Here is a 53811-nt window from a genome sequence, read left to right on the forward strand (position 1 = left end):
CCAAGCAAAATGACACTTAGCACCAGTTTCTTCTCAAATAATCGAGGTGCTGCTCTCACGTTAACGGCAACACAGAGAAGAGGGAAGCAGAAGAACTTCTCGAGGCAGAAGAGTGGAGCTGACAGGTTAATAGCAGGGATCAGGAGACACCTTCCAGGAATAGAAACGAAAAGACATCTAGAAAAATGTCCTCACTCAGGGGGACTACAGGTGATAGGGTGGTGGGGGAGTCCGGATAATTCCTTCGCAAATTCCCATTTCCCCACCTATAGTTTTAGAGTTTTGGCTCAGTGGTGGAGCATCAACCCATGAACCCATGAACCAAGAGGTCACAGTTCAATTCCCAGTCAGGGCACATGCCCAGGTTGCGCGTTCGATCCCCAATGGTGTGTGTGTAGGAGGTGGCTGGTCGATGTTTCTCTCTCATAGATGTTTCTACCTCTCTCCCTTTTCCTTCCCCCATTCTCTAAAAAAAAACAAAACATACCTATATATATAAAAGCCTAAGCAAACGAACAACTGGTCACTATGATGTGCACTGACCACCAGGGGGTAGGTGCTCAACGCAGGAGCTGCCCCCCTGGTGGTCAGTGCACTCCCACAGCGGGAGCGCCGCTCAGCTGACCAACGGGCACCAGACACCGGGCTCATGGCTGGCGAGCGCAGCTGTGGCAGTGGGAGCCTCTCCTGTCTCGGCAGCAGTGCTACAGCGTGGCGCCCGGCCTGGGCTCCTCCCCAACCACCTGCCACTTTGCACACCACTACGTCCCCCGAGGGGTCCCAGATTGCGAGGGCACAGACCAGGCTGAGGGACCCCACCAGTGCACAAATCCGTGCACTGGGCCTCTAGGATATCCATAAAATAGGAAAATGACAAAGTCTATACATGTTACTGGGGGCTGGGGACTAAGATGTGTCCCAAGGATCCTGCCAGGATCTATCTGCGTAAGGTCGAGGGAGGGCCCTGTGAGCCAGCGTGGGCTTTGTGCAGGCTGGCACCATCAACTGAAGTCTGAGGGGGAAGGAATCTTCAAAGGAGCCACTGAACACAAGGCTAGACCAGAGGCCTCCCAGCTTCTCCCCCCCCCCCCCCGCCAGCCCCCCCCCTTCAAAAGATCACTGTTACTTGGGATAACTGGTTAAATGTTCCTTCCTGTTTCCAGACTGACCATTCTAACTCAAATCTCAAAGGTCCCTCTACACTGCTTCCCACACAACCCAAAGGATTTGTAACCTAGGAAACCAAAGAATAGTTTCATCAATAAATCAATTTATTTAAAAGAATATGTTACAATTAATTACACTAAGTGACATTACCAAACAATTTTAGAGTGGTTAGCTCTAGAACCAGGAATGAAAGAAACACTGCTAGCCATTATGTGTCTGTGTATTTTCTCTTCACATTTCTTAAATCACAAATAAAAAATACAAGATACTGCAGTGAAAATACAATTAGAGTTTCTCTCAAATAAATTAAAAGTGTGCATGGCCTGGGGAAAAATGAAGCCCAGCTCACTGGCTTGAAAAGGGAGCATGACATAAAACTGGTGTAACTTTAGCAGCTGGCCGCGTGCCTCGCCCCGTATCACTCCCCTCGTCCACTCCGATCTCCCCGAGCCCTAAGCTGCCCACACACCTGAGATGATTGCTGAGGAGGGAGCTGATGTTGTCCTGGTGAGTGAGGCCTGGCACGATGTGCTTGGGTTTGGGAGAAGAGGAAGACAGGAGGTGGGACTGGACGATGAGGTGCTGGAGCGCATCCGTCACCTCTACTCTCTCTCAGAATTCAACCTCACCATCCTCCCTCCAAAAGGAGGCTAATGTGACAGAATCTGGTGCATGCTGGGAGTCCAACAGCACAGACGGTCCCTCCTGCGGCATCAGTCCACCAGCGCACACTGGAGAGAAGGGAGGGCACAGCAGTCCCTCCAGGTGTGGGGACTTCAGACCAACCAGGATGCAATCCCTTTTAAGAAAACTGCCTCCTAGGAGCCAGACCCGTAAGTGGCAAATTCTGAGGTGAGAGGTCCACCTCCTGCCCATGCCCTATATACTGTTGCTCCAAGCATTGGGCTAGGAGCTACAAGAGGGGACAACCCAAAGCTACTGGCCCGGGTAACTAAAGGACGAAACCAGATGGGCCAGGCATGGGGATGCTGAACGCTTCTCATTCCTCCCCGAGCACTCCCTCCAGGCCTGAGTTGCTCTGAGCACTCACCCGTGCTGAGCTCAGGCCTAGGGCAAGGGGAGGGCAGAGAAATGGAGAGCAGAAGATACAGAGCAGAGAGCCCCGAGCTTGGCCCCAGGAAACCTTTCTGTGGGGACAGGCTTCAGGGGCCTGCACTTCCTCCCGATCAGGAAAAAAGCGGAGCTTTTACCAAAGAAGATAGAAACTGAGTGCGGAGGGGAGGACGGCAGGGGACCAGGAACACCCTGCGGGCTCCGCTGGGGCAAGGCAGGGGGAAGGGGAGCCCTTCCACTTCCCAGAGACAAACTGCAAAGGAAGCCTCCCTGGGCAGAACCCAGGACCAAGAAAGGGAGCAGGGATTAGAGAAAGGAACGCAGAGAAGGGGAAAGGAGTGTCACACTAACACTGCTTCATGCAAACAAGAGCTGGATCCCCTGGAGCTCCACTGCCAGCCCGTGGCCCCACTGCAGGCGGCCTGCTGGGGGTGAAGAGAAAGCGCTGTCCCCCGTCCCCGGGCCTCCCCCACCACACGGCAGCTGGGTGGTCAGTGCTACAGCCTCAAGCAGGGGCTGTTCTACAGAGTCTGCCAACAGACCGCCAACCTGGGGGGTCTTCACCCACTCTCCAAAGCACCAAGTGAATACGCCGGAAAGGGGACAGAGCAGCATCTGTCCACCCGAAGGGGCTGCCATGGGGCCTCCCGGATTTGTTCATTCCTAGCCAACGATGAGGGGACAGGGGCAAACGGCTGCGATTTTTTTGTAGTTTGAACAAAGCTGGCGTCAAAAGCCTCTTTAGCATCTAGGAGTGGAAAATCAACGGATCTTCTTTCCAGGGTCCTTTGGCTCATTATTAAATTCATTGCAGCCAAAAGAAGTTAATCCCGTGACAAAGCCTTCAAATCAGGGATCACCCTCTGCAACTTTCAACACTCAGCATTCACATGTTTTGCACTCTGATTCCACCTGGGTGTGGAGCAGGGGAGAGAAGATAGGCCATCCTGTATGATCCTGTACTCCCCTGGGGCCAACAGCTCCCAGGATAACAGAGTGAAAGAGGATTCACAATGATCTGCAAAAACAAGTTATACAAAAAGAAACTTCAAAGCACCCCAACACTGCTCAGGGGAGATGACTACAACCAACTATGGTTGCCTCCCAGTTAGACAAAGCAAAAGATGCCACCCTAGGGCGGTTTTCGTTTAGAAGGTGGAGAAGGGAAAGGAAAAGGTTCAAAGATGTGTTTCCATTGCACCCGAGCCTGACTTAGAGCTCCCAGTGCCATTATCTGAAGACAGAGCCCGAGGGCCGACCATGTTGCCCTGCTCCAGTCAGCCCTGGCCCTCGTCCTGGGGTGTAGCTCTTAGATCTCAAAAGGTCCACCTGCAAGGTCAGATGAGATCTTTAAGGGACAGAAAGGTTTTCCTTCAGTCTCCTTTCAATTAAACCCTATTCCCACTGCTCCTCCCTGGGTCCTCAGCTGGCTTGGATGGATGCAGTTTGGTTCACACAGACCACTGACCCATTCCCAGTTTCCCCAAGGCCTGGGGATACTGTAGATCCCTCCCACAGCCGTTTCAGGAAGTCACAGAGAATGTAATAGTTATGGGTGGTTACTGGTCACAAATCGAGGAGGGAAAAGCTTATGTACATTGGGCATTTCTTCCTTCCTTTCCCCTACCTCCGTCCAATCTTTGTGCCTAAAGGTATCAACGTTAACTCTGGCCCCTAGTCCTACCTCTGCTTCAGAAAAGCAGGGAAATTACCACCAGGAAGTGTTTCAGGTTCCCGTGGCATTAACTTCCTGAGCTCCCCCTCCCATTGGAGACCAGTTGAGGGAGAGCACACAGGGGCCCTGGGGAAGCAGGAAGGTGTGGAATGTGGCTAGAAAGCCATGAGTGGGAGAGTCGGAGATGGGCCAGGAAAGATGTCTTGGAATAAGAGACCACACCCAGTCTGCAGACGCCCCTGCAGGCCACAGCCTGCTGCCCTTTAGGAACACACCCCTCACGTCTCCCCAACAGCTTCTTGGAAGAAAAAGAAACCACGCTCCTTGCTCCTCAGACTCTACAGTCAACACACGAGCCAGAATCCTCACTCCATACAAAAAAGGGGGGAACCCAAGCAGGTTGTAAACGTTTCGAGTCCTTCATGAGGAGAGGTATTTTCCCTGTAAATTTTTTTTTCCTTTTTAAAGTTTGTTTCAAAAGAAAGAGAGCAAGAGAGAAGTCATGAATTCTAGTGAAAGGTGTGTAAAAACACAAGCTAAAAAAGGTACTGCCATCAATATGAAATTTAAAAAGAAATATATATATGTATACACGTGCAGCTAATCTGTGTATATATAATTTTTACATACATACATGTATATGTATGAACAGTGCAAATGGGTGGAGTTCAGAGTTCCAGTCTTAGAAATACAGCACAAGGAGAGTCCGCTGGTGCGAGGCCCAGGGAAAGGACAGACACCTTCGGCGAGTTGGCTGGGCTCATTCCTGTTCCTGTCTTAACTCAGGTGACTCCTGGTGCTGACCCATCTGTTGTTTTCTACCGGCTCAATTCCAGAGACATGAAATTCAGAAGGACTATTATTATTTCGCTTAGGGCTTTTGAATATAATGACTTTTTTCCTTTTCCTCTTCCTTTGTGTTAATGGTTACTCTGTCTGACATGGGAGACGAAGGGGATAGGAGGATGGAGGCGAAGAGAAGGGAGGGGGTAAGGGAAGGCTAGGTGGCCACATCCCTCTGCTGTGACCGCGCCATCTGGAAAATGTTCTGAAAGAAAAAAAAGGAGAGTTATTGGGAAGCCTTCGATGTCGACATCCCCTCCCATCTGGAGACAACTGTTCAAACGGAATCAGAAAATGCACGACTGGATGACTCAATCGGATGGGCCTCTTCCCACTATAACTTCCCATCTAGAATCACAGCCTTTTAGAGCTGGAAGGGACCTTGGCTATTAATTATCTGGCTCAGCCTTCCCGTTTTACACATGAGAGAAAATGAGAAAACTGGACTCTAGGGAGACTGATTTGCCCAAAATCATAGAGAAAAAAAAGCCAGGAGAGAATCCAGATCTGGTGCCCAAAGACCAGTGTGCTTCCTACTGTACCAAGAATATACATTTTCGTGTTCCTGATGCTACTGCTGATTCTCGGAAACATTTTCTTTGAGACTAAGTAGCTAATTATTCAGAATCTTCCTAATTCTGTTCCTGCACTGGCACCCAGACAGCAGTAAAGCAGGGCGAAGACCTGCCCGCACACACACGCCCATTCGTGGTCAGCCGGGACAGGGCGGCTAACACCGAGGATAGCTGCCCGCCTGGGTCAGGAGCGGCACGGAGGGTACTCTGATAAAAACAGGCCGAGGAGGGTCCATGAAGTCATGAGAGACGGGATAGCCTGCAGCCAATGGCCAGCCTCTAGACCAGGGGTGGGGAACCTTTCTTCTGCCAAGGGCCATCTGGATATTTATAACATCATTCACAGGCCATACAAAATTATCAACTTAAAAATTAGCCTGCTATATGTGGTCAAACATTTAATTAACTCACCCCTTAATGACTTGGCAGGGCCAGACCAAATCATTTTTTGGGCCATCTACAGCCCATGGGCCGGACGTTCCCCACCCCTGCTCTAGACAAAGGAAGAAGCAGGGCTTTTCACACCATCTGTTCAGCATCCAAAAGCTAACCCTCTCTGGAAGAGTATCCTGGCTCACATGGGGTCATCAGCCTAACCAACAGTCCCAGAAAGATGGAGATGGAGGTAAGGGCTCAGGTTATGTGGCCCTAGGCTTATACATTTTAAACAAAGATGAAATAATCAATTCAAGCTTGTTTAGGATTACCTCTTTTCTCCACTTGAGCTCACAGAACACCCTCTCGAAGCATTCGTGCATGTAGTTGAACTGAAAAAAGAACATAGCAACACTCACTGACATCGCAGGACCAGGTACCACAGGGCCATCCATGCCTTTGAACTTCTGCCCCAAGCCACCCAACCTTCCAAACTTTCTCAGCCGAGAAAAAAACCCTGACAAGCCCCACAAACCCATAAAACCCAGGCCTGGCTCATCTACGATTCTCTGGCTCCTCCTAGCGGTAACTGTGAGTCAAGCGGGATGTGAAATTGCCAATCCCGGTGGGGCCTCAAGGGAAGACAGGAAGAACCCGGGCCTCTAGAATTCAAACAGGTTCAGATCTCACACCCACTGCTCTCTCTGCAGCTCTCTCCACGTAAGCATTTAGTTCAAGAACTTGAAGCCCAATCTTCTCTCCCCAAGCATGCTTCCCCGTCTACCACTCACATATGGTGTGAAGATTTTAACCCATCGAGGCTTCTTTTCTCCTCGTGCATATTCAAAGCAGAAGGCCATTCCTTCTTCATCTGTATCCCATCGCTGCATCTCATCCCATTCAAATGCTATTACCTGGTTCTAAACAACCGAGAACAAGAGTGTGAGTCTGAGAATGCGGGGAAGCTTAACAAGGGTCTGAACCGGGCAGCAGAGGAGAGATGAGTGGAGATGTCTGCATCACTTCAGGGAAAAGATGACAAGAATAAAGGTCAGTGTAACAGGTGAAGGTGAGGACCAGTGTGAATCCAGTGCGTACTTATCTACCCCAGTCAAACAGTTTTGACATCATTCCACGACCAGAACTAAAACACAGCAAGAGAGTGAGTGTCAAAGTATCGCCAGGGTTCCTAGCCTCAGCCCCATGCTGAACTCTCACCTCCAGCTGTCCCTCCTCAGTGCAAGCATGAAGTTTAAAGTGCGTAATGCTGATGGCTGTGATCACGTGCCCCTTCCTCCTGGAGTCACAGGCACAGTGGGGAAAGATGATTTCATTGTAGCCTTCACAAGTTCTTAGCATGTTGAGGTACTAGGAAAAAAAAGGAAGGGAAAGCATGTTACTATGGAACTCAACCACTGTGAGGAGCTGCTGAGATGGCACAAGAACACAGAAACTTCTCGCCCAACCACCCAAAGACCTTGCCTCTGGTCTCACTCACGCCCATCCCTGAGTTGGGACAGGGCTCCAAGATGATCCTTTATCCCACTTCCAACCTCCAACCTTTCTCTACTTAGAAAAAGATATGCAAACAAAGCCAGAAGAGACACTAACCAAAACGGCTAGGACTAGAAGGGAACTCACAATGCCACTCCGACCCTCTATTTTCACTGTACCTAAGGAATGGGAATCGAATCTATCCTTACAATTAAGGAAAGGGGCTAATGTTTCTCCCCAACTCTTCTCCGATCAAAAGTTACAATGACCTGAGTGATGATGACTAAGCTGCCTGAGACTTTAATGCCACGGGTAACAATAAGTGGTAAGCCAGGTTTAATTTCTTGGTTACTGATCTTTTCTCTTCTAGTCCCCAAATCGGCCCCACCATCCCCTCGGTCTCCTTAAAAAGCATCTGGACCCAAATGAAGTGACAGGCATAACGCTATAAGCCTCATCTAGAGGTGTCTCAACTACCGACTCTAACTCCACTCTCTGTCCTTTCTCCTCTACAATTAAGCTGGCCTCTCACTCAACTCACTATTTTGAGGTAAGAGAGGAGAGAGTAAAAGAAGACAAGTGGGAAGGAGAAGAGAAGAGAAGAGAAATAGGGGAAAGATTAAAAAAAAAAAAAAAGACTCATGGACTCTGACCTGGTTTCCTCTCAGGGGCTGCCAGAGAAACAAGCAAATAGCCTTGAATATCACACAGGAAAACAGGGAACACTGCTGATGTGTGTGGAGTGTTGGAGAGAAGATGAAGGCATAACACCCTAATAAATTTCAGTTAGACGGGCGGGGAGATTAGAAAAAACCAGAGGTGCCCTGTGCCTTACGAAGAGAGAAGAGACATAGGCACAAAAAGGAGCCTAGGCAACCTATGACTGGCACCAATGACTGGCACCTAAAAGAGTTGCTACTGACACCAGGGACGGCAAGACCAGAGCACCCAGGGAAAAGGCACACCACAGGCTCCCTTCCCCCTTTCTATTTAGTTCCGCTTAGGTAAAATAATAGCAACTTGGAAGGGGAAAAGTTATTTTATTTATTATTTTTAATCCTCACGTGAGGATAAAATTTTTAGGACTGAACCCACAACTTAGGTGTGTGCCCTGACCAGGAATGGAACCCGAGATTTGTCGGTTTATGGCAGTGGTCGGCAAACCGCGGCTCTTTGGCCCCTTGAGTGTGGCTCTTCCACAAAATACCACATGCGGGCACGCACGTACAGTGCGACTGAAACTTCATGGCCCATGTGCAGAAGTCGGTTTTCGGCCTGGGTGAGTCTATTTGGAAGAAGTGGCATTAGAAGAAGTGGGGGTATGTTCACTGAGGTCGACCCCTTAGATTGAGGACGTTTTTAGCAAAGGCCAGCTTAGGAGTACCCTAATTAAGTTAATAACAATGTACCTACCTATATAGTTTAAGTTTAAAAAATTTGTCTCTCAAAAGAAATTTCAAACACTGTACTGTTGATATTTGGCTCTGTTGACTAATGAGTTTGCCGACCACTGGTTTATGGTGATGCTCCAACTGAGCCACACTGACCAGAGTACAAGGGGAAAAATTACAAAAGGGTAGCAAGAACACAGGGTTAGGGTCAATTCAGAAGTGCCACAATACTCCATTTGCATAGTTTTTGGTCTCCCACTTCCCCTTCCACCACCCTATTCCATCCCCCTTTATCACATCCTCCCTGTATGTGTAATAAATATGGATACTGCTTAACCTTGCTATTGGCACGATGAGCAGAAAGAAATCCAGGCCATTATACTTTGGAAATATGACAGGCAGTATCATAGAAGAGAACTTTTCTGGAGTTATAAGAAGCAAAGACGGGGACAGGAGCAGTACAGAGGGGTGGTCAAAAGCCTGGGCTTGAATCCTGGCCCCATCACTTCCCAACTGTTGGGCAACTACTGACCTCAAGGAAATTGTTAAACTCCAAGGAGCCTTGGTTTCATCTTCTTACTAATAGCCTGTATCAGTTACTTGCAAGCATGACAATATTCAGTGCATAATTAGGTATTCAATAAATGATAGCTTAAAAATAATTTTGAAGGCTCTGTTATCTTTAGCCAGAGGATTCAACTATTTTCTCTCTCAAGAACGCCCTGTGGCCCTAGCCGGTTTGGCTCAGTGGCTAGAGCGTCGGGCTGTGGACAAGATGGTCCCAGGTTTGATTCTGGTCAAGGGCATGTACCTTGACTGCAGGGTCCTTCCCAGCCCGGGTCCTGGTCTGGGCTCATTCAGAAAGCAACCAATTGATGTGTTTCTCTCACATTGATGTTTCTCTCTGTCTTTCCCTCTTTCTTCCATTCTCTGTAAAAATCAATGGGAAGCCCTGGCTGGTTTGGCTCAGTGGCTAGAGCATCAATCAGCTTGTGGACTGAAGGGTCCCAGGTTCGATTCCGGTCAAGGGCACATGCCCAGGTTGCAGGCTTGATCCCCAGGAGGGGGCGTGCAGGAAGCAGCCAATCAATGATTCTCTCTCATCATTGATGTTTCTCTCTCCCCTTTCTCCCTTCCTCTCTGAAATCAATAAAGATATTTTTTTTAAAAAAATCGGTGGGAAAATGTCCTCCAGTGAGGACTAACAGCAACAACAAAAGAATGCCCTGTGACCCCAAGCAGAGGAGCCTGGGGCAGGGGCTCCCTCTTGCACTTTGTACAGCTGGCTTCCAGGGCTCTTTGCTGTGTTGATAAGCAACTTGACCCTGGGCTTAACTGGGAGGGAGTTCTGTCTTCATACCACCACCCAACCCAAAGGCAGGGATCCGTTTGTAGTTTTTGACAACTAAGCATTTCTCTTCTGTACAGAATCCAATAAAAACTTCCTATGTCTTGCACCTTTAAAAAAAAAAGCCCTGAGAAATGATATATATGGAAATTACTTATAAAAACTCCAGCAGGAGGGGGGGGGGGGAGCACATAAGTGAGACAGATGAAACATGAATGGCAGGAAGTTGAGGGCTCTTAAGTTGGGAGGCTAAATGTACTATTCTTTCAACTTCTTTATATACTTGAAAATTTCTACAATAAAATGTTAGAAGAAAAAACTTCCCTGCAACTAGGCCTGTAGTTCTTACTTCAGCCTTCCTCCTAATACAGTCATTAGAAGCTTTCTGCACGCTCAATAAGCAGCAAATTCTGCTCAAAGATGCTCAAGAACTCTGCAAATGCCAGGAGGTGTCAGAGTCGGAGACTAGTTCTGTTCATGTACTTCAACAAAAATGGCTTTACATGTAACACATTTGCTGAGAGTTCTCTTCTTTGAGAGGCAACACTCCTATTTAAAAAATATTTCTGCCATATTTGGATTACCATACAGATTTTTTTAAAGAGGGAGAAACCTGCAAAGGGAGAAATTAGGAAAGGACACAGAAGAGATGTGGAGCTCTGTGCATCTTGAATTCTCGCTTTGTGACTTTGCATAGGTTACTCCAGCCAGGCTTCCTCTCTGCCGTCTGGGAATAAAGGACACTGCCGCCACCCACTTTTCTCTGATGTAGGAAAAAACACGCGCTTTGGAGCCAGACAGACATGGATTCGAATCCTAGCTCTCCTTCCGACGAGCTTTATGATCTTGGGTAAGAATCTTCCTTCCTCAGACTCCACCCCTCCTCTGCTTGGTTGTTATAAGGAGGAAACGAGAATGTACACGTAGTGTCCAGAACAGTACCAGACGCCTAAGGTATGCCCTCTCTATCCCCTTTGAATAAAAAAAAAATAAAAAAAAAAAAAGCGGACTCATCCCTCCATATTCAGAAATGTAGTCCTTGAAAACAAAGGACCTTCAGGGGAATTCCTAATGTAGTTATAAAATCACCTGTGGCCTTAATGAGAGGACAGAGTTTAGTCAAGTTTCCCTGGGGAAACTTAAGGTTTTCAAGATTCTCGGGGTCAGGCAGCGTTTCTCAACTGTAGGTGGGCAATCTCTACATTCCTGGGCTTGCACAAAACATAAAGGGAAGGAAGATTTACAGTTTATATACACCCAAAATTTCCAAAAGAAAAGTAAATTTTTGTTTTCAAACAGATTTATTTTAAACACAAAATTTCCCTGTCCATTCTCTTCTCAGATTAAATTTTGAGTAAATCTGTATCCTAAATAAGCTCCGATTGACATACCACTCAGATGGTGGCCCACATTAGACCAGAGAAAGAGGAAGGTATGGCACGGGGTATTTGCGAATGTTGAATATTTAGCAAGGTAGGTCGATACAGGAACAGGACACATTAAAGCAGGAACTAGTGCTCAACAGAGCAGAACACTTTAGGTGAGTGGGTTAAGGTCCATTCCGGAGAACTCTCTGTCTCCCAAACCACCTGCCAAGGGTCAAACCAGGGCTAAGACTGAAATAAGTGCTTGAGAGGAACCTTGGGAGCCGACTCTCTCAAACCCCCGAAGCAGCTTGTTCCAGAATCACCAGGGTGCTTCTGTAAAAATCTTAACAAAATGCCTAGGTCCTATCCACAGAGATTCTGGCTTAGTAAACGGAGGCGGCTCAGATACCTGCGTTGTGAGCAGACTTCTCAAGTGAGTCCCATGACACAGAACTGGGGCCACACGCTGAGAAACACTGACTTTCACACTTACTGCCATGTGTGAAATCACTAAAAGTTGAGAGAAACTAACAGAAATTTCTTACTTGTCAGTTCATGGCAAAATCAGGCTATTCCAACATAAGAAAATCTTAAGTTCCGTATGTTTGCTGTTTGTGTTAAGAGTAAAAAAAAAAAAAAAGAAAATATAAAATCTCTCTTGCACATCACATTCTCAACCATCCAAATCTAACTCTGTAAGTAGAAAACAAAACAAAAAAACATTTTTTATCACACTGAATCTTACCAACTATGGCAAAGACATGTATTTGGAAAACAAGGAAACTTACACAAGACTTATTTATCTATCAAGAACTCTAGGGTATTTCTTAAGATTCCTCTTGATGGCTGGCAATCTGAACATCCCATTTTATAGAAGAGAAACTAGGACTGAGAAGTCTGCTGAATTGTGGAGGTTCTCACCGTGATCTGACCTACTCCAAGGCCTATCAAGCATCCTGAGTTGCTATAGATAATGTAGCAAGACTTATGGGCTCTGAAGGGCCCATCTGAATTGAAGTTTCAATGTACTGACCATGACCACTGACTAAGTTAATGTCTTTGAACATTACTACTTGAACACATGAAATTATCCTATATAATAAAAGTGTAGTGTGCAAATTTTCCCCTCGAACGGAGGTCATCCAGGAGTTCAACCAGGGGGTGGGGCCGGCCAGGGGAAGGGAGGGAGGCCCTGGTCGGCAGCTGCTAGGGACCCTACCAGTGCACGAATTTCATGCACTGGGCCTCTAATACTTAAATAAAATTCAAACTTTGGTGGGATTTTCTTTAAAATCTGACTATGGTATTATGGGGCTAGTATACATTTGTATGTTGGTACTAGGTTTTCAAGACAATAGAATTCCATAAATGTTTAAGCATATTTTATACTCAATTCCAATGACCCATGGAAAACACATCAGTGGTCCAACTGTATTCGAGTTCTTAACGGGTGATTACAAGATACAAACTTGAATTTGAAAATGATTTCATAATAGATTACTATGCTTGTTAAATTCAGATTTTCTATATTTTGCCACAGAACAATACAAGACTATTTATCTAGCACCTCATACTGTGCCTGGCACACATTCGGTGCTTAACAAGTACTTCTGGTAAAATGTGTAAATGGATGATAGTGTGTTTGGCGTAGTACTACATGTGCAAAAAACCAGTATGTATTCTATACTGGTGTTACCAAAGGCCCTTATGAAGTTACTCTAAATCCACTGGCTTTGGAAAAAGCAAAGAACTACTGCAGAGGCTGATGGTCCTTTAGTATTTGGCCCTTTTCATCAAAAAGATGCAGAGGTATTGGTCAGAATCATGCATTAATATGTAAAAGACAATGCCATTATTTTAAAGAACAGGAAGTTGAGTTTTAAAATACTGTCTCCCACTTATTAAAATTCCCTTAAACAAAATTCAACAAATTAATAGACTTGATTCAATTTAAAATACTTTTTATTGCCTATTTAGTCTATTGGTATGTAGAACATTCGTAGATAGTTTCTTGATCTTTGGCAATTTACTTTTCATCATATAAGTGAGAAAATAACTATCCCAGCTAGACATAATATATTCTAGTGATTTATAAGAATCATTACCATTGCAATTACTGCCTTGTGTGAAATCCTGAAAAATTATAATTAGAAAAATTTCAACTATATATAAATTTGCCAAGAAAAAAATTTTAAAATTCTATGAGTGGAAGTTTTGTAAGTGTTCATTACAAATTTTATTTTTGACAATTTCCATCCTTGTATATATGGCAGATACAAATTAAAAACTAATTTTAAAACACTTAAGGAGTATTCTAGGCAGCCCTCTGAACAGAACTTTCTGTGATAATAAAAATGTTCTATATCTGAGCTGTCTAATACAGTAGCTAATAGCCAGATGTGCTATTCCACATTTGAAGTGTGGCTAACACATCTGAGGAATTGAATTTTAAATTTTATTTAATTTAAATAAAGTTAAATTTAAATGCCACATGAAGATGGTAGCCATTGAATTGACCAGTACAGCTCTAGCATATGATACTAACCAAAAGCACTACTGCGCATAAATGTTTAAGCAACTGCAGAGATTGAAGTTATAAAAACAAATGATTTTGCTACCTCTAAATCACAACGAAAATAATTTCTAATGTAAAAAACCTAATATCAATTCTTACGGAATCTTATCTTTATCATATTAAATGTTTTTGCACATCTTTGTTTTAGATTTTTTTCTATCAAAAAGAATTCCATTTGGTTAATATTTATAATAAAGTTACGTACTTATATATAACAAAATAAGCTCTTTGTGGGCTAAATGGAGGAACACCATGGACTTTATGTCAAGGCCTATATCCCCTCCTTTTAAAAAATTAGTTAAGCCACTGACCAGGTTGCAACATCTTTCAAAAAAGATTGGAACAACAGGTTTAAGAGGTAAGAGGAGTTATTTTCTAAAGAGATTATGGGACATAAACCTACCATGACCATTTTCCTTTGTTCATACAGCTTCTGTAATTGGTAGGACTTCTCCTCTGCTTTGATGTAGCCTTTTTTCACATCATCGACAGCCTGTCACCAAAACAAAGGCAGGAAAGAAAGAAATGTAAAAATCACTATCAAGTACATTCTTAATAGAAATAGAGACAAATTTATTTTCAGAATAACTTTTATGCATATGGACCATCGCATCACTGGTGCACTCTGCCACCTGGATGTATTTACTGGAATAAGCAGCATGTATGGAGTGTCTGGTATGTATTCAAGGATTGTTCTAGGCACATGAGGAATCTGTTTTCTATGTTAAGAGATTTAAAGTCTGGTTAATTTATATATGTGCAACAATTAGAGAACATTAAAAGTTAGCATATAGCCGAAACCGGTTTGGCTCAGTGGATAGAGCGTCGGCCTGCGGACTGAGGGGTCCCAGGTTCGATTCCGGTCAAGCGCATGTACCTTGGTTGCAGGCACATCCCCAGTGGGAGATGTGCAGGAGGCGGCTGATCGATGTTTCTACTATCTCTCTCCCTTCCTCTCTGTAAAAAATCAATAAAATATATTAAAAAAAAAAAAGTAAGCATATAACACTGTATTAAAGGTAATAATGAAATAACAAAAATGTGTGGTATAGATAGTAAGATACATGCAGTCAGAACATGAGAGCTTCTTGCTAATTGTAGTTATCAAGGAAGTCTTGGTTGGGCCCACATTGAACAGAAGAATCTACTAGCTATAGTCAGGAAACAGGAATGGGTTTGAGCTTAAATACATTCAGGAGACAGATTTGCCTAATTTGAATAAAGGGTATATGGTTAAGGGACAATGAAAGATAATGCGCTGGAGGGATAGGTTAACAGATGAGGAAGGACCCTAAAAAGCAGGCACAGGAATTTAGACTTAAGGACAGTAGGGAGCTAAAATAAGCAATTTTAAAAATTTTTTTAAAGGAAGATTGATTTGTATATGAGTGTCAAATGAATTAAGCTAAGGAGAGAATAAAATGAGAGACTACCAATGTTGTCATACTTTAAGCACGAAATGGAACAAGACCTTGAACTAGGGGAGCAGCAACTGGAAGAGAAAGTGATAAATCTGAGACCATGAACCAAAAAAGTCCCCAACAAGACCCGAAACAAGCATGAAGATACTTATTTTAAACAACTCCTGGTTTGGCTAAATGAAATATGCATCCCCTTCCAAACCTCATTCCACCCCAATAAAAATGTTTAAATCTAATAGGAGGAAAAACTGACCATTGGGAGAAAAAAAGAATAAATAGAATCATTTGTCCAGGGCATTCAGAATCTAACCTCAGTGAGTTACTGCAAGGACAACTCTATGCTGGCACCCACTTGAACTCTTATCAGAAGCCTGACAACTTCCTTAAGTTCTAGGAACCACACATGGATATTAACGTCCAGCCGGGGACTGCCTAATGGAAAGACTATGTCCGTTCCTCCCCAGTCCTAGCCATTCAAATGAGGGCTCACTTAGGCACAGAGGATCTAGTCACAGAGATCAGGATGCTCAGTAAGAATGGCCACACAATGTCCTGAAGAACCTGACCACTTGTGTTTTATTTAACCACCAAAAGACATGACTGCTCCAGGCCAAATTAAACCAATTACTACTGGAAAGCTGGGAGAGAAGTAAAGAGGGGAAACAAATGCTGGTCTACCTATTTCGTTTCCCATGTAACGAAGTGTTATTTAGCTAAAGAAAAGGCTTTTCTGATGAACAAATGAAAATACTGTATTTGTTATTATTCATGTCCCCAATACCTAGGACTGTATCTGACTTGGAATAGCACTTAAATATTTGAACATTACCCTAGGACAGAGGTGGGTCAGAGTGAACATCTACTCCAACTGTAAGTGAACTATTTTCTTTCCTTTAAAAAAAATTTTTTTTATTGTTGATATTCCAGAAATCTCCCATTTTCTCCCCCTTTACCCCCCTCCTCCCAGTCAACTATTTTCATACAGGGCAGTAAAAATGTTCTCTCCTCTCCCCTTTCACTTCTAAACAAGATTATACTGCTTGAACACGTAGAGGGGATAAACAGGTGATGGGGTGGGGGGGGGGGTGGGGGGGAGGAGGAGATTATATTGCTTGACTACCCATGTGACTCACCAATTCTTCTTCCACAATAACCAAACACCAACTCCTCTCAATTCATGCAAACATTCATTTTGTAAAAACTGCTGACAGTTCTCATCTGCTACTATCTCCTTTCCTGTTCTTTGTCCTTGCAAGTTTACGTCTTTAAAATGCCTGACTATTATTTTAGCAAGCCTTCAGGAAGGAGTAGTTTAAATGGGTGTACAACCTGCTAGATTTAGCCAGAATTTAAATACATTCTACCATGAATTTCAATATTACTAATTTCTTTAAGGAAAAGGCTCATTATCATCACTATTATCTCAATTCTAAGATGCTCATTTTTTCATTGTTTATCATCTCTAAAATTGGGATGTATCTTACAATCAATGATGTGTCAGTTTAATTGGTAGCTCTTTTCTCTTTCTTAGCAGCACATGAAATAATAGCGCATCTTACAATCAATGGCATCTTGGAATTGATGAAATACCCACCATCAAAATATGATATAAAAAATAACTAAAACTAAGAGGAAAAAGTTAATATTACTTTCTAAATGGCACAAATGTTTGCCCAGTTAAGCAAAAAATCATTTGAATCCTTGTGCCCTGTTGCAAATGTAAAATAGTGTATGTAGCTGCTATGGAAAACAGTATGGCAGTTCCTTAACAATTATAAATAGAATTATCATAAAATCCAGTAATCTCAATCTGGTCATATTAAAAGCAAGATTTTGAAAAGATTATTTAGCCCTAACCGGTTTGGCTCAGTGGATAGAGAGTCGTCCTGGGGACTCAAGGGTCCCAGGTTTGATTCCGGCCAAGGGCATGTACCTTGGCTGAGGGCACATCCCCAGTGGGGAGTGTGCAGGAGACAGCTGATCGATGTTTCTCTCTCATCAATGTTTCTGACTCTCTATCCGTTTCCCTTCCTCTCTGTAAAAAATCAATAAAATATATTTTAAAAGAAAGAAGAGATTATTTACACACCCATGTTCATAATCCTCCTATATAATAAAAGGCTAACACGCAAATAGACCGAACCGTGGAACAACCAAATAACCGGTAACTGTGATGTATGCTGACCACCAGGGGGCGTGCACGGAACATTGTGGGTGTCGGCCACGGTGGGATGGTGGCAGTGAGCAGGGACGCCACACCAAGGCGCCTCGCTGGTTGCTGTCATCAGGGCGAGCCTAGGGTGGTTACTGAAAATTCTTTGCTCCCGTGCACCGCGGTCCTGCCAGGTGCTCGCAACCTTTGTTGGCACCCGCACCCGCTGCCGGCGCCAGCCCTGCTCACACCCACTGCTGGCCCCTGACGCCGGCCCCTATCGCTTGGCACTGTCAGTGGGTGCGAGTGGCAGCTGCCGGCCCTGATCGCCCCTAAGGGTTTCTCTATCTCCCCCTGCTCCTGAGGGGTGATCGGGGCAGCAGCCAACTGCTTGCACTGGCTCACGGCGCCAGCCCCAGTTGCACTGCGCTGTCAGCGGGTGTGAGCAGGGCTGGCGCAGTCAGCACGTGGGAGCGGCAGTTGCAGGAGCAGGGCTGCCAGCAGACAGGAGACTGGGGGCCACGGTGGGAAGGGCCAGGCGGGGGTGCAGAGGATGTGCTGAGACCTGCCCCTGTGCCCACCGCAGCCTCGCGGCCCACAGTTCCTTTTAAGGTGCACGAATTCGTGCAGTGGGCCCCTGGTAGTATTCGTAATAGCCAAGTGATGGGGAAAAGAACCAATGTCCATCCACAGATGACTAGATAAGTAAAATGAGACATATACATACAAGGAAACATTTTGCCTTAAAAAGGAAGGAAATCCTGTCCACTGTTATAACATGAATGAGACATTATGCTAAGTGAAATAAGCCAGTCATAAAAAGATAAATACTGTACGATTCCACTTACATGATCAGGAAACAGATCTTAGCAAAGCTATGCTAAGATTATGCCCTATGTAGAGCCTACACTTGAACCAGATATTCCGACTCCTAGCTAATGTTCTCATTGCAACAATACAGGGCTCTGCTATAAATTCGTTATTTGTAGAGTCGTAATAATATAAACACTGAATACTGATTTAATCAATATTATAATATGCCTATATCAGGAAGATAGGAGAGATGAAAAGGTACAGGTATTAGTAAGAATGGAGAACAAAATGGAGCTAGAGTCTCATTTTTTAGTGGGAAATGAAGAGATACTGTCTGAATTTGAAAAACCAAGTAGGAGCAACATAACCAAGTTATAACAGCAACATGGACGTAAATATGAAAGAAAAAAAACAAAGCTAAAGGAGGTGAAAGTGATTGCCTTTGTGGGGAGATGAAGATAAGTGGGGGCAACTAATATTTTTCATAATAACCTGTGTAGAACTACATGATGCTTTAAACTCTATGAATATGCTTTAAACTCTGTGAATGTGCAATTTTGATAGAAATTATTTTAAAAGGTACATAGCCGTAATGCTCATTTTCTGTTGTTTAAATAAATATATTTTAAACTCCAGGATATCTTCACTTTTTAAGCTTATTTATATTTTGTGAAATGGGGTAGCACATTTTACAAATTTAACTAAGATTCAGGAGGCAAAGCAGGTTACCCAAGGATTCACACTGAATTGGCAAATTACCCACTGCATACAAACAGAAAAAAAAAATTTGGCCTTTCTAGGAAGACCAATCCACCTACCTGATGAAAGAAGTAGGTAACAGCAAGGTCATTGTCATTTAAGAGGATTTCTTCTTCTGTTGTAAAAAGCCACTTTCGAATGGTCAGGCAGGTGCCTGGCACAGCTGATGTGTAATTCTGGACATAGAGTTTATGAGGAAATTCATTAGGTGCCAGCTTACGTACTAAAGAGAAGACAAAACAAAGAAAGCTAGAGTGAAAAGATATATAAGGAATTTCCCTAGTGTAAACTGCAGATAAAATACAAAGCCAGATAAAGAATGGCAGGTTATCATTAACCAGAACACTGGCTTAGATCCGTTACAGAGCACTTCCTCAGGACTGACCATGTGTCCAGCCAAATCTATCCCTGGGAACTATGACTATGGCCAGTCGGGCTCAAACTGCCTGACTTCTATCACCTGAATGACACACTGTTCAGTTAACAGGCCGACTGCAGACGGCATCGACTACAAAGTCTATTAAAATATCTGATCCATCATCTAGTAAGTTACAGTGATGTCCAGGGAACATCTTTAAAGCAAGCCTCTCCGCTTACCCAGCTATGGTGCTTTCAGAGTCTCTGCTGGGGTAATTCTCAATGAACTGCTTTCACTGTTAGAGTGAAAGGCTCTCCCCACCCCACCCCCAACTCTAAGACACTCATCCAGTGAAAAGTGTCTTCTGAATACCGTTACTTCCTCTTTTTAATAATGCACAAGCAGGATAAAACTCTACCACTTTTAATTTCTATATTGATTTTCTTTGAAAAGACAGTTTTCTTCTTTTGATTGATGGCTACTTGGCTTTCTAACACTGCAAAAGACAGATTTAATATTTGCTATTTTATTTATTAACTAAAGTTTAGAAAAGAAGAAGAATATTAGAATCCGAGTGTCCTGGTTCCCTGGCAATCCTTTGTTTTTGTTTTTAAAAAACAAGCAAGAATTTAGTGACCGCAGCAAAAACATACTTAGGACAGGGAAACAAGGCCTGCTGCTCCCCTGGCTGCAGTCTCATGGGTCCCGTAGAGGTTAGGGGACACGTGCCTGGGAGGGGAAGGAGAGGGGAAAGTGGAATGGCATGGGCATGCTCCCTGGAGGGAGAGTGGCCCTAGCAATCCTTTGTAACATTTCTATCTCCTAGTTAGACTGTAGGGAGTTGGAAAAATAAAGAATAGGAACATTATTCTACATTGATCTGGGACGGTAGGCCAACCCAAGCCTAACAACTCCCTCCTTTTCTGAGATAAGGAAGATCTGATTAATTAATATTATGTCATTTCTGGCGTGTGTGTGTTCGGTGTGGAAAAGACCCATAAACTGTAGGAAATAATTAGGAAATCTATGTCATTCAGGGCAAGCACTCAGACTTCCTCCCCTTTGTGGTTTCAATGGAACCAGTGTGACCAACATCCCTAGCTTTTATAAAATAATATATAAGGCAAGCTTCCTGTCATGATGTAATAAAATTTCCTAGGAGGAGGATATCTATTTACAAAGAAACTTAAAAGATATGCATTAAAGCAATGGCTTTTAAGCAATTTATCTTTTCTTAACTCCTGAAAACAAAAAACTAATCTTAAAAATCTACAAAAAACACAAAGCACACTAAAACAAATTGTTGCTAAATAGAACCACCCCTTTCTTTAAGGCTGTTTCATTAGGATGTATTATTTTTGAACCTCTGATTTAAAAGAACCTCATGAAAGTATCCCACTTCAACCCTCGGTGCAAGTAACTTATACTTACAAAAGAGGAAAAGGATCAACAGTGACCAGATATCCTTTGACTTGGACTTAATGGGATTTGCCTGGTCTGCTTGTTGGATCCGTCCTAATAAACAGAATCTCCCCTGGTCTGCAAGCTCATTTCTAGGCAAATAGTTTCAGTCTGACAGCTTCTGGGAGCTTTAGTCTGACAGTGTTAGAATAAAATACCCCCAAACAAAACTTCATGTTAGCCACAGGCACTTACCAAAGGAATGATTGATCACTTCAAATAAGGCAAAGTAATTCACTGTTGTACTGTCCATGCCAACCTTTGCTGCAATAGCCTAAAGTATAAACAGGATAGATTAGTTTCAAGAAAACTAAATCAGCCAGACTGGCATGGCTCAGTGGTTGAGCATTGACCTATGAGCCAGGAGGTCACAGTTCAATTCCCAGTCAGGGCACATGCCAGGGGTTGTTGGCTTGATCTCCAATGTAGGGAGTGCAGGAGGCAGCCAATCAATGACTCTCTCTCATCATTGATGTTTCTATCTCTCTCCCTCTCCGTTCCTCTCTGAAATTAATAAAAATATACTTAAAGAAAAAAAAGAATACTTGAGCAGACATGGAGGAGCTTCCACTGGTCAAAGAAGGAACAATTTGAGTATCACAAAAACAATACATGCTATTGATTAAATCATGCTGAGTACCTAAAAACCCACACAATACTAAAAAAATAAAATAACCTCATTGGACATCATTGGAATCAACTAAGGCACCAATTCTTTACTCTGAAAACTGGCAATAAAAGGAAAGAAATATTTACCCCTCCCTTACCAAAAACTGTACTTCAGGATAACTAAATACCCACAGCTGATCAGAAAAAGTTCTTTACACAATAAGTCTACTTCAGTGGTTCTCAATCTGTGGGTCGCGACCCCTTTGGCGGTCAAACGATCCTTTCACAGGGGTCGCCTAAGAGAGTCCTGCATATCAGATATTTACATTACGATTCATAACAGTAGCAACATTATAGTTATGAAGTAGCAACTACTTCAACCAAGAAAATAATTTTATGGTTGGGTCACAACATGAGGAACTGTATTTAAAGGGCCAGAAGGTTGAGAACCACTGGTCTAGTTAATAAATGTGAAGATATGAGAGAATTAGAAAATCAACACTTTACAATCCTTAATGAAACCACAGGTTAAGGGAACAATCATCAGTGATACACTCATTGAGAAAAGATCAATGGAGAACTGTACAATGGAGAGATCAGGTATTGTATCCCTCCTGGTGAGAAGCAGTATGAAGAATACAACACTGATAATAGCTGAACCTGAATCTAATCAAGCCTCCAGAGAAAACTTCCATCTATAAAAAATATAAGGAGAGAGCAAGACATACTACATGACACAAATATATAAAAGAAACAAACAGATAACTCAGAAAGTGGGACATTCCACAGGACACAGACCCAATTTCTGCAATTACACAAGGACATGGGGAAAAAGTTGGAGAAGGGAGGAGAGACTGCTCTATTTTAAAACAAACATAAAAATCAAATGTGATCTAAAGACCTATTTAGATCCAGATTTTAACCAACCAACTATAAAAAACCATTATTTGATAATTGGGAAAATTTGTTGATTTGTTATTAGTTAATATCAAGGAAATATTGTTAATTTTTTAGGTTTGATAATGGCTTTGTGGTTATGTAGGAAGAATGTCCATATTTTATAGAGATGTATACTGAAATACACACGGGCCCAATAACATGAAATTTGGTTGAAAATATTCAAAAAAGGGGGGGGGGGAGGATATATAGTGCACATGTGGAAGAATCTTGATGACTACTGAGTGATGAACAGATACAGGTTCATTGTTCTATTCTGTTTTCATGTACGTTATAAAGTTTTTTTACAATTAAAAGGGGCGAGGGGACTAATCAGAACCACTACTACCTGGGATACCTTTCTTTCAAGGACAAAGTAATTTCATATTAACAATAATAACATCAACAACAGTAGCTAACATTTAATAAACTTATGTGCTAGATACTCCAATCACTTTGTATGAATTAACTTATATAATCCATCTTCCTTAGCTTTGAAACATGCAATGTCAAGTCTATTTGCTCAAGTTTACTTTACCTGATATACTTGGTCTGTAGTACTGTTCTTTTTAACCCTGACTGTAACTGTTGTTCCATCTGGTAATGCTACTCTCAGCTCTACGTCAGACACACCATTGTAGTTCTGGGGAGAAAGACACAGAAAAAGAATTTATGACCCAGTATATCCTCATTCTCCTTGTAACATGCAAGCTAAACAACAACTTAACATGTGATAGAAAATGAGTTCCGATGAAAAGGGGAGAAAAGACACCTTATAAATCAATACATTTACAAGCCTTTAAGCTGACTTTAGAATGCAGCAGCAGTTAACCTTTAAGATGAACAGGGAGAAAAGAAATATGTTGAAGTCATGTTCACATTTTAATACAGAAAACTAGTGTGAAACAGACTAGGCCAAACACAGATGAGGTTTTTTGCTTACTTTCAAACATTCAGAACTCACAAATAAGAAGACAACTGAAAGCTATAGTTTCAACCAATATTCTCTGGTTTTATATGGTTAGGCATGTTAGATTGGCTCAAGAAGTACCATAAATTCCTTTCTGAATCCTGAAATAATCATGACACCCTTGAAAGGAAATGGATGAAACTCAGGAATCTGAGTTAGTCTGATGCCCAATTTTCTTCTAGCAAAGAGTAAACAGTACTTATTCTCCTTAATTCCAAAGAAATCATTCACTCTCACTGGTTTTGATGATTAACACATTCCTTAACAGATTTCTGACCTTGTCATCTTTATTAGAGAAACAACTATGTAAGAACAAGTCCATCTTCATTTACCATTAAAAAAATAAGTACTATTTATTGCCTAAAACCATCCTAAACATTACTTTGTATTACATATTAATTCTTCTATCAGTTAATATTTATTAAGTACCTACAATATGCCTGACACTGTGATAAGTCACTGGGAATATAAAGATGATCAAGATTTAGCTCTTGTTCTGGAGTTCTCATGTATAGCATGGTGACCACAGTTAACAATACTGTATTGTGTACTGAAATTCGCTAAAATTTGTACATCTTAAGTGCTCTCACCAAAAAAGGAAGAAAGGAGGAACGAGGTGATAGATACGTTAATTACTTTGATTATGGTGATCATCACAATGTACACATACATCAAAACATCAAGTTGTATACCTCAAATATATACAATTCCTATTTGTCAATTATACCTCAATAAAGCTAAAAACTGATTTAACTCTTACCTACAGGTAGCTCACACTAAAAATATAAAGTAACAGTCTGAGCATATATATAAAAATTAGAGAATGAGAGATTCCAACAACATAATAATTTGTACTGACTGCAAAAGTTCTTGGTGGAATGAAAAATCGATGATTTGAGTAACAGGGAAAGCTTCCAAGAGAAGGTGGACCTAGCACTAGCTCTTGGAGGATAAGCAGGACACACAGAAAAAGATTGAAAAATAGGCATTATCCATAGTCGACATCTTTAATTTGTTTCTCCCACAATGAGCCACGAGGTAAACAGTCACTGTAGGAGTAGTCACTTACCTCGTCCGATTCGGACAGGAATTCCTGCATGATGTCACTCTCACCAATGACTCGTATTGAGCACACTGCAGAAAACAAAGATAGACTTTGCCATGAGGCTCTAAAATCAAGAATATAAAGTCAAGTACATATCAAGGTTTAAGTGTAAATCATTAGTACCAGGCAATGCTGAGGTAGTATGTCATCCCTAACATATATTTTAAGACACAAGAAACATTCATATCAATATGAACTAGGACAGAGGAGTAACAGAATGTACAAAAATGTAGCTTGCTAAAAATATTAAACAACCAAAGGAAGTCACCCAAAAAAAGGGGAAATAAAAGTTCAGTAAATCTAACTTCGTAGTCTTGTGTGAACTATTAACAAGCTAGACAGCAGAGCAAGGCTAAGGTCAGTTAGAAATAAACCAAACGCAAACCTGAAATACAAAAGGAAAGATATCTACTTGGCCTAGGAACAGGCTAGCTAGAGAATCATCAACATTTAAAGCCATTTTGGGGGAAATGAGTAGGTAATTAATTATTAAGCTGAGCACATCTTGTCACCTCACTAATTTGAGCTTCAAAGCAACAACAAAAAGAAAGGAGGGAGGAAAAAGGAAAGCAGGCAGGTGGATAGCTAATCGTCTAAATCTGAGGAAGTTAATTTCCTGACACTCTCACGAGGATGGCAAATTACACTGATGATTTTACTTCATTTTATTTTTAAAAAATTGTACCATTTCTCATTTCCCAAGGGCTGTGTTTAGAGGCCATTCCATGCCAGAAAAAAAGCTAAAAACAAATGAGGAGGTTTCACTACTTCTATGGTGAAAGTAATTTTTCTTCAGGGATGAAGCTCTCTACCAAAGTTAAAAAAAAAATTTCAACTAGGTCAATTAGTTCTTACTCAAGGACACAAGGACACCGGATTACGAAATACCACGTAAGACCATTATTCTATTAAATTTGTATTTTATTTATTTTATTTTATTTTTTAAATATATTTTATTGATTTTTCACAGAGAGGAAGGGAGAGAGATAGAGAGTTAGAAACATCGATCAGCTGCCTCCTGCACATCTCCCACCGGGGATGTGCCCACAACCCAGGTACATGCCCCTGACCGGAATCGAACCTGGGACCCTTCAGTCCGCAAGCCAACGCTCCATCCACCGAGCCAAACCGGTTTCGGCTAAATTTGTATTTCAAAGAAAAGCCCGTTGCTTATCCAGCAAAGTATGTTAACTCTATAATGTAGTGAAGCAACAAAATGAACTATTTTTGGGGGGAGATCTGTGTCCTTTTCCCCAACTTTCAAGATAAGCAAATACTTCAGTATCTACATCCACAAACTCCTCATGTACTGCTTAAAAGTCCTAAGATAACAAATAAGTTTCAATACTTCTACCTATAACCTGCTTAGGACAAGGGGACTTTAGGTTATCTACAACTCAGCCAACCTATCTCTGGACACATGCAAGAGGAATGTGGAGTTTTCAAGGAGGACATGCCAGTGATACTGCCCACTTAGCTCCCAAATCAATTCAGCATGCTGTTGAGTCACTTTGTATGTGTTTGCTGGCAAATAATATAACCCTATAAATAGAGGTCCTAATCAAAACTAATTATGCATTTTTTTCTGTTATGTGCTCATTGAGTCAATAGAATAGGCTATTAATCACTGTACTGGACATTCAGTCTTGGCTTCAAAGCTCAAATCATCCAACACCTATAGTCAGAAACTTGACTTACTTTCATTACTGCATTTCATGGAACTTAGCTATGCAGTTTAAGAGCTGCAACATATACCTAGACCCTATATCTACTCAAGACAGTAGAGTTTAACAGGCCGGCTTACCTTTTTCTAGATATTCTTCCAACCCTCGTCGTCGGGCATCTAATTGCTGTTCTGATAAAGAAAATGGCCACTTTCCTGGAAGTCGGGGAAATGTAAAGTTGGCAAACTCTCTCTTCAGGTTTTGGTGTAGGATGGCAAACTCCCGGTACCGCTTAGAACACAGCTGCCTCCCTGCCATGTAAACATTGTATACCTGGCGAGGAGAAGAACAAAAAACAGCCTATTTAATACAACTTAAATCACAGAACCATCAACAGTCAGGCTCAGATTGATATTGTTGAGGTATGCATCTAACAGAGAATATGTTCAAGGTCACTGTAAAATTAAGACTTATTTTTAATAAATATGCCAGAAATTTTATGTATAAAAGAGGACTACTCCCTTCAAAGGGACCATGATCTTATTTTTGCTATTAAAATTACATCCAACACACTGTTTTATATATCTTCAATGGTAATTATCAGCTTTAAGGGTAGATTTTATTTTCAGAGAGTTAAGTTATTTGAAGCGAACGTGGTAAATACTGTGAATGAACAAGTATGCAAACTGTTCTTGTTAATCATCAAGTATGCCACTGATATTTGTGTGTGGCCCAAACTTCCAAAGAAAAGGGCCCTAGCTGGTTTGGCTCAGTGGATAGAGCATCGGCCTGTGGACTGAAGGATCCCAGTTTCGATTACAGTCAAGGGCACATGCCCAGGTTGGGGGCTTGATCCCCAGTGGGGGCATGCAGGAGGCAGCCGGTCAATGATTCTCATCATTAATGTTTCTCTCTCTCTCCTTCCCTCTCTGAAATCAATAAAAAATATTTTTTTAAAAAAGGGCTAATGATGATGTAAGCAATAGTGGCTTTTTTGTTATCAAATAGATTTTGAAAAAAATTTCTTTCCTGAAAAAAAAAAAACACACCTAGTTTTGGTCCTCTGCCTTCCATCATTAAAACAGGGTTGACGAGAAATTAAAGAATAAGTGTACTCTAAGGACCTCCTCGTAATAATGAAGTTATAATCCTCATAAAGAAATGAGTACAAATTTTTGTCTATTGCTCAAAGGCATGCCAAGTTTCTAGAACAAGACATCTGGCACATAGCAGGCACTCAGCAAATATTTGATAAAGAAATGAATGCATGCATGTGCAATTCTTGAATATGTGTCCTTATAAAGGAAAGTGGTGGGAAGTGTAATCAAAAATCATCAAATAATCCAAGTGACTTTGTATTCTTAGAACTTATAAAATAATGCAGAGATAGGAATTTTAGTCCCAAATCACATTATAGCTTAGCAAAAGTCATTCAGAATTTTGAATGTATACAAAACAGGTCATCTATTCATGTAATCAAGAGTTAATCACTGAGTCCTGATGGTGTTAATTAGTGTTGCCTGGTGCACGAAGGGTCACTGGTTCAATTCCCAGTGAAGAGCACATACCTGGGTTACAGGTTATATCCCTGGTCCTAATCAGGGACACATGTGGGAAGCAACCAATTGATATGTCTCTTTCACATGGATGTTCCTCCCCCCCCTTTTTTCCTCTCCCTCCCTCCCACATACTCTCTCTAAAAAATCAATGGAAAAGGTATCCTCTGATGAGGATTAACAAAACAAACAAAAAAAGAATTAATCACTGAGAATGTATAGCCTAAGCCTTTCTTCAAGTTCAAGAAGAACCTTTTCCATGTTTCTGAGATTTAGGAAGCATGAAATAAATGCAAAAATAAAATAATTTATTCATTCACCTCCCCCGCAACTATCCCCCTATGATACCTCCCCAATTAAAAGCAAAGCCTCTAATCACTACCAAATAGCATGCAGGAATGTGTATGATCCTAATCAATGTGTTTTCTTCCTGTGATTATCACTCAAATTTGTAACTGATTGTAATGAATCCTACATATTACCAAGTATTGTCATCACAGCTCTCTAAAGTACAATGCATTCTGCTCGTGCAGCCCACTGGAATCCTCCTCACTTCACCCTGCACTTTAAGTGCCGCTGAGGAGTGAGTGGCATTAGTTCGGTCTAAGAAGGCTGGGCAGTTCCAAGGTTTCTCAGTGGTTGCTTTGGGATAGGGCCATGCCCTACACTTTCCAGGGAACCTCACAGGAGAGCCAACAGAAATACCACCTTTCCCCAATCTCTAGCAGACCCAATCTCTGAGCTTCATAGGCTCCACCTGCCTAAGTACGAGGAGCTACACGCTGCTGAGGTCAGAGAAAATCTGGAACAGACCCAGACCTGTGGCTCCAGGGCAAGGGAAAACACCATCTTCCCATAAGTCTGATCGTCACTCCCCATCATGTGAAATCAGTAACTCCATCCTCCTGATTATTCCAGAGGCTTTTTCCGGGACTAGCCTTTTCAGTGTCTAAGCCTGGCAGCTGGCCAGCAGGGAGAGACAAGCAGAGACAGAACCTTGGGACATTTGCTGACCTGCCCCTGGGCCCCCTGCTGGTGCAGCCAAGCCCCGCAGAGGCATTCACATACTGTGGATCCCGTGCAGCTGAGGACAAGTAGCCAGCAGGCCAGGAACCTGCAGACCAAATGGCCGACTTTGGACAGCATCAGAGCAGGATCCAACACACTTCACTTTTTTCTTTATTTTTATTTTATTTTTTTGCTATTTCTCTTCCCTTTTCCCCCTTAATATTTCATATTTCTCTCTTTCCTTTTCTAATTCTGTTTTCTTCCCTTTTTGTTTTTTAGAATTTCCCCCTGGTTTTCTTTTCCTAATCTTTTTTTTTCTTCCTTTTAATTTTCTTCTTTCCCTCCATATATTTTCTTATCTTATTCTTTTTTCTTTTTGACTTTTATTGTATTTTTTTTCTTTTCTTATTCTTTTTGTTGCTGCTGTTGGTTTATTGTTTTTGTCTTGTTTGGTTTTTTTTGCTTGTTTTTTGGGGGTTTTTTTTGGCTTGGCCTTGTTTGTCTTGTTTTATTCTGTCAGTACCAGCACAAGAAACTGCATGATGTGGTCAGAGTTGAGCCTCACAGTAAGTCTTAGGGTTGATCCCACACAAAAATGGGCCAACAGCAATTAAGACCCAATTACAACAGGAGGGCCCACTAAATCCAGACAAGGGACATTCCTAGAGCATCCAGCTCAGGAAATCAAGAAGACTGTGCCACTGGGTCCCGTAGGACACTTATTACATAAGGACACCCCACAAAGACTAGGAGGCACAGCATTTCTATCTAATACACAGAAACAAACACAAAGAGAGAGCAAAAATTGAGAAACAAAGAACCCCCAAATGAAAGAAAAGGAGGAATCTACATAAAAAGAGCTAAATGAAATGGAGGGCAAGCAATTTATCAGATATAGAGTTCAAAGTAATGGTTATAAGGATGTTCAAAAAACTTAGTAAGAACTATAAGGAAACTTTAGTGAGAACCACAACAGTATGAAAAGGGAAGTAGAAACCATGAATAAGAACCACTCAAACATGAAAAATACCATATCTGACATCAAGAATACACTAGAAGGAATTAACAGATTGAATGACGCACAGGATTGAATCGGTGGGCGTTTAAGTCTACCTTGGGATGCAAAGTAGACTTAAACACCCAATGAGAGCAACAAAAAACAAAAAAGAAAAAAGCAGGAGGATAGTTTAAGGGAACTTTGGGACACCATGAAACATAATAACATCCACATCATGGGTGTACAAGAAGGAGAAGAAAGTGAGCAAAGAATAGCAAATACCTCAGTTGTAGGCTTGATTCCCTGGTCCTGGTGTAGGAGGCAGCCATCGATGTGTCTCTCTCACATCGATGTCTCTCTCTGTCTCTCTCTCTCTTTCTCTCCCCCCCCCCCCACCTTCCATTGTCTCTTTAAAAAAAAAAAAAACAATGGGAAAAAATATCCTCGGGAGAACATTAACAAAAAAAACAAAAAAAAGAATCATAGACCTAACCATAAGAATGAAAACTATGATGCAGCCACTTTGGAAAACCGTCTGGCATTTCCTTGAAAGGTTAAATGTAAGACTTACCATATGACCCAGCAATTCTACTTCTAAATATATATCCAAGAGAAATACAAACAGATATCCACACAAAAATATGTACACACAAGCTCATAGCAGAATCATTCATAATGGCCAAAAAGTAGACAACCCAAATGTTCATCATCTGACAAACAGATAAATCAAATGTGGCATATCCATACAATGTAAGTTTATTTGGCTGATACAAAGCTACAACATAGATAAACCTTGAAAACACATCTGATTTCATCTATATGAAATGTCTAGAACAGGCAATTCTATATAGACAAAAAGTAGATTACCAGTTACCTAGGGCTGGTGGGAATGGGAGGTGTGAAGAATGATGGCTAAATGGTATGGAGTTTCTTTTTTAGGTGATAAAAATGTTCTAAAATTGACTGTGGTTATGGTTGCACAACTCTGTGAACATACTAAGAACTACTGAACTGTACAATTAAAATGGGTGAATTTATGATATGTGAACCATACTTCAATAAAGTTATTACAAAAACAGAGGTAAAACTATAAAACTTTTATTAAAAAAAAAAAAAAGATTTGTGCCCCTGGGTTAAGCAAACTTCTTAGAATGCAAAAAAGCATTATCTATAAATGAAAATAACTTATCAACTGGACAAACTGACAAAATTTAAAATCTATGTTCTTTGAAAGACACTATTAAAAATGAAATAAAAAGGCAAGCCACAGACGGGGTAAAATATTTCACAAAACATCTACCTGCCTGATAAAAGACTTATGTCAAAAATTCATAAAGAACTCTTACAACAAAATATAAGACAACCCAATTTTTCAAATTCCTGGTCAGAGCACATGCCCGGGTTGCAGGCTTAATCCCTAGTGGGGGACATGCAGGAGGCAGACAATATTTCTTTCTTTCTCCCCCTCTGCCTTCTTCTGTCTCTAAAATCAATAAAAACATATTTAAAATAAATCTGGACAAAGGACCTGAATAGACACTTCTCTAAAGAGGACATAGAGCCAATAGACATATGAAAAAATGCTCAACATCATTAATCATGAGATGCAAATTAAATTACAATGAGATATCACTGCACACCTGCCAGAATGACTATCATCAATAAATCAAACAAACAACAAGTGCTGAGAAGATACGGAGTAAAGGGAACCCTAGTGCACTATTGGTGGCAATGCAGACTGGTACAGCTGCTGTGGGAAACACTATGGAATTTCCTCAAAAAATTAAAAATGGAACTGCCTTTTGACCCAGTGATCCCATTTCTGGAAATATATCCTAAGAATCTCAAAACACCAATCAGGAAGAATGTATGCACCTCTATGTTCATAACAGTGTTACTTACAACAGCCAAGATCTGGAAACAGTCCAAGCGCCCATCAGTAGATGAGTGGATAAAAAAGCTGTGGAATACTACACAGCTGTAAAAAGGAACTCACCTTTTGTGACAGATATAGGGATTATAATGCTAAGCAAAATAAGCCAGCCAGAGAAAAACAAATACCATATCTCACTTATATGTGGAATCTAATGAACAAAATAAAATGACGAACAAAATAGTACCAGAGTCATGGATACATGGTACAGTCTGACAGATGCCAGAAGGGAGGTAGGTGAGGCAGACGTGATGAAAAAAGGTGAAGAGAATAGCCAAAAAACATACATGCATGGCCATGAACACAGACAACAGTGTGGTTAGGGACAGAGAGAGGGGAGGCTGGGGTCTGGGTGGAGGAGGCAAAGAAGGAAAAATGGGAGACATATGTAACAATGTCAACAATAAAATTTTAAAAAATAAAACAATTAGTAATATCCATCTTTTTCTGAAATCTACAGAGGTTCCCAAAGTCTTTGTTAATTCCCAAAAGGGTCTCAACATCCAAACTGCTCTACCTTAGAACCTGACCTTGATTTCTAATTCCTATGATTCAAAGGATAGCACTTGTAAAACCCAAAACTCTAAATTTTATGTGTATGCTTCTGAGAATACATAGACCAGACTGGCATAAAATCCATGTGCTATCATCTCCAGCTAAATTGCAGATTAGTCAAACATTTGATCCTTCTGAACTTTTCTAGCTTCCTTGTTCTTCTCATCTCCCCACTAAAGAGAATGTACCATAAATATGTAGTGGTCCATTCCTATACCCGGGACAAATCTCAGTGTCAGAGATTGCAACTTTAGTTAGCAGGTCAGCTTTAAATACATGTAGTCTGTTTATACCTAACAGTATTCATTGCCTTTTTTTTAATCCTCACCTGAAGATATATTTTTACTGATTTTTAGAGAGGAAGGGAGAGAGGAAGAGAGAAGCATCAATGTAAGAAACATCTATCGGTTGGCCCCCCTATAAGCCTCAACAGGGGATTGAACCTGCAACCTAGGCATGTGCCCAGAGAGGAATCGAACCTGAACTTTTTTATGATGGGACGACGTCCCAACCAACTGAGCCACTCAGCCAGGGCATTTTTTTTTTACAAAGGCAAATAAAGCATACTGCAACCAAAAGAAAAATTAGGTAGACTGGGCTATCAATGGCAATTAGGTTTTGAAGAACAAAGGCATTCAGGAAAGGGACTGGCATATGTCACCCAGAATTCAAGATGGGCTTCCTGCATATGTACAACAGCAACAGAATGGAAATGGATAAAATAACTTGCATGAATTACATTCAGAATATAATTAGGACCTTGGGAAAAACCAGAGTTAATCATTCACACAGCTATCTCCAAAGAAAATGAAAAAGAACAAGGTCTGAAGAGAAACAGGGCATGTGTAGGTTCTTAAGTCGACAAACTGAATTACCCAAATATTCTGGAGTACACCACTTTTTAAAATTAATCTTACTCTATAGCTCTACAGAGTCAACAGTGAAAGGTATGACAACCAATGAAAAACAAACAAACAAAACTTAAAACTGAAGGGAATGAAATTCAATTATGCTTATGCAGAAATAGGACTCGCCCTGGTCGGGTAGTTCCGTTAGTTAGGGCGTTGTCTCAATACACCAAGATTGTGGGTTCAATCCCCAGTCAGGACACATAAAAGAAGCAAGCAATAAATGCATAAAAAGTGGCACAACAAATTGATATATTGATATTTCTCTCCCTATTACCCTTCCCCTCTCTAAAAATCAATACCTTTTTTAGAAAGTATAAGAACAAAAAGAACTATAGAATTCTTCATTACTATAGCTCACGCCTGCACAATAAATCAAGTTTAGTGTCTTTGATTTATGTGTAAACCCACCTTCCTGGTAGGCAAACTGACCCGTTGTAGTCACTTATTCTAGTGCTCTAATATATGTCATAAATGATAAGATTAGGGGAAACAAAAGCTAGATGTTGGAGGGTCGAACTGGGCTGACACTCACCACAAACTTTTCACCATTCTGCTCCACATGTTTGTATGTGGGGACCGATATGGGCACTGCTTGCTTTTCTGTGTAATCATAAAATGATTGTCCCAACGAGTCGTCACTGGGATCTAGGTTATCTGCCTCATGAGGAGGTACAGATAACACTGTCAAGATCAATTCCTTCTCGCCTGCTCGGATCAGGTCCACCACCTGCTTGTGTGTTGCCCCCTCAACATTCACGCCGTTCCTAAGGGGAAAAAGGGAAAAAGACAATCCCATAAACCAGAAGGGTCCAAACACTTTGTATCTCCACCCTCCTGCCCCCACTCCAGTGTCACGCAGAATGAACCATAAAATCAAAAGATTAACGTGGTTCCAGAAAAGCTGTTTCTATTTTTATAGATCATAATGTGCTTAAGGCTGGGGGTGGGGGAATGGCAACAGGTGAGAGAACCTACCCTTCCTCTATGCCAGAATCCCACACACAGCTTCAGGAAAACAAATGGGAAGGAGAGTGAAGCTGAGGAGAAAACAAAGCTTTTAAAGCTTGATAGTCCGATATCCTCGTCCTAGCTAATCATGTATATGACGCAAAGTGGCTTTTAATAATCCTGCCATTTGAACTGTATTTTGTCCTTTTTAAATATCCTAGAAAGTCTGTTGAAAGGCATTTTCCACAAAATGCATTCCCTTAATTTGTAAAGACTCAAAAAGTATGGCTTAAGATAATTCTTTTACATTTATATCTGATTTCCCCCCATATCTTCAAATTAGTCAACTTTATTTTCCTTTATGACAAGTTTCATTACCTTGGGACTTAAATGGTTTATATCTTCACATACATTAGTTTTTTAAAAGGCAATGCAATAATCCCTCTAAAGTTAAATTATCTGATCTAACTTCTTTTGTTCTCACAATCATTTCTCTTAATCTCTCTTAGAATTCTATCTACTAATTTTCTGCTCTGTGCTAGCTCACTTAAAGCTCTGTGATCTTAGTTCACACTAAAAAATATACATCCAAGGCTATAGAGTAAAGCAACCTACTCATTCTCCTTCCTATTTCTCTGTTTAAAATGGCTGAAACCAGGAAAAGTATGAGGTTTGGAAGAGCAATAATTTCGTCAAGAAAGATGCTGAGTCTCACAAAACTCACTCAGCAAACCGAACTACCTTCCCAGAATGCTGACCCAGCCTGCTGTCTCAGCAAAAACCACTAGGCAGCTGGCGGGCCCAGAAGTTCCCTCCATGGCTCTCCCAAGAGAGTTCAGAAATACATACCTGGCCTTTAGTCAATTTGATAGAATCTTATCTACCCTTTAAACTTTTTCAGTCCTGTTCCAAACCATTACAATTTTACCTTCCTGAAAATGATGCTAAGTTTAGTAATAAGTGTTCTACAAACTTTCCAATCACTGGAATTGTCTCTGTCAGAATCTGGTATCTGAAACATCCATTTATAAAAACAGAACAGACAGAAGATCACCCAGCTAGCCTCCTTCCTTATGTTGGGTTTAACAATCTAGCTAGTAAAATTTAGCACTCTTGACATTGCACAACCTAAATAACTTATACACACACACACACACCCCAGTAATTTTACAACTAGCTAGCTCTCCAAGAAAATAGAGCCCCTTCCTCTGATGGAAATTTGGACTTTTAAAATTCAGATCAGATCAGACTAATGACCAGGTAAAAATGGTCACCTCTGATCAGAGAGCGGGATAAAATAAAAAAAAAACGGGCTTGGGAGCTAGATCTACAAATCCCAACTCTGCCTTTTTTATTATCAGAATTGGTCTTGATCAAGTTACTTAACCGTTTTTAGTGTTGCTTTCCGCATCTGTAAAATGGGGACAATAATAAGTTCTTAACAGCGCTGCTGTGAGAATTAACGCTTAATAAAATGTAACTTGCTTGAACACTTACATCAGAAGGTATAAAAAGGAAAGAAGTACTATGTACCTGTTGGTTATGAAGAGATTTTGGTTAAAGAAGAAACGGAAACCTAAATAAAGTTAGGATTGGCAAAAGATTTCATCTAAATCTTTGGCCTTAGTAGAAGTTCTGAGAAAATGTTTTGCTGGTAGAATAAAATTGAAAAAACAAAAGTTGGAAATCAATATAGAGAAGTTCATCTATCCCTAGGAATCTTATCTAGTTCATAATACTCTTGTTAAAAAAAAAAAAGTGAGGAACACTAATACTTTGAGATGGAACAAACTACCATGGATACTAAAACAAGACTTTTATATTAATGCAATTTTATGAGCTGCATATTTGGGGGGCGGGGGGGAGTTTAAGAATTGATGCTCAAATCTTACTTTTCAGCTCCCTAATTTTTTCTGTTAAAGGATTTTTAATTTGGAGTACTCTGTTGATAGGCTTGGGGGTCAGTGAACACCTACAAAATTTGCATGTAAAATTGTATTTGTGTGCATATACAATATTTTTTCCCTGGGGAGAGGCCCCACAGCTTTCATCAGCTTCAAAAAGGAGTATGTAATCTCCAGAAACGTTGAAAACTATTGCTTCCAATGCACCTCCACCCATTCAGTTTTCAAGTTAGAATACACTGCTCCTTGGGTCACTCATAGAAACAAGCCCCCAAAATCATCACAAAAACGTAAGTGAAGCTTACTTCAAGAGCAGCCAAGGGAGCAAGGGAGCTTGCTTAGATTTCACTTCTTAATAAGACCATGCTTCAAATTGGCTATAATCCCAAAAACCACTTTTAAAAAGGAAAAAAAAACAACTACCACTGTCACATTCTAAACACACATGCTAGTATTTATTTGGTGCAGCTAAAGAAGGAATGCTGTATATTCCATGATTTAATATACAAAGCTGGAAATTCTTTCATTCTTCAGAGAATGAAATGAAGTCAGTAAAAACCCCAGGATGTCTGATTTCATAAAGGGCCCTCCCTCCTCAAGAATTAAGAGGCCTTCAGAGTCATAAAAAATGTTTATATGACATCCTCTTTTTCCACAAGAATGCTACTACACCAGGCTCAAACTAGGTGGGGCCCAATGAACAATTCTGAAGGCATAAATGAATGTAAGCTAGAAATTCTGCAGTAAAGGGAATTTTCAGCAACACAGGCTTCTGGTTCAAAGCATAGGTTTTGGAGTCAGACTGACTAGTGTACCATTTAACAGATAGGACATTATTCAATCTCACTAATCCTCGATTTCTAATCCATAAAATGGGGTTAATAATACCTAGAGCTATGTTGTGAGAACTAAAATGTGATGAAGCTAGAACATGGTAAACACTTCATAAATAGTAGCTATTCATGTGATAGCATTTGTATCAGTTGTGCAAGCAAGTTGGTAGTATTTTGGCCTCCTAATAATACAAGCCACTAATTTCCCTTGCTTTTCTTCTGTCTTTGCAACATAATCTAGTTGAAATTCATTTGAAAATAAATCATTGAGCTGTCAACCAATGATAATGGGATCATAAGATCATCACCTTCATATGACATCAAAGAACCACTAAATCCTACACCACACAAAAGCAGCTACTGGCCAGTAAGTTCTACCCATCTATGCTTCTTCCACAAAGAAAGGCAATAGCTTAAACATACTATCAAAAATTTTCAACAGATAAGTGATTAAACAAACATAGCAAAATGCTCATTGTAGAATAGATGGTAGGTATGCAAATATTCATTGTGCAATTCCTTCAAGTTTCCTGTACATTTGAAATTTTTCATAAAATGTGGGGAGGGAGAGAAGGCTACCAAAAACCTCCAACAATCCAACAAAATTTTATTTCCTTAGGCAACTAGATGATACTCAATTTACTCTGTGTCTTCAGCACTATAAAGATACACTTGCAAATTTAATAAAATTCTCCTCTTTTTCTCTTTATCCTCACCTGAGGATATGTTTTTATTGATTTTAGAAAGAGAGGAAGGGAGAGAGTGAGAGAGAGAGATCAGATGCCTCCGACGCACACCCTGACTGGGGATTGAACCTGCAACCTTTTTTTTTTTCTTTCTTTTTTTTTTGGTGTACGGGCATGATGCTCCAATCAACCAAGCCACCTGGGCAGGACAACATTCTCTTCATTTTTTACATAAGACCAAAATTTGGCCCCATTAGAAAAGCTTTCAGCTAGCTAATGGGAGTGGCTTTAAATAAGACTTTTATTCAACTAAAGTTAGCCAGCTGAGGAAATTGCAAAACTAATATAAACACTCCCAGAAACAGGAAAAAGCTCTAAATAGTCAGGATTTGTTTTTGTACAGTGCTTGTACAGGAAACTGTATATAATGAAACTAGACATGGATGGAATATGACAGAGCCGATCATTATATGTACCATAAGAAGGAGCCATGCTAAGTGGTAAGCAAATATTATTTTGACCCTTTGTGACATTCAAGAAATTAATTACAGGATAATTAGTCCCTCAGAGGCAGCCTATAAAAAATATGACAATGAATTCTTATAACTGCAAATAATTAAGATGTACTTTTCAATTTTGTAGATTAAAGCACAATGACTACATATCCATAAGAACAGTTCAAATAAAAAAGAGTGACAAAGCCAAGTTTTGCTAAGGGTGTGGAAGAACTGAAATTCTCCTACATTGCTGATGGGAGCATAAAGCAAAACAACCTAGCAGTTTCTTATAATGCTAAACATACATTTACTATATGACCCAACAATTCCATTCCTAAGTATTTACCCCCAGAGAAATGAAAACATGTCCACACAAACAATTGTAGTTGAATGTTCAGTGGAGCTTTAGTCGTAATAGTCCAAAACTGAAAACAGTCAAATGTCTATCAAGAGGTGAACGCATAAACAAACTGTGGCGTAGTCATGCAATAAAAAGACCAAACTACCAATATCGACAACATGAATGAATCTTAAAACACACTGAGCAAAAGAAGTGAGACAGAAAATAGTCTGACTGACATGGAAAACAGTAGGGAGGTTCCTCAAAAAATTTAAAAGAGAACCAACTGCCTTATGATCCAGCAAATATATATATATATATCTCCAAAGAAACCCAAAACACTAATTTGAAAGAATATATTCACTACAGCATTATTTACAATAACCAAGATATAGAAGCAACCTAAGTGCCCATCCATAGACGAGTGGATAAAAAAGTTGTGGTACATGTATACAATGGAATATTACTCAGCCATTTAAAAAAAAGGAAATCTTACCATTTGCGACAGTGTGTATAGACCTAGACAGTATTATGTGAAGTGAAATAACTTAGACATAAAAAGACAAATACCACATGATTTTACTTATATGTAGAATCTAAAGAACAAAATATATGAACAAACAAAACTAAAATAGAGTCTTAAATGTAGTAAACAGACAATGGTTGCCACTCGGTGAAAAAGGTGAAGGGATTAAGAAGTACAAACTGGTAGTTACAAAATAATCACAAAGATGTAAAGGACAGCATAGAGAATATAGTCAATATTATAACTAGTATGATCCTGGGTGGGTAGTGGAAATATAGGGGTAACACTTCTATCCACTATGCTGTACACCTGAAACTAACAAAAAATAATACTGAGTGTAAACTGTAATTGAAAAATAAAATTAAAAAAAATTTTTGGAATTTTGTTTCAGAAACAACATTTTGCCTTACATTTTGGAACAGCTAATTTATTGATAGGACAAGAGAAATACAACTAGAGAAAGTAACTGGCCAAAGGGTTCTAAAATATTTCAACTTTTTCTAATAAACAAAAAATCTGGTCAACAATTTTAAAAGCACATATCTAAATTACTTTTAATGTAAACTTATAACATATAAAAAATGAGATGATGACGATATATAAACTAGAGGCCCAGTGCACGAATTCATGCACAGGTGGGCTCCGGCCAGCCCGCACTGATGGGGGGGAGGGCGATTGGGTGTGGGGCCAGCAGGGGGAGGGACTGCAGGCAGTTGGCCAGCCAGTCCCGCCCCCTGGTCAAACTCCCGGTAGAACTCCTGGTCGAAGGGACAATTTGCATATTAGCCTTTTATAATACAGGATAAGACAAATCCTTCCTTTTAGAAAGTAATTTTACTGGTAATGTGCACTTAAAGTCATAAAAATGTTCATATTCTTTCCACTCAAATGGTATTACAAGAAATTTATCCTGCCCTGACCAGTTTGGCTCAGTGGATAGAGCATCGGCCTGAGGACTGAAGGGTCCCAAGTTTGATTCCGGTTGGGGGCATGTGCCTTGGTTGCAGGCATATCCCCAGTGGGGAATGTGCAGGAGGCAGCTGATTGATGTTTCTCTCTCATCGATGTTTCTAACTCTCTATCCCTCTCCCTTCCTCTCTGTAAAAAATCAATAGAATATTTTAAAAAAAGAGAGAAATTTATCCTAAGGAAATCATCAAAATGTGAGCTCCATGAGGGCAAGAATTTTACAGTGGTATATAGACCACTCTCAAGTATCTTCAAGAACAATGAAATAATCCTGAGCTCAAAAAAATTGGCACAAACATATTCATCATTATTTAGGTTTCCAAATTTCTGTTCTTATTTTTTAAAAAGTCAACAATAGGGAATAAATCAGTTAGTAGGTGGGGGAATCCCAGACTGTAATAAGAGAATCTAACTATATTTCAAATATATTTCAAACAACCTCACTGAAGGGGGTGGGAGGAAAGGCACAGACCTAAGTAACTGGAAATTAATGAATCCCATAAGGCTAAAGGCAATAGGGACTGCACATAAGTGCTGTATTTGTCGATAAAGTTATTTCCCACAGGGGTAAAAATTCTGATATTGCTATACATGTATACTGGAATTGGACAATTAAGTAAATGGACGGTGGATGTGGGAAGCCAAGTTTCTCACTGTTAGTGTGGAAATATACAGATCTACAAGGGGAGGGAATCAAAATGATCCATATGTTAATGGAGTAAAGCCAGACATCAGTAAGAACCCATATTTAACTTAATACAGATACAGATGGTTACACATAGAAATACACACACACACACACACACACACACACACACACACACATTTCTTTGTTAGCTGAGAGGGCCAGAAAGAAACTATACCCTAGTAGCAATGACCACACCTAGCACCCAGGTCTTGGTTTCTAATACCATTCTCCAATAAAAAGGAACAGGACACTTTGGAGAAAAGGCTGATTCTAGGACTGGAACAGGAAATACACAGATGAGCCTGGATCATTTTGTAGTGGCAGAAAGTAAGGAAGTACTCAAAAACAAAACAAAACAAAAACACACACTGATGGGGATATGGCAAAGGGCACAGGAGCCAACTGTAAGGACTACCAATAAATGGCAAAAGCTAGAAATGGAGCAACAAAATAAAGCATCAGCGTCAGATATGTATCCCAAAGTGTAAACTAAATATCCATGAGCCCATACTGATACAAATAAATGATTGATAAATGAATACATGGGCAGTGGACATTCTTCTCCTGCGTAGACTTCCAAAACAATTATATAGATACTACACTTTACAGGAGGGGAGCATAACTCCCCACTCCTTCAGTGTGGGCTGCACATGGTGACTCCTACCCAAAGGGTTAGTATGAGGAGTGGGGAGGGGAAAAGGAACATAACTTGACAGTGGAGAAACCTGACAAACACTACTTCAGCCAGATGATGACGGTTAATAAGTCATAATGATGACAGTGTGTGCCCTTGATATGAACTGATAAAAATGGTACCTCTGTGATCTTCCTCAAAAAAACAAACAAAAAACCCAAGTCCAATCATGAAAAATATCAGACAAATTCCAATAATCAGGTATCCTACAATATACCTAATCAGTATTCCTCAAAACTGTCAAGGTCAGAAAAAACATGGAAAGATTAAGAAGTTGTCCCAGCGAAGATGAGCCTAAGGAGATATGACAACTAAATGTCATGTTATCCTGGATGGGAACCTAGGACAGAAAGACATTAGGTAAAAACCAAGGAAATCCTAATAAACTAAAGGATTTAGTTAATAATAAAGTATCAATATTGGTTCATTAATTTAAACAAATCTACCATACTCATGTAATATGTTCATAATAGGAGAAACTATGTATGATGGCAGTGGGAAAGAGATATATGGGAACTCTCTGTACTATCTGTTCAATTTTTCTGTAAATCTAAAACAGTCCGAGAAAATAAAGTCTATTAATTTAAAAAATTAGACTATAAGTTGTATACAAAAGCACAATTTCAACTTCATAAGTAATTGAGTATGGGTAATAATATAGGTGATTTTTTCTTCCCATTTTCTTTGGTCTCCAAATTTTCTCCAACATATTTATATTATTTTTATAATTTAAAAAAATGAATTTATACCACTACACCCTAAGAATGGCCAAAATCCAGAACACTGACAATACCAAATGCTGACAAGGATATGGATTAACAGGAATTCTCATTCATTGCGGATGGGAAAGCAAAATGGTATAGCCACTTGGGAAGACAGTTTGGCAGTTTCTTACAAAATTAACATACTGTTGCCACATGATCCAGCAAGTGTGCTCCTTGGTATTTAATCAAATAAGCTGAAAACATATCCACACAAAAACCTACACAGAGATGTTTACAGCAGCTTTATTCAAAGTGCTGAACCTTGGATAAATGAACTGTGATAAGTCCAGATAATAGAATATTATTCAGCACTAGAAAGAAATAAAATGTCAAGCCACGAAAATACATGAAGGAAACTTAAATGTATATTACCAAGTTATAGAAGACAGTCTGCAAAGGCTACGTACTTTATGATTTCAACTATATGACAATCTGAAAGAGGCAAAACTAGGGAAATGATAAAAAGATCAGTGGGTGCCAGGGCTTGGAGGGAGAGAGGACTAAATAAGCAGCACACTGAGAATTTTTAGGACAGTGAAACTATTCCATGTACTATAATGGTGGATACATGTCATCATAAATTTGTGAAAACCCACAAAATATACAACACCAAGAGCAAACCCTAAGACAAACTGCAGACTCTGTATGACAACGATGTGTCAATGAAGGTTAATCAACGATAACAAATGTGCCCCTTTGGTAGGGGATGTTTATAATGGTGGAGGCAATGCCTGTGGGTGGGGGTGAGGGGCAGGAGGTTTGTGGGAAACCTCTGTACCTTCTGCTCAATTTTGCTGTGAACCTAAAACTACTCTAAAAAACAAAGCCTATTAAATTTTTTAATGTATTTTAAAGTTAAGAATGAAATCTCCAAAAATTATATATATATATACATATATATACTAGTATACATATATATATATATATATATATATATATCAAAGTGGATCTACCTCTGTTGTCAAAATTCACTATTCCTGCCCTAACTGATTTGGCTCAGTGGAGAGAGCGTCGGCCTGCGGACTGAAGGGTCCCAGGTTCGATTCCGGTCAAGGGAATGTACCTTGGTTGCAGGCACATTCCCAGTAGGGGGTGTGCAGGAGGCAGCTGATCAATGTTTCTCTCATCGATGTTTCTAACTCTCTGTCCCTCTCCCTTCCTCTCTGTAAGAAATCAATAAAATATATTTTTTTTAAAATTCACTATTCCTTAGTGAATAATTCAAAACAAGATAGAGTGAGCTATTTCATTTCTGCCATGAAAATCAAACCAAGTTCTGAAATATTCAAATCAGAAAAATGCCATAGCTTTAAACAGTTAAATAGTATTTTATTTTCACATAGGAATCTAGATCCACAAAATAATTTCACTAATTGCCACTTATCCCTGTTTCTTTCCCTGCCCACCAATTTAAAAAAAAAAAATGTGTTCTCTTCAGTTATGATTTAATATAACCATTTTCTAGCCTGAACAACTGCTAAATATAATTAAGCAGAAAACTACTATATCATAGTTATAAGGTCTCAAAATTACCATGAGTTTGTGTTCTCTTACTGATTTCCTAAGACCACTGTCATATAATGCAACTAGAGGCCTAGTGCACAAAATTCATGCGTGGGTAGGGTCCCTAGTGGCTGCCAACCGGAGCCTTCATTCATTCCATGCCACCCCCTGGTGGTCAGCACACATCATAGCAAGCAATCGAACTCCCGGTTGGTTGAACTCCCGAGGGGACACTTGGCACATTAGGCTTTTATATATATAGAAGATACCTCTGATAGACTATTCTTTACTAGGAAAAGAGAATATAAAAAGTAGTGTCTCGACTCAAACTATAGCCAAAAACAAACAAACAAAAAAAACTACCTTATTCTAAGCCTCATCTTTAGCAAGTGAAGGGAAACAACAAATGTTAACTGTATGGAAACCAAATTAAATGCTTTCCAGCCCTAGTTCACAAATTCTTTGGTTGTTTTAAGTGTCAAAAGCAAAATCAATATGTATACCAATATTTAAACACCTACATTTAACACTGAGCAAAAGAGAGTATTCATGACAATAAAGTATGGCCCTGGCAGGGATGAGACACTTCGAACTGTGTCAATCAGCATCTAGTCTTCCCGAAGAGGAAAAAAGGAATAAGTAACCTGTCAAATAAGCTGCTTACCATTCCTTGAACTTTTTACCCTTGGCTGGGTGTTCTAATGATAAAAAATGCTGCCCAAGGCAGAAAAATACAAATAAGGATCATCTCTCTTTCAACCTTAATACCTCCAATCAGAAGTAACAAGGGTTTATTACTTGGGAAGGAGGAGTACTAGATTCCTCAAACCTTCTAATTCCAAGGCAATCAGTTTACAAATATAATCTACATAGGAAATTCATTTCTAAATAAAGGAATCATATTTTTCATTCGGGGACAAATAGTAAAATAGGAAAAGTAAAATAAGCCTTAAGACGTTAAGATATTTTAAAAATAAATATGAAATTATAAACAAGCTATTCAGAACAAAAGTTCATTGGTTATCTGATAATTATCTGTAAGGCCAATGTAACCACTGGTCACCAAGAACAAAAACTTGTTCATTTCCCTCCTGATAGAATACAAAATTCCAGTCTTGCTATAAACCTGTGTTCCAGGTTGCCAGGACACACCTAATTTACATCTGTTGTCCTGGCATAATTAATAGGCCCATTTCATTTTCAAAAGTGTCAATAAACTATACAGTCCTCCTAATTTTAGTACATTTTGTGTCTGGAAGATTCCTGTTAAGATGCACGTAGTCCTTGGGCACTTGCATTTCCTAGTTTAGATAACTAAGGGCAAAGAAGTATTTATGGGGATTTGGAGGAATTGCTCTAAGTTTGTTCACCCAATGGGGAAGGGGAGAGCTGGGTGCCATCTTCGTTAACAAACACCCCCTGGGTTTACTCCAGTATTGAAATTGTCAGTTAATCTGCTGGCTTCCCCACCCAACCATAAATTTCCTAAGGGGGAGGACTATATATCATTCAGCTTTCCACCCCCAGTATCTAATCCTGTGTTTGTCATGTAGTAAGCACTCATTAAAGATTTTCCCTGGATGAATGAAAAAATATTAAGGCTAGTACATAAACACAATAAAGGTTTTTCTTCAAGGGGGCTGCAGCACATAAGGATCAAACTCACCAACTGTAAACACAATAGTAAGTTCAGCCATTTAAAACATAAGAGAAAGAGAAACAGATACTTGAGAAGCCGGATTGGGTTGTGAAGTAAAATACATACACAAATTAAAGGCAACCAGCTCCTCACCAGCTGTTCCTAGCTCTGGCTGTAGTCCTCCGTTCTCTGCTTTATATAGTACAAGACAGCCCAAGAGACTAGATGCTCTGAAATTCTTCTAATTCTAACAGTAATTTTCCTCTTTGACCTTGGAAAAGTTACTCAACCTCTTTGGGTAAATAATTAAATAAAAACTACATTTTTCACAGGGAGTCCTGGGCATTAATACACATACAACTATATTCTGATCTCAAAAACAGAATAAAACCCAAACTTATGAGCACTACATTCAAAGCCCTTTTTTATCTAACCTCAAGCACAATTGTCTATGAACAGCAATTTTACTTTGTTTGTTTGCTTATGTATTTTTTAATCCTCACCTGAGGACATGCTGGGAGAGAGAAAATACACTGAATTTAGAACCCAAAGACCCACGTTTACTAGTAATTCTAGTTAACACTCATTAGTGCAACACGCAGCCTCCTCTTTTATGAAACAGTGATAATACTAATACATTCATTCAGCAAGTATATACTGAGTAATACCTTATATGTGTCACTAGACATTTGGCGCGGGGGGAGGGGGGGGGGCATATGGATGTAGTCCCTGCCCTCAAGAAGCTTATATTTTCCCTATCTCACAAGGCTGTTGTAAAGATCAAATGTAAAAACACTGCAAACTGTAACACACACTTCAAGTAGCAAAGTGGTATAATGATTATTCTACCTTTTAATCACAATCTTTATTACAACAGCTTAGCAATACTCAATAAAGTATAGATGATCAGATATAATAGTCCACTATCTACTGAACTCATTTTCCTAAGAACTGGAATTCAGGAGCCTCAAAAAAATCAGTTTGTTTCACAGTCTTAGCTCATGACTCTCAATATAACCATAAAGATAAAATGAACTGGCAATTTAAGCCTGCAGTGTTACTCCAAGTAGAGTTGGGTGTGGGTTATGTTCCCCACACCTGGCAAGGAAGTATAAAGACCTTGAGGCCCCATGCAAAACCTACTGAATCATAACCCCTAACGACTGAGCCTGAGACTCTACCTTGGACAAGCACACCCAGTCATTCTTATGCTCACTAAAGCTTGAAAATCACTGCCATAATAATTCCTTGATCAAAAGCCATAATTTTAAACCATTTTCAAAAAATACCTGGGAAATCTGAGCCAAATAGAATTCAGCTACACTGAGAAAGCTCTTGAGAGGTACTTAGCAGTCAATGTTACATGACTCACACTTAACTCGTAAAAATACTTCTTGTGGCACTAACCTCTTTTTGTTCAATCATTTTCAAACGTCCACATAAAGGAAGAAAACAAAAGAAAGGAATGTCCATAAGATATTTGTAAGTTATTAAAATTAACTCTCAATAGTCAAATACATGGTGACGGGAGGAGGTTAGACTTTAGGTGGTAAGCACAGAATGCAATATACAGATGATCCTATATAATAAAACCTTAATATGCAAATTGACCAAACGGCAGAACAAATAGTTGCTATTATGCGCACTGACCACCAGGGGGCAGACGCTCAATGCAGGAGCTGCCCCCTGGTGGTCATGCGCTCCCACAGATGGAGTGCCGCGCAGCCAGAAGCTGGGCTCACAGCTGGTGAGCATAGCGGTGGTAGTGGGAGCCTCTCCCACCTCCACTGCAGGCGGGCGGTAAGGAGCGAGGGGTTCCAGACTGCGAGAGGGTGCAGGCCGGGCTGAGGAACTCCCTCCTCCAGTGCACAAATTTCATGCACCAGACCTCTAGTGTATTATAAAATTGTACATCTAAAACTTACATAATGTTATTACTCAGTATCACCCCAATAAATTTAATTTTCAAAAAATCTCAATAAACAAATTTATTTCAATATGTATGGCTTCTAATTTTTCTTATGGTTTAACTTTAACAAGGAAAAGTTGATGGTATATTATCCTACAGCTATCTAGGAGGAAGGCATATACTCTTTGCCTAGCATAAATATAATTGTGAATGGTTGCAAGCCAACCTTAGGAGTCCATGCTTATTAAAAACCACACTACCCAAATACCAAAGAGACAAAACAAACTAGTCAACAGATAAACCTAATCCCTAAAAAAATATAGACAATGCATATCCATATCCACTGCACACTTAAACCCTTCTAAGGGTATCTCTCAAGAAATCAATCAAGAGCCCTTGGAACTTATTTGTTAAATGTTACTTCACATGCTATATAATTAGTGCAAAGATATATTTATTTTGGTTCTATCTGTTGAAAGCATCCTTCAGTCATTAGCCTCCAGGTGTATACACATCAAAGGAGAGACACTCAATATATGTTACACTGGGGAAAATTACAAGGTGGAAACGAACATTGCTAGTCAAGAAAACATTCCATCTACAGTAAAATTTAGAGCCAGAGGGCTTGTTCTTACTCTAGTACCAAGCCCTGCAGCATGACTCTTTCCCAAACCAGTCAGAATCCAGTCAGTTTTAAAGGAAAAAAGGACAAACTGAACTACAGTGAATTTAGTTTAACAACTATTCCAAGATTCAATGAGGACAGGGCTTTGGTAAGACTTTAAAATAAAAGAAATTGATGCTCTTCCTTTTGTTCAAGCTTGTATTCCCATAAATCTCAAAGTTACTCTCTTTCACACCTCTAAGAGTTAGTTGTCCATACAACTGCAATAAATGAAAATTGGAATAAAATTATTGTGCACAGGAGTTAAGCATCTAAAATATGGGAAAGTCTTGGTTAAAAGGCAATTATCAAAGTCCATACATTTATCTATGACTTCATACAATTTACATCTACATGTAGTTAATCTACCTATGCCTAACCTTGACCCCCACTGGCACTTAACTTAGCTTTCCTGAGACGAGAGGTTACTTAAGGAACTTGGTGAGAGACAGAGAAAAAAAGCTCTAAGGCATGTTGCCTAAAGAATGCTTTAGGAAGATTAGTATCAACCCAACCAAGATCAAAACAAGTGGCAGTCACAGATACCCCTCAAGAATCATGTCTGTTTGCTCGCTGATTTCCTCCTCTCACTTGAAAACCTAAGGAAAAGATGCAGATTTTGGAAAAAGGGACGGAAAGAAACTGTATGCATTTGACCCCTGAAGGTGGGGGTTAGGGAAATGACCTCCACGCAGTCAAAAATCCACATAAAACTTCCGACTTCCCAAAAAGTTTTCCCTCAACATCCTTGGGGGACTGGTTCCAGGAACCCCCTGTAGATATTAAAATCTGAGGATGCTCAAGCCCCTCTATAAAATGGTGTAGATCAATGCACGATCCCAACTGCGGAATGAAACAGTACAGGTATTTATTGCATATAAATGGACCCATGCAGTTCAAACCCATGATGTTCAGGGTCCACAGTAGTTGAGGTTTCAGAGAATTTAACAACCAGCTCAGTTCTGTGTTGCAACGATCACTATTTCCACTATAACAGCAGAGAAGCTTCAAAGGATTTGGAAATCAAAATACAGTTAGGAAAGTGAAAAACTAATGTCAGGAAGATGTCTAATCATCACACCCTTCCAGAGAAAGGTTCTCTAGAAGCAGTGTTCTTTTGCCCAATGAAAGACAAAGTTCTCTACTCACCACCAAGAATATGCCAAAACATGATGTTTTTTCCTAGGAAGAGGAACAGACCTAGACTAGAACTTGGGTCTGAAGCAAGACCTGTCCTAAAGGACCCTCTTGAGGTCTCCTTTATGGTATATCTAGTTTATATCTGGACTCTGCTACAAAAGCCACAATAAAGGCACGAGGCCAGCAACTATGTTAGTATGCATATATATGAATGAAATGATCGATCTTGTTAGCTGTAGCCTTCTACAAAACTATTTGTTTAGTTCCTTTAGCTCCAATAATGAGTATATGATTTAGAACGTTAAGATTTTACAATTTTAAATAAACATTTTAGTTGTAAATGTAAAAACAAACAGCTGGATCCAAAGTTAACTTACAAAGGGAAAGGGAAATGGTAATTCCAAAAGCTTCTATTGGAAGGAAACATCAGCCAGAGACTTTGAGTTATTTAGAAAGAAACAAATCAGGTGCCCCAGTACAAAGCAAAAGGTCACTACTGCATTCTATATCTGAATGCCCTTACTCTCAAAAAAATTAAGGATATATTGCCAGGGAATACTAGAAACTAGTAGGTAGGACATTAACAGAGAAAAAAGCACCTATCTACAGGAAGGTCGGAGAACAGTTATTGTAAGAGCTCCAACCACCTGCTTTGGTGAGCTCCTCTTTCTTGAGATGGGAAGTAAGAGGAAACAGAATGAGTGGATACCAGAGTAAAAACGTCAAAGACAAGGGCAGGGGGCATAAGGTGAATAAGAAAGGATGGGCTCTCTCTGCTCCATACCTTCAAGATCCTATCGGCTCCGAAACCTTGAGCAAACCTACTGTTTTACTAGAGCAAAGAAAGCCTCAAGGTTGTGGAAATTATAATTACATCTATAAAAAATGAGGACAACTTCATGAGAGCAAATCCAAGCACTGAGGGAGAAGGCAGAAGGGTGAAGAGAAGAACATACAAGATAGATTCCGTAAGAAGAAGAAAGATACAGCGCTGAAGACTGCTGAGGAGGATGGAGATAATGAGAGCAAACACCACCTGCCCGTCAACCAGCAACCACCACATACATTTCAATACAACGTACAAAAAACACACAAGTGTAGCTCCGGGGTCAGAGTAGGGGAGGAGGTCTGCACAGAAATCGGACAGGAGGCAGCATCCTGCTGGAGCATTGAGGATGCAACGGGCGAGTAAGGATGGAAAATGGGGGGGTGGGAGGGACTGCAGCAGGAAAGAGGATGGGTTGCAGCCGCAGAAGGGGCCTAAAAAAAGGGGGGCAGGGAGGGAAAGCAACCTGGGGGGGGGCGAGAAAGATGAGGATAAAGTCAGGCGTGGGATCACAGGAAGACAGAGCAGGAGAGCGCGTGGACACAGCCTGCCCTGCAAAAGCGGGGAGGTCAAAGACCCAAAAGGGGGTTATAATCGTCGACTGAAACACAAGGTTGAGTTTGGGACAGGCCTGAACACAGGGGGCCGAAGAGGGATGCACTCGGAGGGAGGTGGTGGTGGTGGCGACGACGCCAGATTCAATATCCTGGTGTAGGTACCTGAGACCGCCGTGCAGAGAAACTACAGGTCCAAGACCCCACCATCGCCACCACCAAACCGAACCGAACCCACACGCAAGCGTCCGAACAGAAGGTCTTCTAGGAGAATGAACACAAGGAGGAAGGGAGCAGGGGCCACCCCGCAGGACAGGAACACAGGTAGGAAGGGGTGCTTAGCCCTAAGGAGAGGGGACTAAGGAAGAAAAAGGAGTCGGGGGCGGAGCGAGGAGGATTCCGGAGGAAAAGTAGGAGAAGGCGGAGGTTCCCCCCGCTTGGGCCGGAGGGCAGCGGGGACGGCGCTCCTCCGGGGCTGCCGGGAGTGTGGAGAGCAACAAACTCTGATGCCGCGGGTGAGAACTTGGGGAGCACACACAGCGGCGGGGTCAGAGGAGGAGCTGCGGCCGGTGAGCAGCCAGAGGGGTTCGTTCCGAGCACAGCGCGGGGCGGCGAGGAGCAGCGAGCAGCGTGCCCCCGGGGAAGGCAGAGGGGCAGACACGAAGCCGAAGGAATGGGGGCGGGGGTAACAGCGGGCAGGGCGCAGGGGCTGTGACTGAAGACCGAAGGGAGCCAGGTTGGGGGGGGGGGGGTCCGCGAAAAGCAGGGGTGTGGTTCGGAACCAACCCCGGGGAGGTGCGAGGCCCGGGGTCCCGGGGTCCCGGGGGCGGGTCAGGGGAGGGTGGAGGTTCGGCCCGAGGGTGACAGGGGTCGAGGGGAGATGCGCGGACTAGCGGAGGGTCTGGGGCGGGGTGGGGCGGCGGGCAGCCCGGATACTCACACCTCCAGAATGCGGTCCCCCTTGCGCACCCCGGCGCGATCGGCCGCCCCCCCGGGCAGCACGGCGCTCACATGCTGCAGCGGCGCGTACAGCTCCCCGTTGATGCTCCGCAGCTGCCCGCCCTCGCTCACTTGGCCCCGCACGTTGAAGCCGTAGCCGGACTCGGACTTGACGATGCGCACGACCCGCGGGCCGCTGCCTCCGCCGTTCCCGGCGCAGTGGAGCCCTGAACCCCCACCGCCGCCGCCGCCTCCGTTCCGGTGAGGGGCTGCGGGGTGAATCCCTTCCCCGTCCTCGTCCGCCATCTTGCGAGCCAGCGAGCCGTATCCCCGCCCCCGACGCCTCCACTCCCTCCCGCGCGCGCTCGCGCCGCTCCGCAGCCGCGCGACCCCCCGCGCGCTCGCTGCCGACCGCGGGACCCCCGTGGGCCCCGAGCTGCAGGCCGGGGTGAGGGACGACACGAGGCGAGGGAAGAAGGACGTCGTACACTGTGGAGCCTCCTGGGAGATGTAGTTTATGGGCCGTGGGGACTGAGAGGGTGCTGGGCCCTGCGGGAGTTGAGGTTATATGACGCAGTCGGGAGCAAGGCCTGCTGGGAGTTGTAGTTTTCCTTTTATGCTCTTAGGCGTTTCATCTGTTGGATAGCGAGTGTGTGGCAGACTGATTCAACTGTTGATGTCTTTTTTTTCTTCTTCTTCTTATTTCATAGGCTCTAAGCCAATAATATTAGGGCGAGTTAACGTTTGTAACTCAATACAGCCTTAAGTTATAACAACTCACTTGCACAGGTGGTCACATACATCGTTTTATTCCATGGCGCCAACAACCTCTTGAGACTACTGGATCATGAATTAGTTTCTGTATTTCTCATATTAGAAAACTGAACCTTAGAGTGCTCAAAGTCATCCAGCTATTAAGTAACAGGAACTAAGGCCCAGTTATATTTGTGCAACTTTTCCTGTATTGCAACTACATAAAAAGTAGGCCCCAGTCCAGCCTGTGTGGCTCAGTGGTGGAGCGTGGGCCCATACACCCAGAGGTGGTGAGTTGGATTCAGGTCATGGCACATGCCCTGTTTGCAGGCTCCATCCCCAGCAGGGGGCATGCAGGAGACAGCCAATTGAGATTGATGTTTCTCTCTCATCCATGTTTCTCTCTCTCCTCTCCCTCTTCCTTCCTCTCTAACAATTAATAAAAACATATTTTTTTAAAGATAGGACCCCCAACTATACAGAAATATATATAGAGAGAGGGGAAACTATGGCCTTACTGATTTAAAACTGAATATTAGTGTGGCTAAGTAATTTCAATTGAGCAATGATTTCAAAGTCACCTTTATTTCTAATTCATTTTGTTTCCTCCAACAGTACAGTAGAATTATTTGCAAATGGCAGCAATTGATGTATTTTGGCTACTTTCCCAAACACAAACTTACAGATATTGTGCAGAATGCCTAGGAAAAGCAAGTTAGAAGAGCAAGAGCAAAAATAATGTAAATATCTTAAGCATTTAATTCTCAAGTCTAGTATTTGATTTTACCTATTGGAAGGCTAATAGGTTAGTCTGTTACTGTTTCATGGATGTTGATAAAAGACACAAGATTCTTGGGTAAGAGACAAAGGACTCAAAACAAGAAGCAACACAAGCTTCAGCATGTTTGTGTCAATTCCTCTTGTCCGCCAAGTCTCACGGGCTCGGATGAAAGCTTTGCTCTTGGTGGAGTTACATCATGGCTGAGGAACACTGGGCATGGGGAGCCCACCATTTAATCGGAAGCAGTAAGTAAACCGGTTCCTTGTCCTGGAGGAAGACATTATTTCATCCCTCAGAGTCACTCACTATAAACACAGCCCTAGCAAAGAGGAGCCTTGCATTCTTGGCATTCCCAGGAAGATGAGTAGAAGCATTAAAAACCCACCAAGGACCGTCTCTCTCAACATTACTATGTGCCAAACACTATGCTAAGATTATCTATAATCTCAGTTAATCCTCACAAACCAATAATGTCCCTATTTTATAGATGAATAGCCAGGAATAGAGAGGTGACACAGCTAATAAGCAATGGATGCAGGAGCAGCAACAGGGACACATAGTTAAAAGACAGTCGAAGTTAACTTACAGAGGCCTGATGACTGATAAAAGCCACAAGCAGCCCCCTGAAATAATTTATGAATTATGTAAGGGTTTCCAGGAATTGCTCAGAGGAAGAAAAATAAAAATCCAGTAAAAATAATTTTAAGATATCTCACAAAATATGAGGATTCAAATTTGTTATATTAGAACATAAAAATTGTGACCTTATAACCAAGCTAGTTAAGAAGGGTCTTGATTAGTTACACAATATGGACATTAATAAAAGTTGAAACAAGAATTTAAATAATAATGGCATTTGGGTTGATCATGTGGTATCATTCGGTTTGACCTGAGTGCTGGATGGGAAGAAACATCTCCACTAAAGCACAGCATCAGAAAAAGAAAAAGGGAGCTTCCACTAAAAGAACTAATTTTTTTTTCATTTGTTTATTTGACAAAAAAGTATTGAATGCCTACTCTGTTCTAGGCTCTGTGATAGTGACTAGGAATACAAAGATCAATACGATGATATCTACTAACTCCATGAAGGGCAATATGGCAATATGTGAAGGCATGTACTCCTTGATCTAGGGATTCCACTTCTAGGAGTTCATTCTACTCT

The 53811-nt window shown here is 41.0% G+C and overlaps 1 protein-coding gene across 3 annotated transcripts; it reads right to left on the bottom strand.

The window, feature by feature from the left end:
- Positions 1-1250: 1250 nt before the first annotated feature.
- Positions 1251-53577, bottom strand: SNX27 (sorting nexin 27). 3 transcript variants are annotated; one of them, XM_081113073.1, is made up of 12 exons: positions 51117-53577; positions 33625-33856; positions 26273-26465; positions 24433-24497; positions 22932-23036; positions 21044-21122; positions 19089-19252; positions 14288-14377; positions 6928-7077; positions 6501-6629; positions 6042-6101; positions 1251-4964 (listed from the first exon to the last, which is right to left on the bottom strand). In XM_081113073.1, exons 1-12 carry the CDS (start codon positions 51419-51421, stop codon positions 4917-4919), a joined length of 1620 nt encoding a protein of 539 aa, XP_080969199.1. In that variant the 5' UTR covers positions 51422-53577; the 3' UTR covers positions 1251-4916. The 3 variants fall into 3 exon arrangements, with proteins under 3 accessions (XP_080969199.1, XP_080969200.1, XP_080969201.1); XM_081113074.1 differs by having other exon boundaries at positions 51188-51434; XM_081113075.1 differs by lacking the exon at positions 33625-33856 and having other exon boundaries at positions 51188-51600.
- Between the last annotated feature and the right edge of the window lie 234 nt (positions 53578-53811).

Source organism: Myotis nattereri (genome assembly GCF_964212035.1).
Source record: "Myotis nattereri genome assembly, chromosome: 18".
Lineage (NCBI taxonomy): Eukaryota > Metazoa > Chordata > Mammalia > Chiroptera > Vespertilionidae > Myotis > Myotis nattereri.

Excerpts from the sequence above, each read along its gene's own strand:
- SNX27 (XM_081113073.1), bottom strand. The coding sequence starts at position 51,421 with ATGGCGGACGAGGACGGGGAAGGGATTCACCCCGCAGCCCCTCACCGG. Across the intron at positions 24,498-26,272 it reads GGAAGAATATCTAGAAAAAG|TGTGCTCAATACGAGTCATT; the intron begins GTAAGCCGGCCT and ends TGTTTTCTGCAG. Across the intron at positions 7,078-14,287 it reads AACAAAGGAAAATGGTCATG|TACCTCAACATGCTAAGAAC; the intron begins GTAGGTTTATGT and ends TTTTTTTCCTAG.